Consider the following 72,089-nt stretch of genomic DNA (forward strand, 5'->3'; position numbering starts at 1 on the left):
GGCCTGCCCACCAGGGGGCGATGATCTGCCCATCTGGGGCATTGCCCAGCTGCCACCGGAGCCATTCTAGTGCCTGAGGCAGAGGCCATGGAGCCATCCTAAGCACCCGGACTAACTTTTCCTCCAATGGAGCCTTGGCTGCAGGAAGGGAAGAGAGAGACAGAGAGAAAGGAGAGGGGGAGGAGTGGAGAAGCAGATGGGTGCTTCTCCTGTGTGCCCTGGCTGGGAATCAAACCCAGGACTTTCACATGCCAGGCCGATGCTCTACCACTGAGCCAACCAGCCTGGCCAGGGCCTACTTTCACCACTCTTATTCAACATAGTACCAGAAGTCCTAGCCATAGCAATCAGACAAGAAGAAATAAATTGCATTTTAATTGGAAAGGAAGACATAAACCTGTCATTATTTACAGAAAACATCATACTGTATATAGAGAATTCCATAGACTCCACCAAAAAACTACTGGAACTGATAAATGAATTCAGTAAAGTAGCAGAATACAAAATAAACATCCAGAAATCAGAAGCACTTTTATACATTAAAAATGAACTATTAGAAATAGAAACTAAGAAAACAATCACATTCACAATTGCTTCAAAAATATTAAAATAGTTCAGACTAAATATAACCAATGATCTAAAAGACTCATACATAGTCAAGTAATAATAAAACATTGTAGAAAAAGCTTGAAGAAGTACAAATAAGTTGAAGCATATACCATGTTCATAGACTAAAAGAATTAACATCATTCAAATATCCATAGTGGCTCTGGCCAGTTGTCTCAGTGGTAGAGCATCAGCCTGGTGTATGGATGTCCTGGGTTAGATTCCTGGTCAGGGCACACAGGAGAAATGCCCATTTGCTTCTCCACCCCTCCTCCTCTCTCTCTCTCTCTCTCTCTCTCTCTCTCTCTCTCTCTTCCCCATCCACAGCCATGGCTTGACTGTTCAAACAAGTTGGCCACAGACACTGAGGATGGTTCCATGGCCTCTTCTTCAGGCGCTAAAACAATATTTCCATTGCCTGACCAAGTGGTGGCGAACTGGATAGAGCATCGAACTGGGATGTAGAGGACCCAGGACCAAAACCCTGAGGTTGCGGGCTTGAGTGCGGGCTCATCTGGCTTGAGCACAGAGTCACCGGCTTGAGTGTGGGATCATACACATGACCCCATGGTTGTTGGCCTGAGCACAAAGGTCATTGTTTGAAGTCCAAGGTCACTGGCTTGAGCCCAAGGTCACTGGCTTGAGCAAGGGGTCACTTGCTCTTTTTTACCCCTGTCAAGTCACATATGAGAAATCAATCAATGAATAACTAAGGAGACAAAGGAGTCTCAACAAAGAATTGATGCTTCTCATCTTTCTCCCTCACTGTCTGTCTGTTCTATCTATCCCTCTCTCTGTCTATCTTTCTGCTTTTGTCACAAAAAAAGTTCCATTGCTCAGCAATGGAGCAACGGGCCCAGATGGAGAGAGTATAACCACCAAGTTGGCTTGCCAGGTGGATCCTGGTTGGGGTGCATGCGGGAGTATGTCTTTCTGCCTATCTTATTCTCATTAAAATAAAATATATAAAAAATGTATATTACCCAAAGCAATTTATAGATTTAACACAATTCTGATCAGGATTCCAATCGGGTATTTCACATAACTGGAACAAATATTCCAAAAATTTATATGGAACCATAAAAGATCCCAAATAGCATTAGTGAGCTTGAGAAAGAAGAACAAAGTTAGAGGAATTATATTACCTGATATAAAAATATACCACAAGCTCATAGTAATCAAAACAGCACAGTACTGGCATCAAAACAGACATACACATCAATGGAATAGAATAGAGAACCCAGAAATAAACCCACACCTATATGGTCAATTAATATTTGACAAAGGAGGCAAGAACATACAATGGGGTAAAAATTGTCTGTTCAATAAGTGTTGCTGAGAAAATTGGACAGATATGTGCAAAAAATAAAAGTGGGCAACCTTTTTACACTATATGTAAGAATAAACTCAAAAAGGATTAAAGATTTAGATGTTAATTACATTGGTTTTTAACTGATAATTTTTGTATCTGCTAAAGGAGAATGTGTACAGCATCTCACTTTTTATTATACCTCTAGTGCTTGGAACTTGGTATTCACCCATTTAAGTCATGTTGAATAATGGTTTGATTAATATAAATTACCTTAAAAGAGAAAAAATAAATATAAAAATGAAGTATTATGTAATATCTGTTAATAATACATCATATACTGAATAAAACATCAAGAAATTATTATTATTTTTTTAAATAATTTATTTTTACTTCTGCAGCTTGAGTTTTCAGTTCTAAGCATTTTTTTTTAACACAGAGACAGAGAGAGTCAGAGGGATAGATAGGGACAGACAGGAACGGAGAGAGATGAGAAGCATCAATCATCAGCATTTCGTTGTGACACCTTAGTTGTTCATTGATTGCTTTCTCATATGTGCCTTGACCGTGGGCCTTCAGCAGACCAAGTAACCCCCACCCCCCGCTCGAGCCAGTGACCTTGGGCTCAAACCAGATGAGCTCGCGCTCAAATTGGCGACTTCGGGGTCTCGAACCCGGGTCCTCCACATCCCAGTCCAACGCTCTATCCACTGCACCACCACCTGGTCAGGCAACAAGTAATTATTTCACAGAATTGAACCTGAGATGGTATATGGGTAGCTAGCTAGTAAGTGCATAAAAACATGATCATTGTTAGTCAAGAGAGAAGTGAAAATTAAAATAATAATGTAACACCATTGCATACCTACTAAATTGACCAGAATTAAAAAGACTAACCAGACCAAATATTGTTGGGGATGTGGAGAATTTAGAACTGCCATACACTATTGGTGGGAATGATAATGGTACTACAACTACTTTGTAAAAGAGTTTGGCAGTTTATTAGAAAGTTATGGTGTAGTCATTCCACTCTTAAAACTTTTTAAAGAGAAATTAGTACACATACTTGTATAAAGACTGGCACACAAATGTTAACATTATCTTTTTTTTTGTAATAGGCAAAATCTAAAACAATACAAATGTGCATCAGTAGGTAAATAGGTAAAAATGTGGTATATCCATACAAAATACTCCTTAGCAATCAACTTGCTAATACTTGGTACAACATACTTCTAAAAATACCACTGAAAGAAATCAGACTAAAGAATATATACTGAGTGATTCAATTTATATACAACTCTAATATATAGTGATAGAACTAATAAATAATGACAGTAAGAAAATTAGTATTGCCTGGGATTGTGGCGAGAAAAAGGATTGAGGGATTTAAGCAGGATCATGGAACAATATTTGTGGGTAATGACTATCTTATTGTCTTGATTGTGATGATAAATTTACAGTTGTACACTTGTTTAAATAGACTAAAATATTCTTGGAATAAAATATCCATATATTTAATCTGATGAAGATAAACAATAAAATATATAATTTCTGGTGTCTGAGTAGCTCACAACCTTCTTTCTGTTTCCTGGAAACTGCTCAACAATATTCAGTAGTGGTATTTAAGTTCACATGAGATACAAGTTAATATAACATTTATTAAATATTTATAAATATAATTATTTTTATAATTTAGGAAATTTTAAAATAGCATAATTATAAATTTTATTGAAATTTTAGTAATTTATAATTATAAGTTATATTATGTGAATAATATATATGTAAATATAGACTCATTCAACTGACACTCTCGATGTGTCTTCTCATTGCATATAAAAAATATATATATACATATATATATAACAATTTTCCCTGATTTGAAATCTTCCTTCCAGAGCCTGACCTGTGGTGGCGCAGTGGATAAAGCGTTGACCTGGGAATGCTGAGGTCGCCGGTTCGAAACCCTGGGCTTGCCTGGTCAAGGCACATATGGGAGTTGATGCTTCCTGCTCCTCTCCCCCTTCTCTCTCTCTGTCTCTTCTCTCTCTCTGTCTCTCCCTCTCCTCTCTAAAATGAATAAAAAAAATGAAATCTTCCTTCCTATTTCATTAATGTTATAATTCTCTTCTTTAAAGACTAGATTACCCTGCTGCAATCATACTGACATTCTTTCTGTCCCTGTCCATTGGGACATGACAACCTGTATTCCTCCTCAGGAGCACTGCACTTGCTGAGCCTTTGCTACCGATATTCACCCAGGCCTTCATCATAATCTCTGCCTCCGCAGAGAGGTCATCACCATAATACAATCCAGACAGTCATTCATACTCCTTCTCAGTCGTTTTTCATCACATCACTCTGTTTTGTTTTCTTCATTGTACTTAATTTTAAATTTATTTCCTTATTTACTGTTTATTTTCTGTCTTCTTTCACTAGAAGAAGTTAGTATAATTTGACGACAGACTTTGTTTTGTTAATCTTTGTAAATTTAGAACTTAGAACATGCCTGAAAAATAGGTAGAAATTCAATAAATATTTAAAACATAAGTGAAAGGTCATTACTTAGCATGTTTTCTATGTGGCAAGCAAACTTAGTTGCTAATAGGTAGTTTGCTTTCTCATGGCTACCCCATGGAGACCAATAAACTGATTTTAAGTGGCTAGTTTAGGATGAAAATTATAATAGTTTTGACCATTTAAATACATTGAATCTAAGATTACAATGACTAGATATAAACACATTCCATGTGAAATATAATGTTGAATAAATCAAAGGCTAGTCAAGTTATTTTCAAGATGGTATTATTTTCAAAAATTTGAAGTGTTAACTAATTAACTTTTACAGTCTTATATTTATATGCTAAAAATATTATAGAAACTTTGAGACAAAAAATGCTATTTTCGCCACTTTGAGCTGTTTGGTGGATAAGATAATGCTGTGGCATTTCCACAACAAAACAACTGTATCTTGCACCAAATATAATTTTTGTAACATTTAGGTTTCAGTAAAACTAACAGAAACTTCAAATAGCCAAACAACAACTAAGTAAACAAATACCATAAGCAGTCTGGAAGAAAAGCGAATTGAAATGAATATTATCAGCAATGACTGTGTAAGAGAAAGAATTTACTTGGAACCCCCAGGTTCTGCTGGGGATTCTACAGGAGAACTAAATTTTCCCAAGGTCAGTAACTCCCCCAAATTATCAGCAGAATCATTTGTATCTTTTTAAAATAAAGGCATTTTCAAACCAAAGCCTCAAATTTTTCACAGATTAGTCATATAAGAGTTCATAAATAAAGCTCACAAACACACTAAAAACAAGAGTCCATGAACAATATTGGCCAGAGACAACAAAAAATGATTTACACTAGGAAGGAAATTATAAATTAGAATGTACTGCTAGACACAATAGAATAACTAGGAGTCATATATTTACAACAATATCTTATAGCAACATAAAAAAGAAGAAACTAATACTTTATTTTCAAAAATTACCAGTAAGAGTTGAAGTAAATTGAATTATATCTTAGAAATAAAAATGTGTTAATTATAAATATATGGCTACAGGCCAGCTTAGGCTCAACTGAATATAATGTAAAAGAAATGGATGATAAAGCAAAAGAAGTCAGCCATAATAAATCAAAGAGAGTAAATGTAGTGAAGAATTTAGGAAGTTTCCACTGTTTTTAAGGTGAAATGTGAAGGCTAATATTCAGTTAAGTGTGGTCATAGGAAAAGAGAACAAATTAAAGGCAACATTTAAAGAGTTACTCAGCTTTGAATTTTCCATAACTCATGAAAAAAAATGACTTCATAAACACAGGAAGCATCATAGCTTCTGAATATGATAATAAATAAAAGTCTAGAGACACATTAAAAAAACTAAAGAATGTCAAAAACAGAAACATTATTATTAACTCATAAAAGAGAAAAGAAAGATATATAGGGCCTGGCCTGTTGACTCAGTGATAAAGCATTAGCCCAGTGCGTGGATGTTGTGGGTTCAATTACTGATTAGGGCACACAGGACAAGTGACTATCTGCTTCTTCACCACCCCTGTTCTCCTTTCTTTCTCTCTATCTCTCCCTTCCCCTCTCACAGTCATGGCTCGGCTGGAGCAAGTTGGCCCTTGGTGCTGAGGATAGCTCGGTGACCTCCCCTCAGGTGCTAAAACAGCTCAGTTTCCGAGCAATGGAGCAACGGCCCCAGATGGAGCTTGCCTGGTAGATCCCAGTTGGGGTGCATGAGGGAGTCTCTCTCTCTGCCTCCCAGATTCTTATTTGAAAAAAAAAGAAAGATATATAGTAGTCTCTTAGACAGTAGACTTCTCAGTGGCAACTATAATAGTCTGCAGACTGTAGAATATCTTCAAAACCCTGGGAGGAAATATTGACCTATCTAGAATCACAAAATATCTTTCAAGAATAAAGGTAAAATTAGCCTGACCAGGTGGACTGGGACACAGAGGATCCATGTTCTAAACCCTGAGGTCGCCGGGTTGAGCACGGGTTCATCTGGTTTGAGCAAAGCTCACCAGCTTGAGCCCAAGGTTGCTGGCTCGAGCAAGGAATCACTTGCTCAGCTGAAGCCCCCCCACCCCCATCAAGGCACAAATGAGAAAGCAATCAACGAACAACTAAGATGCCGCAACAAAGAATTGATGCTTCTCATCTCTCTCCCTTCCTGCCTGTCTGTCCCTATCCGTTTCTCTCTCTGTCTCTGTCACACACACACACACACACACACAAAATAATGGTAAAATTAAAACTATGTTAGATAAAATCTATGAGAGTTGACCACCAGTATGTGATTATAAATAAAGATGTTTGAGGTAAAAGACAGAGAAATAGATTTTAAAAGAACCCTGAGAGTTTATTTTTTTAGTATTAAATACAATATTAATCATTTCTTTTCATAAAACATTATAAATACATCATAGGAAATAAATTTAATATTGGTTTATATTTGTTGAGATTTCTGTTTGTATGACTATAGAAAAGATGTAAGCTTAGGAAATGCATAGTTTCAAATTTATACATATTATGTTATTTTTAGTAAGAATAATATAAGTGAACCTCATTTAAACAAGTGCTTGCACCTATTTAAATAAGATAAATACTGAACTAAATAATCTCTAATATCTTCTGAGGCTCTAAAATTGCTTGACTTTCTTTCTGAGTCAATTATATAAAGTGTCACTACCTTGTCAGCTTCAACTTACTCTTGTATCTTGTTATTAAATTTGTTTAGTGGGTGTGAAAAAAGAGGCATGCTTCAACCTTTCAAGAATCTGATAAAGGGACTTATTGGAAGCTTTCAAATTTATCTCTATTATCTCTTCTAATGGATATTAAACTTCTGCAGAAATGATATTTTACTTTTTAACAGTACTCTAGGAACAGAAAATAATTTACCGTATTTTTCACTTCATAAGATGCACCTGACCATAAGACACACCTAGGATTTTAAGGAGGAAAATAAGAAAGAAAATATTCTGAACCAAATGGTGTGTTAAAATATTTAATAAAATACCATATTTTTCACTCCATAATATGCACAGGCATTTTCCCCTCCACTTTTCGGGGAAAAAATTGCATCTTATGGAGCAAAAAATACAGTAAGTGATTATACCTTTTATATTATACACAAGGTTGACATCTCTATATTGTTTACTCATCTTTCTAAGAAAATATCATATTCTTAATTTTTTCTGCCCTGTCTTCCCACAGGCTGCAATAACCACTCCATAAGAATAAACTTTTAAGTATTGTATAGTAAAATGAGAGATTTGTTGTTATCAGCTAGAAGGTTATGTTTCTATGTGTATTCTTGTATGGCAAAGTCAAAATCATCAAACTATTTTAGAAATTTGTTCAATTATGTATATGGTAGACAACTGACAAATAATTAACACTTTCACATTTTGAATTTTTTTTTCTTTTTCCTTTCCACAGAGACAGAGAGAGAGCCAGAGAGAAGAACAGACAGGGACAGACACACAGGAATGGAGAGAGACGAGAAGCATCAATCATCAGCTTCTTGCTGCGACACCCCAGTTGCTCACTGATCGCTCTCTCATATGTACCCTGACCGCGGGCCTTCAGCAGACCGAGCAACCCCCCCTCCCTGCTCGAGCCAGTGTCCTTGGGTCCAAGCTGGCGAGCTTCTTGCTCAAGGCAGATGAGCCCACGCTCAAGGGACCTCGGGGTCCCGAACCCGGGTACTCCACATCCCACTCTGACACTCCATCCACTGCACCACCACCCGACCAGGCTTGAAATACTATTTTAACAAGCAAACATAAAGAAACTGCTGAGGTAAAGCCAACCCCACATTTTGAAATACCTTGTAATTTTCATTTTGTAAGAATCTATTTGACTAGACTTTTCTGCTAAAAAAACAACTACTTTGAATTCTACTGCATCTGTTGAAAAAGAATAGCAAGACTTGCTAAGAAAGGCTATTTGAGAGCTACTCTGGACTGAATCATTTGAGACCTGAATTTACCATCCCTGATCATCATCAGATACCATGGTGACCACTGGTGATTGATGCTGACATGACTACGCATCTAGCCTACCTAACTTTTGATCTATTATTTGTTAGAACTATGTCACTGTTGTGCTCTAGTCTGATTACTAGTTGTTGTTTTTTTAATTTCTATTTTTTATTGAATTTGTTGGGGTGACACTGATTAATAAAATTTCACGAGAACAATCCTATAATACATCATCTGTATATTTTATTGTGCGTTCACCACCCAAAGTCAAGTCTCCTTCCACCACCATGTCTATCTCCCCTTTACCCTCTTTTACCTCCACACCTCTTGCCCTCTTATAATCATCTTACTATTGTCTGTGTCTATAAAGTTTTTTCTTTGCTTAATCCCTTTACCTTTTCTCTCAGCTGTCCAACCCGTATCCCCTCTGTCAGTCTGTCCTATATATCTATGAGTCTGTTTCTATCTTGTTAGTTTATTCTGTTCATTAGATTCCATGTGTAAGTGAAAGCATATGGCACTTGTCTTTCTCTGACTGGATTATTTCATTGTGTCTAATACTCTCCATCTCTTCTGTCATAAAGAAAGTAAATTTCCTTTTTTATGGTTGAGTAGTATTCTGTATAAACCTACCACAGCTTTTTTATCCACTTATCTACTGAGGGGCACTTGGGGTGCTTCCAGATCTTTCCCATTGTAAATAATGGTGCAATGAACATAGAAGTACATATATTACTTCAAATTAGGGTTTTGAGTTTCTTTGCATATATTCCCAGAAGTAGAACTGCTGAACTACAAGGCAGTTCAGATTAGCCCAGACCAATTATTCCATGAGAGAAGATCTAAAGAACCCAAGATGTCATCAAAGAGTCTATTTCCCTCCAGCCCCCTCCAATGTAACAAAAAACAGCAACTATTCCCATACATCCAGACACCACTAGAGGAAAAACAGAGAGGCAAAAGAAACCAAAAAGTCTACACATTTTAGATAGAGACACCACTAGAGGAAAAACAGAGAGGCAAAAGAAACCAAAAAGTCTACACATTTTAGATAGAGAGAATGAGCATTTTACCAAAGGGATTTTTAAATATACAGCCAAATTGCACCAAAATTTCAACTTTGACTTTTCTTATATTTTTTCTGCTCATTCCAATGGGATTAGCTACTGAACGAAGAAAAACTGTATTATTTTTTTATATTCCAGTATAGCACAAGTTTATATCTATGTTAAATTAGGATATAAAAAATTAACTGACATGCAAGTAGTCTTGTATTATGTGATAGAATAAGATTGAATTGAATGTTTTAGTGATTACAGAAATTGGAAAGCAAAAATTACAGGAAATAATCTTGCATTCTAGGGTCTTTTTAAAATGCACAAAATGTGACAGGCACAGTTATACTTTTATAGATTCCCAGTTATGCTGAGAAAAAATAAATTTATTAAAATTGAAAAATGGCTATTTTATTACATTTAGAAATTAAAGGATGAACATAGTAAAAGGTTAAATTTTAAAACACACTCAGAATATTTTTGTCATGGTATGTTTATCATTTTTCACCAAGTATATGTAGACTTCAAATGTAATCAATTATAAAATAAACATTATTTTTCAAGAAAATGGAGGGAAATCACATACACCACAGTTTGAGAACCCAGATTAGTAATGAAGAAAAAAATGATGTGAACTTCAAACCTGCCATTAAATAACTATTTTTATTTCAGCTACCTATCTGCCTGACCCCAAACTTTTTCAAATATGAAATAAAGAGATTACAGGAGCCGCAAACATCATGTGTTTGCTAAGTACAGCTGACCCTGTCCTGAGGGTTTTGAACCTTAGGTATCCAAAACAATATAATCACCATCATCATCATCTCATCCAACTAATAATAGATTAACTAAGAATTTGTTTTTTTCCCTATGTAACAAGGAGACTAGTAATCACACAACAAGGCATGTCATGCTGGTCAACAGAAACCCAGGTGCTAATATATGTGTACTTTTTCAAATTTAGCCAATATTTTTTGTTCTTCTTTGTTGCAAGATTATTGCCATAGCTTCAAGAATTACATAGGCTTAGGTAAATAGCAAGTCCTCATACTCATTCCTAGGATATTCCTCTTTGAATTTCACTATCTAGAACAGTGTCACACATATATACTAATTAAAAAGCAACTGGACAATGAGGACAGCATGATTAGAAGAATTTGGTTAAATCAATATTTCTTATTAGGAATACCTATGGGTGTTTTAGTCTAGAAAATGTTTTGTTATACAGGATAGTTCTGTATATTCCAGGAAACTTGGCATCTATAACCCAAGGACAGTGAATGTCAGTCAATGTTATCTCTTAGTCCTTTTGATACTCTAAAACATGTTCATTAATTTATTTCTAAATGCTCTTAAGAGGAATCATATGTCCCTTGGCTAAGGTCCATTATGTACTCTGAACAAAACTTGATTTCAGTTGCAAATTAAGAAGTAATGAATGAACACTTGTTAGGCAATCATAGTGCCTAAAATGATTTCCAAATTCCCTTTCAGGTCAAATGTCTACAGCTCTAACTGTACATTAGGATTAGACAAATACATTTCTTATACAAAGTTTGCTATTTCAATTCTGTATTCTCACAAGCAAAGAAAATTTCTCTACTATTTCAATAGCAGCAGAAATATTTCCTTCTTTTTGCTTCAATACAGAATTGCTACACTAACCTAATGATATAATTTATAAAAATTTCAAACATTTTACATTTTGAAAAGTCAGTATTTCAGGTCATACTGCAGAATGGCAGAGAAATAAAAATCACCACAGACAGCAAAAGATATAGTGGTTATACCAGCAATGGTCTTATGGGCATGGTTCAGGAGAAAGATGAAGTGAAAAAATCTAGACCATTAAACTTATTCTGTGTACTAAAATATTTGCTAGTTCTTTGCCTATAATGGTTCTAAGTATGCTATCTATTTTACATTAAACTCAAATGAAACTAAAAAAGATCTCATTGGATACAATTCTAGTCTTGATAACAGAGGTTTTTCATTCATTTTTTTTATGCCTAGCACAAAATGTAGCATATAATGCTCAATAACAGTTTACTGAATTAATGAATTTTTGTCTTTGAATGTTGCCTCTAAGAAACTTGCAGAAATGGGAAAATAAAGACAATAAAACCATTTCCTGTGTCTTCATAAAATGTTTTGCATCACATTCTCATGTATAAAATAAAAATACAAATGTATTAAAAATTGAGCAAGTTACGTTAAAAGTTCCTTGTTTTTTATCTAAAAGCAGTGGTTTAAAAATCATAGTCCCTGGGTTGCTTGAGGTTCTATTGGGGTACCTCTCATTTTGGGGTAGGGCTTTTGGAGAATAAATGGAGCAAGAATGTTAATGGGCTGAGCTTGGCCTTTCACACCTGCTCTAACCATGCATTTCATTTTTATATTTTCCTATGTACTTGTGTTCTACATAAAATTTAAGCATAAATGCACTACAAATAATAGTGTGAGAACCACTGGTCTATAAGAATGGATATGTATGGTGGTAGTGTCATTGATACTCTATTGCTGTACCTGGCCATGCACTGCTGTGGCTCAGTCTGGTTAAATGGAAAAGAAAGACAAGAGAAAACACACGTTTCTAATATGTTTAATTTAACGATGCTTGTGGGTATACAATATTTTTTGTTGTTCCATTGTCTGTGCAGATATAGAGATTATCTGGTTTTCCAACTCTAGAACACGCAGCATATAATCGTAAAATATTTAGTATAACGTATGTTGTTTTTATGTCCAACAGATGGCGCTGATTTTCAAAAAAGCATATTTTTACCTGTCAGAGGGTGTGACATCTATATAATAGTAGGTATATAAAAACATGTGCATATTTGAATAAAACATTGTGTCAAAATTTCAAAGCAATCAGTGAAAAACTTTCAGAGATTTAAAATTTTGAACAAACAAACATTTAATTTTTTTATTTATATAGATTCATTTTAAAACTGTGCAAGGTGCTGGGGACAGAAATTAATAGGACATGACCCTTTCCCTTAAGGAGTTTACTAGACAGCATGTAACAGATCTACAAATCCATATTTTGTTCTCTCAGAAAACTAGTTCTACCTGTAACTATCATAAGAATAGCCCAACATAACACAGACTTCATCCTTTCAGTCACAGTAATTACATCAAGAGTACACAACTTATACAAATTCAGCCAGTTCCATTTTCTCTGCCTGGTACTTGGAGTGGGGTTACCTATTCTGAGTCAATGAGCTATGGGGAAGAGATGGGGACATGTACAGCAAAAGAGGGCCCAAGCTGGTAATTGGGAAAGATAAAGCCACAGATGGACTAAAGTTATAAAGGAACACAGATTGAGAGTTTTGCAAAGAGAAATAGTTTGCAGACATGAATGGAAGAAATGTGCAAGAGAGAGAGAGAGAGAGAGAATATATATATGCCCTTAAAGACATAGAGAAGAAACCATGTTTCTAGATTCCATGAGGTTCAACGATATCGCTAGCAAGCAGGTTCTATGCTGTTCTTAGGTTCCTCATAATGATTCCCTTTTCTGTGCAGAAAAAGTACACATGGGTTCCTCCTTCTTCAGCTAAATGACCCTGACTAGGCGGGGAGATCTTACTGCTTCCGTTTCACTTCTTAATTTTAAATAATAACTTCATTTTTATAGTATTAAAATATATTTCAAATATATCATGTCACACTAACTTTTCCAACATAATATCAATTTTATTGTTCATCTATATATTTGCCAATAAGAAACAGAAGTTGCATTAGCTTTCTGGGTATAAATTCTGAATACTAGATTTGGAAGATCTCTTAGCAGTGAAGTAAAAAATAAAAGAGGAAAAACTGATTTTTTAAACAATATTTAAGAAAACATTTTTGGAGATTCCAGACAAAATGTGTTTTAAGAAAGACTCAGGATTCTATAAACTACTTCTACTAAGTAAAAATATTTGAAAGTTTAAAATAAATTAAGAAAATAAAAGGCAGTAAGTTTTCCATGCCAGAAAAACAATAGGCTTTCATATATTCAAGCTGCATGGACTTCAGCTTTCAGTTCTAAATGTTCCCAACTTAGGCAATAATGACCAAGGCCAAGGAAATCATGATGAGTCATGACCAGATGTGAAGACTTGATGGTTTCAAGAGCAGTATTGGGCCATTATTTCCTACTTTGTCTTAATGCCCAAGAGATATAAACTGAGGCTTCAACTTTGATGACAGACCTAAAGGGATGCAGAGACACTGGTTTTTATTTATTCTTCTACTGGTTTCTGCTTACAATCTATTTGATGAATTCTATGAAAAGCATGAGTTCACCTGTGTCTCTAGAAAAAGGATATGCTATATCAGTAACTTTGATCAGATTGAATTAAGGAACAAAACAGAGCAAAATGTAAAAAAAAAATTTAAAGCTATAATATTAACAGAATTTTACATACCATTTTAAAATATAGCATACATATAACAAACGCATGAGATATAATTTAAAATAGTCAAATTTGTTATTGGTTTCTTACTTGTCAGGAATGTTTATAGATGTATTTCATTTAATCATAAAGCCATTGGCCCTGGCCAGTTGGCTCAGAGGTAGAGCATCGGCCTGGCATGCAGGAGTCCCAGGTTCAATTCCCGGCCAGGGCACACAGGAGAAGCACCCATCTGCTTCTCCACCCCTGCCCCTCTCCTTCCTCTCTGTCTCTCTCTTCCTCTACTGCAGCCAAGGCTCCATTGGAGCAAAGTTGGCCCGGGCGCTGAGGATGGCTCTGTGGCCTCTGCCTCAGGCACTAGAATGGCTCTGGTTGCAACAGAGCGATGCCCCGGATGGGCAGAGCATCGCCCCCTGGTGGGCGTGCCAGGTGGATCCCGGTCGGGAGCATGCGGGAGTCTGTCTGACTGCCTCCCCATTTCCAACTTCAGAAAAAATACAAAAAAAAAAATCATAAAGCCATTATTTGAGGTATATATTACTATCTCTATTTTGAAGATGTAAAATTTGGGACACAGATAAGTTTAGTATAACTAAGTCCTAGTATAAACACTCTCAAACATTCTCTGTTCATGGCACCTTTAGTATTGCAGTAATTTTTACATGGTGCCCCTAAGCTAAAAGACATAGGTAACAGATAATTGCCAGAATGTCAGAATGGAGGGAGGAGCTCTCCAGACCCTCACTCCAATGAGACAACCAAAAGAGGTGAAATTATAAAACACAACCACTTAAAATTCATAGAAATTGTCCTAAAGATGCACAAGAAAAAAAAAGAGAAACATTTGTTTAAGAATATCTACTAGGCCCTGGCTGGTTAGCTCAGTGGATAGAATATTGGCCTGCTGTGCGGATGTCCCAGGTTTGATCCCATCACAGCATAAATGAGATGCGACTATCTTCTTCTCTCTCCTTTCTCTCCCTCTTTCTGTCCTGCAGCCAATGCCTTAATTAGTTCATGTACCAGCCCAGACGCTGAGGATAGCTTAATTGTCAGAGTGCCTTCGCCTCAGGTGCTAAAACTAGTTCAATTGATTCAAGCATCAGCACTAACCTCCAGGTGGATCCCAGTGGATTGAGTCTGTCTCACTATCTCCCCTCCTATCACTTAAAAAAAAAAGAGAGAAATAAAATCTACTAAATCTCAGTACAGACAACAAGAATCTGTTGTAGTTGGGCCGTGACCTGCTTCCTCCCTTCCCTCTCCCTAGCTCAGTATGATGGAAGCTCTACTCCAAGTGGACAGGGCCAAGGAGTTAAGTCTCCCTCTCCCTCCAACTCTTATCCAAGGGTCATAATATGTGTAAAGGAAGGCCAGGCCATCAGCATTTATCACAATTTTTCTGTTCTGCATTGAAGAGGTTAAATTCCAGGCAAGTATGGCTAAGAAGGTATGGGTTCACTTTTTCTACCCAGTCACCACTCATAACACAGAGTTTTTGTGAAATGCATGATAGGCTAAGACTATGGTAACCCCATTGACCTTGATGCAGCAATCTTGTAGGCTGATATCCTGTGCTGGCAAAGGTAAGACAAGAAGATCACTGGTTACTATCCAAAACAGCACCATGCTTGTAAACCAAGGAATAATACTCCAAGTGAAGTAAGCTTCTTCTTCTCTTAGTTCTTGAGTAGTTAGTTGTTCAGAGATTTTGCCCTGTGAAAGAAGGAGATGCTAGAAACACAAATTTGAAGCTCTCTCACGGAAACTGACCTTATTTTGAAGAGTGTGGGGAATTTCAAGCCTAATGGGTAATCGCAGAAACAATAGATACTTAATGGCAATCATTTAAGAGAAAGCTGATAGCTTCAAAGAAGCAACAAATAGGCCAAATAGTTTATTAGAGAAGATGGGGGGAAATGACAGGCAAAAAGAACCCAGTCAGAATCATAACAACCTCACAGACCACCCTCAAAACCTATGCCTGCAATTACTGGAGCTTAATAGGTGAGTGTGTTAAGTACAGATAAAACAAAGAGATTGGTGAAAGAGACAGTCAAAGGGATCCCTTCTATAACCATTATCACCCCAGGGAAATCACATCGGTTGGTAACTTGAATTCACAGAAACAAAAATATATAAAAGAAATGTTAAATAAGATTAATATAACAAAAATGATAAGTAAATACTTTCCTTTCATCTTTCAGCATCTCTAAAATCTAACAAATTATAGAGAAAAAGAACCTTAAGAACTTATTGTTGGATTTTTAAAATGTATAGATGTAATATACATATAACAGTAATAGCATAAAATACAAATCATAAAATACAGCTTATAGCTGTAATGTTTCTCACTAAATTAAGTGTAAATCTATGATACATTATAATTTTCTACTTCTGTAAAAATATGCCATGGGGATTTTGATAGGGATTGCATTGATTTTCTATACCACTAATTATTAGGAAAATGCAAATTAAAACAATGAAATATCAACTCACATCTTTTGGGATGGATATTATCAAAAACTCAAAAAATAACAAATGCTGGCAAGGATGTGGAAAGACTGAAACCCTTGTGCACTGGGGATGGGAATGTAAAATGTTTCAGGCCCTGTGAAAACATTATGGAAGATCCTCAAAAGAAACGAAAGCAGAAATAACCACATGACCCAGCAATCCCACTTGAGGATATTTGTGCAAAAGAATTGAAATTACGATTTCAAAGAGATACTTGCATTTTCATATTCATTGCAGCATTATTCACCATAGACAAGATATGAAAATAACCTAAATGTCCATTAGCCATTAGCTGAGGAATGGACAACAAATATTACATACATACAATGGAATATTTTTAGCCTTAATAAGAAAGTACATTCTGGTACATGCTAAAACATGGACAAACCTTGAGGTCACCAGGAAAAGTGCAATTAGTGTCACCAAAGGAACATATTTATGAATCCATTTACATGAGGTATCTAAAGTAGTCAAACACAGAGAATCAGAGAGCAGAATGGTGATTTCCAGGGGCTAGGGGGAGGGGGAAATGGTACGTTGTTATTCAGTTATGCAAGATTATTAAGTTCTAGAGATCTGCACAACATTAGACCTATAGTTAACAATACTGTATTGTACACTTAAAAATTTGTTGAGGGTAGAAATTTGTGTAAATTTTCTTACCACACTAAAAAGCAAGTAAAAACAATGAACTCATAAAAGATGGAGCATATACAGTAAATATTAAAAATCAATAATAAAACAAGAACAGATCTTTTAAAAAAGTTTTATTGACTCTATTGGGTTGACATTGGTTAATAAAAGTATATAGGTTCAGATGCACAATTTCATAATACATCATCTGTAATATTGTATTGTGTGTTCACCACCCCAAGTCAAGTTTCCTTCCATCTCCATTTATCTCCCAACAGAAACAAATTTTAACAAATCTAGTAAAAACTTTTATGTGAAAACTGAAAAAATTATTAAGAAATTTAAAGATCTAAATAAGTAGAAAGACAACACACATTCATGAATTGAAACTCCTAAGATCGTTAAAATGTCATTACTCCTCAGAGTGATTTATAGATTCACTGTAATCCCTATCACAAGGTCAGTTGGCTTCTTTGTTCAAGTGACACAATGATCCTAAATTCATATGAAAATTCATGGGATTCAGAATAGCTAAATGATTTTGAAAACAAAACAAAGGTAGAAGATTCATGCTTCCTGATTTCAAAACATTTTAGAACTGCCTGGTACTGGCATAAGGGTAAAAACAGAGATTGATGGAACAGAATTGGAAGCACAGAGATAAACCTTCAGTTCTAGTAAATTAACTTTGTACAAGGGAGCCAAGACAATTCAATAAGGAATGAATATTTTTTCAACAAATAGTGTTAAAAAACTGGATATTCATATGCAAAAGAATGATCTTGAATCCCTTTTTATATACCATGTGCCAAAAATAACACAAAATGTGTCATAAACATAAATGAAAGAGTTCAAATGATAAGTTTTTTAGAAAATATAGAAGAAATTTCTATGACCTTAGATTAGGCTAAGCATTCTCAAATACAACATCAAAAGACGGAATAGATAAATCTGACTTCATTAAAATTAAAAACTGTAGTGCTACAACAAATAATATCAAGAAAATAAAAAAAGCCCTGGCCAAACAGCTCAGGTGCTTAGAGCATTCTCTCATATGGCAAGGGTTTGATCTCTGGTCAGTTCACATACAAGAGTCAACCAATGAATGCATGAACAAGTGGAACAACAAATTGATATTTCTATCTCTCTCTCTCAAAAAATCAATAAATGAAAAGAAGAAAAAAATGAAAACACATTCCACAGACTAGGAGAAAATATTTGCAAATTGTATGTCTAATAATAAACTTGTATTCAGATTATAGATAAGTATCCAAAACTCTTAAAATTAAATAATAAAACAATAAATAACTTAATTAACAAATGGACAAAAATATGAATAGACTTATTTTCCAAACATATACAAATTGCCAATAAGTATTTTAAAAGATCATTACTTGGACATGAGCTGCAAAGTATAGGATGGTGACAACAATTCCAGTGCCATGCGGACTTTTCCTGTGGAGAACTTTCCTGGACTCCTGCTCCCTGTGACAGCTCCTAACAGACTGAACTGTGGTTGGGTTGCATTTTTCAGGGATTTGGCATGGTGATGGGGCCAACTTGGACTTGGTGAACATGCCAAGGACACTACTCTTTTATGGATTCTTGCTGTATTGGCCAAGAGTTTGCTTAAAGGCTTTTAATCACTGTAAAAAAAAAAATAGAGGACTGGATGAAGAAGATGGGGCACATATACACTATGGTATACTATTCAGCTAGGAGAAATGATGACATCGGATCACTTACAGCGGAATGGTGGAGTCTTGGTAGCATTGTGCGGGATGAATTAAGCAAATCAGAAAAAAACAGGAACTGCAGGATTCCATACATTGGTGGGACATAAAAGCGAGACTAAGAGGCATGGACAGGAGTGTGGTGGTTACGGGGGGTGGGGGGAGGGAAGGAGGGAGAGGGGGAGGGGGAGGGGTACAGAGAGAACTGGATGGAGGGTGGCGGAGGGCGATCTCTCTTCGGGTGATGGGTATGCAACAGAACTAAATGACAAGATAACCTGGAAATGTTTTCTTTGAATGTATGTACCCTGATTTATTGATGTCATCCCATTAAAATAAAAATTTATTTATAAAAAAAATAAAGGAAAGAAACTTTGCAATAAAAAAAAAGATCATTACCATTAGTAAAATGCAAAGTAAAACCACAATCAGATACCATTTCAAACTCACTAGATGGCTATACCAAAAATAAAAAGAATTTTAAGTGTTTGAGAGGATTTAAAGTAATTGAAACTAGCACGGGCCTGTTTGCTCTGTGGATAGAGCATCAGCCCAGCATGTGAATGTCCCACGTTTGATCCCAGGTCAGGGCACACATGAAAAAAAACAATCTGCTTCTCTTCCCTTCCTTCTCCACTTTCTCTTCCTCTTTCCCCTCCCATAGCCAGTGGCTCAACTGGGTCAAACGTCAGCCTCAGCGTCAGCCCAGGTGCTGAGAATAGGTTGGTTGATTTGAGCATTGGCCCAGACAGGAGTTGCCTGGTAGAAAACCAGTTGGGGTGCATACTGGAGTCTATCTCACTACCTCTTCTCCTCTCATTAAAAAAAAGAAAACGAAAAAAGAAATTTTAACTCTGATCCACTGCTGGTGAGAATATAAAATGATGAAATATTTTGGAAAACAGTCTCATAGTTTTTCTATTGACTAAACAGGGTTAGGACTCAGTAATTCCACTCCTAGCTATATACTCTCCCAAAAATGAAAACATATATTCACACTAAAACTGGCACACTAATGTTCATAGCAGCTTTATTCATAATAGCCAGAGAGTGGAAATAACCCCTATGACTATCAAATGATGAATGGATAAATTAAATGTACCTAATGACAATTGAATATTATTCAGCCTAAACAATAATAAAATAGATATATGCTACAATGTGGATAAACTTGGAAAATGTTATGCTAAGGAAAGAAGCTAATTATGAGGTAGCCACAAAACCACATACAGCATGATTCCATTTAGATGGCAAGTCCAGAATAGGCACAGCTACAGAGACAGAAAGAACGCTAATAATTTCCGGGGCTGGAAGATAGAGGAGAAATGATGAATGACTACAAGTGTTTATGGTGTTTCTTTTTTGAGAGAAGGTGATGAGTATCTTTTAAAATCAATTTTGATGATAATTGCACAGATTTGTGAACACAGTAAAACTACCGAATAGAAAAAGAGCAGTGATGACAAATATGACATAATTCCCAACGCCCTTTTACTTATGGTTGTCACACCACACACATGTACACACACATATACACTCACAGACACATCTATATAGTCATACATGCACATACACATGCATGCACACATATATGCACGCACACACATGCACACATACACACTACCCTTTTAGAACATCAATTAGGGCCTAGGTTTGTTATTTTAGAAAGTCATTTTAAGTAAAAGGGAATGTTTACATTAAAAATTCTACATTAAAAATCTATTCCATATCTAAAATGGTAGAAATTAAGTGTTCCGACTCTCCCATGTTAACAAATTAGTGAACACAAAATTAAATAAAAAGCTCACAGGCGTTATTCAAGTCGTTGTCACTTGCATTTCATAAAAAGGCCATTTCCATTAAAATGGAATTACAACAACAAAAAAAGGATTTTTGCCAGGGATATTTTTTATCAGATTAGCGTCCTAATTACATTTTGCTTGGCTAATGTTAAAATTAGTTTCTGTTCCCTAAGCACATATCAGCTGATAGCAGGGATAAGCAGACTTGCAACTTTCTAGGCAATGGAGAAAAACTACCTACAATTAGAAATAGGCTTAATTTAATTCACAACAATTAGTGTATACAGACAGGTAAATGTGAATTAATGATACTTATAACCTTTTTAAATTGTTGGTGCTATTCTACACAAAATAATCTTGTTTTTTAAGTATGTAAAGAAAAAAAAATCCACAATTGACAAAATCATACACTGGGAAAAATATATTACAATATAAAATCATCTGACTTTATAAATTAGCAATTGTTGCTCATGGATTTATTCAACATTTTATAAAAAACCCAAGTCAAATGATGAATTGATCTGTTTAAATAATTTAATGACATCAGATCTTGATATTTACCAGTCATTCTTGGATGCACAATGCCTTCAAGTTCTATCACGACTTCTAATAGCATATATTAAATATTTACAAGAATGACAAAGCAACAACATTTATTCAGTTATCTAAATGAATTCTTCGAAGTGAAGGTTACAGTGAAGATTTTCTTTAATAAGATCAAGAATCCATACTACTATTTTATGCATGTAAAGTTACAGTAGTAGTTGATGATCAAGAAATATTGATTAGTTGATGTGAGTAGCATCAATAATAAATAGCTTTCTTCTTGCTGTTTAAAACATCCTTTCCTAATATCTCAATATTATAAAACTATTTCAAAAAATTCAAGAGGAAGGAAGACTTCCAAGCTCCTTTTATGAGGTGAGCATAATTCTGATTCCAAAACCAGGCAAAGACAACACAAAGAAAGAAAATTATAGGCCAATATCTCTGATGAAAATAGATGCTAAAATCCTCAACAAAATATTAGCAAATCGGATCTAACAATATATGGAAAAAATTATACACCATGATCAAGTGGGATTTATTCTGGGGAGGCAAGGCTGGTACAATATTTGTAAATCAATCAATGTGATTCATCACATAAACAAAAAGAAGGAGAAAAACCACATGATAATTTCAATAGATGCAGAAAAAGCATTTGATAAAATCCAGCACCCATTCATGATCAAAACTCTCAGCAAAGTGGGAATACAGGGAACAAACCTCAACATGATAAAAGCCATCTATGAGAAACCCACAGCCAACATCATACTCAATGGGCAAAAATTAAAAGCAATACCCTTAAGATCAGGAACAAGGCAGGGGTGCCCCCTTCACCACTCTTATTTAACATAGTCCTGGAAGTCCTAGCCACAGCAATCAGACAAGAAGAAGAAATAAAAGGCATTCAAGTTGGAAAAGAAAAAGTAAAACTATCATTATTTGCAGATGCTATGATATTGTATTCAGAAAACCCTAAAGTCTCAGTCAAAAAGCTACTGGACCTGATAAATGAATTCAGCAAAGTGGCACGATATAAAATCAATACTCAGAAATCAGAGGCATTTTTATACACCAACAATGAACAGTCAGAAAGAGAAATTAAGGAAACAATCCCCTTCACAATTAAAACCAAAAAAATAAAGTACCTAGGAGTAAACTTAACCAAGGAGACTAAAGACTTGTACTCAGAAAATTACAAAGCATTGATAAAAGAAATCATGAAAGATACAAGCAAATGGAAGCATATACCGTGCTCATGGTTAGGAAGAATAAACATCATTAAAATGTCTATATTACCCAAAGCAATCTATAAATTCAATGCAATACCAATTAAAATACCAATGACATACTTCAAAGATATAGAACACATATTCCAAAAATTTATATGGAACCAAAACAGGACACGAATAGCCTCAGCAATCTTAAAAAAGAAGAATAAAGTGGGAGGTATCACACTTCCTGATATCAAGTTATACTATAAGGCCACTGTACTCAAAACAGCCTGGTACTGGCATAAGAACAGGCATATAGATCAATGGAACAGAACAGAGAACCCAGAAATAAACCCACAGTTCTATGGACAACTGATATTTGACAAAGGAGGTAAGGAAATACAGTGGAGTAAAGACAGCCTCTTTAAACAAATGGTGTTGAGAAAATTGGACAGCTACCTGCAAAAAAATGAAACTAGACCACCAGCTTACACCACTCACAAAAATAAACTCAAAATGGATAAAAGACTTAAATGTAGGCCGTGAAACCATAAGCATCTTAGAAGAAAACATAGGCAGTAAGCTCTCCGACATCTCTCGGAGCAATATATTTGCTGATTTATCTCCACGGGGAAGTGAAATAAAAGACAGGATAAACAAATGGGACTATATCCACCTAAAAAGTTTTTGCACAGCTAAAGAAAATAAGAACAGAATAAAAAGACAAACTACACAATGGCAGAACATATTTGACAATACGTCTGATATGGGGTTAATAACCAAAATTTTTAAAGAACTTGTAAATCTCAACACCAGGAAGACAAACAATCCAATTCAAAAATGGGCAAAAGAAATGAATAGACACTTCTCCAAAGAGGACATACAGATGGCCAATAGGCATATGAAAAAATGCTCAACATCACTAATCATTAGAGAAATGCAAATTAAAACCACAATGAGATATCACCTCACACCAGTCAGAATGGTGCTGATCAACAAAACAACACAGAATAAGTGCTGGCGAGGATGTGGAGAAAAGGGAACCCTCCTGCACTGCTGGTGGGAATTCAGACTGGTGCAGCCACTGTGGAAAACAGTATGGAGATTCCTCAAAAAACTGAAAATCAAACTGCCTTTTGATCCAGCTATCCCACTTTTAGGAATATACCCCAAGGACACCATAGAACGGCTCCAAAAGGAGAAATGCACCCCCATGTTTGTGGCAGCATTGTTCACAATAGCGAAGATCTGGAAACAGCCCAAGTGTCCATCAGAGGACGAGTGGATTAAAAAGCTTTGGTACATATATACTACGAAATACTACTCAGCCATAAGAAATGATGACATCAGATCATTTACAATAACATGGATGGACCTTGATAACATTATACGGAGTAAAATAAGTAAATCAGAAAAAAACTAAGAACTATATTAATCCATACAAAGAAGGGACATAAAAATGAGACTCAGAAACATGAACAAGAATGTGATGGCAACAGGGGTGGGGGGGTGGGGGGAGGGGGAGGGGGCGAAGAAGGAGAGAGGGGTTGAGGGAGGGGAAGGGCACAAAGAAAACCAGATAGAAGGTGACAGAAGACAATTTAACATTGGGGGAGGGGTATACAGCACAATCAAATGTCAAAATAATCTAGAGATGTTTTCTCTCAACATATGTACCCTGATTTATCAATGTCACTGCATTAAATTTAATAAATAATTTTTTAAAAAACTGGATTTTCCTCACTTCAAAATATTAAAATGATAACCTGGACATGTTTTCTTTGAATATATGTACCCTGATTTATTGCTGTCACCCCATTAAAATTAATAAAAATTTATGTATAAAAAAACTCAATTCAACTCAGCATGCATTTACTAAACATCTATGTATGTGCAAAGCACTGGATGACACAGAGCTCTGTGGAAGGTACTAAGGCAAGACAGAGAAGCTCTGACTACACCATTTCTCCCCTCCCAAGGAGTTTATAATTAATTAGGACAGTGCTTCTCAAACTGCAATAAGCATAAGAATCACCTGAGGATCTCGGTTTGGCCTGGGATTCTGCTTTTCTAACTAGCTCCCTGGAGATGTCCAAATGCTGACTCAGAGCCTTTTGGAGAGGCAGGTGATTCAGAGACTGAACGCTATAACTAAGAAGCATGGGAGAAGCTCCATAATGGGCAAAAAAGGAAGCTACTGTTCCGATGGGTCGGCATTGTTCTCTGTAGGCTGAGGGAGACGTTAATGAACAGCGACCTAGAATAAGGGCTATCCAAACATAAGGAAATGACTAATAAAATTGTTAGGGCGGATTAGACAGAAAATGCAGCATGTCTGGAGGGAATACTAAAAAATGTGAATAAACAAAATGTACAGTTCATGAGGGGAAATAAGGCAGGTTAAAAATTAACAAAATATGAATAATATTCTTATATTTTCACAGTTCATGTTAATCATCCCACATCTATTATTGCCCTTATAAAGTTTTTTTACATCTATTATGCTCAGGATGTTCCTGGAACAACTTTCTAACATAGATTATTATTTTTTGATGTTATAACTGTTTTGTTTATTAAGATAACAAGATAATTGTCTTCAACAAGGTTAAACAACCAGTCAGTGATAGATCCAAACTCCAAAATTATTTTTTTGCCCCACAAAAGACTGTCTCCAGTAACCATTTATAAAGTAAGAAGAAAACAACATATTTGGACTAAGAATAACAATCTAGAAGCAAAGTATTCTTTCTTTGTAAAAATCTACTTTTTCACAGCACTCAGGTAACAAAAAAGCCCTTGTCTTTCTGACTTTACTGGGAGTTCACCTAATGTCTCAGTGTTAAATAAGATACAACTTGTTGGTTTGAGTCTGGTTCCTTACAAGAATAAAGAAATAAACTTCCTTTCAGAGTTTTGTAATCATTTTGATAAGGAATGTGTATGGAATTTTAAAAGAACTATACACTTAATCAATACATAACTGCCATATGTCCAGATATTATCGATAAAATATAAAACACAATCATAAAAGATGGACTCTCATCAATAAGCTACCATATTAGTCTTAGGAAAGTACAGAAAATGAAACACTGCTTAAGTTGATTACAGCTTATTTCAAAAATACAAAAAAACTCACTAAGCTAGGTGAAGATATTTAGAATAACTGCAAAGTCTGAATAGTTTAAAGAACTTTAATTATATGCTATGACTACATGCCATTATTCAAAGTAGCTTATAAAACACGAATTCAATTTTATAATAAGATGAACAGATACGGGTAGAAACAATATCAATGAATATCTCACTTTAACTTATGAATGGCACTTATATATTTGGTTTAATTTTTTAAAATTTTTTATTATTTATTTATTTGTTGTTTTTTTAACTGAGACAAAGACAGAGAGAGGGGCCGACGTACAGGAAAGGAGAGAGATAAGGAGCATCAATTCTTTGTTGCAACTCTTTATTTGTTCATTGATTCCTTACTCATATGTGCCTTGACGGGGGGGGGGGGGGCACAGTGGAGTGAATGACTCCTTGCTCAAGCCAGCGACCTTGGGCTTCAGGCCAAGGACTTCTGGGCTCAAGCCAGCACCATAGGGTCATGTCTATAATCCCACGTTCAAGCCAGCGACCCCGCTCTCAAGCTGGTGAGCCCGTGCTCAAGGGTTTCAAACCAGGGTCCTCTGCATCCCAGTCCAACACTCTATCCACTGCGCCACCATCTGGTCAGGCTGCACTTATATATTTGTAAACTGATATTTAGCAAGGGTTTATGGTTACTTATTCTTTTAAGAATTTTGTTTAAACACTTAATCTGTACTTTCTGCTGATTAAGTAAAGGTAATATTTATTGGTTAACCCAATAGAATATCCACAAATACTAAGAACAGTCCCAGGCCCGTTGGCTCAGCAGTAGAGAGTCACCTCAACTTGTGGAAGTCCCAGGTTCAATTTCCAGTCAGGGTACACAAGAGAAGCGACTGTTTCTCCACCCTTCCCTTCCCCCCCTTATCTCTCTCACTCTCATTATTCCCCTCCTGCAAGCATGGCTCAGATGGTTCAAGTAAGTTGGCTCTGGGCACTGAGGATGGCTCCATGGCCTTGCGTCAAGGGGCTAAAATAGCTCGGTTTCTGAGTAAGGGAGCAGTAGCCCCAGATGGGCAGAGCATCACCTGGGAGGAGACTTGGCAGGTGGATCCCAGTTGGGGTGCATGCGGAAGTCTGTCTGCCTGCCTCCCAGTCTCTCACTTAATAATAAATTTTTAAAAATACATGAAGTATATGATTTCTATGACTGTATAAGTAATGCTATTTTTAATTTCAAGATCTTATTATTAGACAGAAAAATGTGAATCTAGTATATACAAAGAAACTTATGTACATATAAAGCGTTTGCAATTTTAACATGTAAAATTATTGGCTGAAATAGCAAATTTCTGTTAATAAATACTTATATATAAGAGAAGAAAAAAATTAAGGCCTATATATTCCCTAAATGTAATGCATTTAAACCTATATAACATTAAATTAAAAATTGAAATGAAAAGTTTCTTTAAAAACTCTTCCTAATACAATGATAAAAACCTAAGCTATTTTAAACAATCTGAGCTTTGAACACTTTATAGCTCAAAGAAAAAAAATTTAAATTGATTCTCATTTTCACTTGAAATTGCATGCACAGTATGATAAATATTAGTTTCTAGTATTAGAACAAAATTTAAAATTATCAAGTTGAACTACCATTTCTTTTGTAAAAATTACTTATATTTTTTCCATTCTTCTTTTTTATATTACCAAGGCAAAGTTCAGGAAATATCAAATGATTCAAAAATGTTAAAAAGAAATATATTTAATTACAAGCAAATACATAACATTTCTTCATGTATCTATCTATACCAGCTCTATCCATTTATCAATATATAGAAAAAATCATAATTGTATTAGAGAATAAAAGTTTATATAGTATTTGCTACAATTTTTTCAATATTTAATTAGTTTCTTTTTCTCTCTTAGCTTGACATTTTTATTTTATACAATTTTAAAAGAATACACTAAAACCAATTGATAAATCAATAAATAAGGTGGTTATAATAGGTTCAAGTTGGGCACTCTTACCTCTGGTTAAATTTCTAATTACCTTGAATTTTTATTTAAGTGGACATCAGGCTTTTTTCTGATTCTAACAAAGAGTAGGCATGCCATAATAAGTAAAATACATAAAAATAAAAATTTAATATTTAATTTAAATATTTGTTGTTACAATGATAAAATACATAATTTTAAATAGAAAATGATTTCTCATGGTCACACATTATGAATGAAACCAAAAATATGTAAAGACATGTAAACATCATGAGTCTATTTGTTAAATTTGTTTTAATATTACCATAGTACTTATTATCTTATTAACTGTGCTTTCTCCCCTTGACACTGTAAGATTCAACTCAGTGAGTATATATTTAAACTTTGAGTCATGCATAGCATATTGAATTGAGGTTATTGATGGTGCTTCTAACTTTGACCCTGAACAAAATCAATAAACTGATGCTGAGAGATTTAAATGGCACACATCCTCACACAGGAGTATACCAAATTATCAAGATAATAATGGCCTTCAATTTCAGAATTGCAACATCTTACATATAGGCTCTATCTGATAACAAAGAGAAGAACAACAGGGAGGCGCTATATTTAGAAGAAACTGAGAAGCCACTCATGATAGATGGAAGCATTGGAGGCCTCTGCCTGACGAAGCTTGTCCTAACATGTATAGAACTCTTGTGCTCATTAACAGGATAGATTATTCAGAAGCAGGTTGGCAAAATGTCCAGTATTTCTTTGTGAGCTATGAAAATTAATTATAGGCAATATTTAAAAATTAAATTAGTCATGAGTTTTAAAATGAGGAAATTAATATTCTACTATAATAATCATATTATATAGATAGATAAATTTTAATATGAAAGTAAGCTTTGTGTTTATAAGCATCTAAGGGAAAAAATAATGAATTAAGGGACATCTAAATTTTCACTTCATAAATGATTATACCCTTCTTAATCATCAGCATAAATTTAAAAGTTTGTTTTAAAATTGATTAAATGGTGAGGTATGTGTGTGTGCATGTGTGTGCGTGTTACATGTAAAAACCCCAGTTAATGATTAACTAATGGGTAGCTACTGACAATAAAAAGGTACCTAACAGTTATTGGTTTCTTTGTCCCAGGCACTGGTTTTCCGTGACCTTTAATGTTTTGCAAGGTTGTCTGGCCCCTGCTCTGCTTTCTCATCTCTCTCCCTGCCTCCCTTCTGTCTCTGAGGCCAGCACTCCCAGAGTTGCTCATGCCTCCTGCTTATTCTGTTCCCTTTGATTGAAATCACTTTCTTCTTCTCCTCAGTTAGTCAAGTTTTACCCACATGCTGGACTATAGAAAACCTGTCCCTCCCCTTTATTGTTTGTGTGATTTGACCTAATCGATATTAGAATCCCAGTTAGAATACAAAATATACAAAGGATGATATGTGGGTTCTCTGTCTGTTCTTCCTCACTAATGTAATTACAGCATCTAATTCTGGCATTAAAAAAGCATTTCTTCAATGAACGAATAATCTATTTGCACCACTTATTACATTCTTTAAAAAAAAAAAAGCTCATGACTAAAATTCATGGAATGTCATCAGATTACGATTCAAGTCATTGCGTGCATTTTAAGTTTTTGAAGCACCAATTTTGAACATAGCTCAAAATATCCAAAATCAGTAATAGTCAGCTGAATTTAGACTTTCAAATTGAATATAAAATAAGGAAAATGAGACAAATATAATGACACTTTTTTATAGGATGGTTGACAAGTAAATTGTAAAACTATAACACTTGGCAATATCAAGAGTCTTTTCTGGAATATTTGATTTTAGACAAATATTTAGACAAACAAAATAAATTCAAAAACAAATATTACTTAAAGTAATATGCCCTTCTGATTGAAAGGGAAGATTCATGGCAATAAGACAGACTTCAACATGCCTGGGAAATGAAACAAGTGAGGGCATTGGGCAAAAGCCTCACTAGTGGTAGCTACTGCCTAGCACTGGATATCCTGGAGTTGACCTAGCATTTGGGACTGTGAATGTAAAAGAAAATACATTTCCTTTCAAATAATGGGATTCTTTTCAATGGGAAATTAAGTTTAAGGCTAAATATACATCGCAGATGATTTAATCAAGTGTGTTTAAATCTATTAAAAAGAAACAAAAACAAGTTTCATAACATTTTTAAAATTGTTAAATAAATTGCTATGAAGTGTTATTAACCATTAAATAAATTTTTTCAAATTATTCTTCCATAGGAAATATCCGGTTATCTTCCTAGTTTTTCAGTGTGTTTCAAGAATGAAACATTTTGGTAATGAACTCAAAGATATTATCAATAAAATGAAGTCAAATGATATGCCGATGTCTACACTCTGAAGATTGAATGCTCTCCATCTTCATACATTGAAAAGATGAGAATCATAATTCCAAGTACATCAGACCATTTTGGACAACCAGGAGGTACTAAAATAATGTATCTTTTCCATAAACAAATGTCTAGTGATGTCAGAAATATTACTGGTCTCCCTGTAAGTGAAAAACAGCAACATTCTAATTCTCACAGCTTGACTGGTTTAACAATTATTTTGTGAGTGATCACTGATATTAATTTGTCAGGTTGCCTATATTAAAAATTTATAAAAATGAGCTAATAACTTGGCCATCAACTTTTTTAAAAAAACATTATTACTTATGCAGAAATGTGCCATTTTAAACTTACTAAATTCAGTGTTCCATGCATGTAAAACCTGACATCTTTCCTCTACTCCATTGCTGCCTGGGGTAAACTTTAGCAAACATAAACAGTTTGGACAAGAAGCAATATCTGAATAAGGCCCCTTTTTATACCAGACAGAATGTCTATCACTTACTAAAAGTATATATACATTCTGCTAAACTATATATACCCTAAGTTTTCATATAGCTTATTTAATCCTTATATCAACCATAGAGAAGTAATAAACAATGTTGCACAAAGTGTTGATGGTTAAACTTCATGCCTTAGCCCTATGAATTATAATTGTAAATGTTCTAATATCTAGATATAACAATGAGGTTAATGTTAATTTTTAGAAAAAGTCTTTATCATATTTAGGAAGCCTCTTTTGATTCTGTTACTTTATTTTCCCTAAATTGAGTAGATTTTTATTGGTAGGGTTAATAGATTTTGTTGTTTTTGTTTATTTTAGGATTACTGAATTTGTTTGTTAAATACCAATAATCAAATATGACAATCAAATATATTATTTTTAGAATAATTTTCTTTTTTGGCTGAGGACCACATTGTATAAAGATCTAAGACATAACAGAAGAATGTTTTTACATATATAGTATATATATATATTGGTGTGTTTATGTGGTATATATTATTTTACCAACTTGAATGAACATAAACATACCATATAAGTCTGTAATGCGATACATTTGCTTTTCTGTTTTTAGTTTTTTTCTCTCACCACCACTGATTTATATAAATAAGCCAAAACACAAATCTCATATTTTCCATGGCGGTGATAAAATTAGATACATATTTATTTTTAAGCTTATAGTTACTTATTTGTAAGGCTATAGTCTAAATTTTGTTTGTTTAAAAATAAAATCATAATATATAGTTTCTCACATCTTGATATTTTGACTCAAAAAATCTACATAGACCTCTTTAATATTAATAATAATGTCTATATTCATGTTGTGTGCCTGTATATTTCATGATGTGGTGTATATTAATTTATTATGCCTCCCAGTTCTATTGATAAACATTTAGTTTGCTTTCAGTTTGTCAAAACACTGCCATAATAATCATCAGTATACATATATTAATATAATGTATGTGAATGCATTTAATGGTTTTTCCATATGGGATAGAATTTCTGAAGTAGGATTATGAGACAAAAATTTATGTATTTTTTGTTGTAGTAACTGGTGCTAGAATGTTTCAAGAGCTGTTACAGTTCACACTGCTAGTCTGCTATGTGAGAGTACACTAACATCATCTCTGTATTGCACGTGCTATTCTCTCTTCAAATAGTCACATGACTTAGCCCTCACCTCACTCAGTTTCTGCTGAAGTTTTCCCTCACCAAAGATATCTTCCCTTAACTGTTTATTATAACTACCTATTCTGTGACCAAATTATTCTGTATCACCTCAGCTTGTTCTACTTTTTATAGCATTTACCATGACCTGACTGCATAGCATATTACTTTGATATGTGTTTGTTAATTTCTTTTCTGTGTCTCCTCCTACATCTTTTATCTCCCCTACATTAGAGAGGGTTCAGTCACAAATAAAAATAAGTCCAGTTCATTTAGATCAGATCCTATTTACAGGTTCTTGTGGTTCTTTTATCATCTTCCTTTACATTATGGTAGAGGTCTGTGCAATTGCTAGGGCAGCACTATTTAATAGAAATATAATGTGAGTCACATAATTTGCATGTGTAATTGAAAATTGAGATCATTAACCACAGAATGTAAGGTAATTATATTTATCAAAATATATAGAGGGTTTAAAATTAATTAAGAATTTGTATATGGAAGTGAAATAAGTAAATCAGAAAAAAACAGGAACTGCATTATTCCATATGTAGGTGAGATATAAAAGCAAGACTAAGAGACATTGATAAGAGTGTGGTGGTTATGGGGGGTGGGGGGAGAAGGAGAGGGAAAGGGGGAGGGGCACAAAGAAAACTAGATAGAAGGTGACAGAGGACAATCTGACTTTGGGTGATGGGTAAGCAATATGATTGATTGACAAGATAACCTGGACATGTTTTCTTTGAACATATGTACCCTGATTTATTTTTTTATTTTTTTTTTATTTTTTATTTTTTGCATTTTTCTGAAGCTGGAAACAGGGAGAGACAGTCAGACAGACTCCCGCACGCGCCCGACCGGGATCCACCCGGCACGCCCACCAGGGGCGATGCTCTGCCCATCCTGGGCATCGCCATGTTGCGACCAGAGCCACTCTAGCGCCTGAGGCAGAGGCCACAGAGCCATCCCCAGCGCCCGGGCCATCTTTGCTCCAATGGAGCCTTGGCTGCGGGAGGGGAAGAGAGAGACAGAGAGGAAGGCGCGGCGGAGGGGTGGAGAAGCAAATGGGCGCTTCTCCTGTGTGCCCTGGCCGTGAATCGAACCCGGGTCCTCCGCATGCTAGGCCGACGCTCTACCGATGAGCCAACCAGCCAGGGCCTGTACCCTGATTTATTGATGTCACCCTAGTAAAATTAATTAAAAAAAAAAAGAATTCGTATATGTACAAAAGGACCAAACAGAAATTCTAAAACAAAAAGTATAAAAATTAAATTTCAAATTTCACAAGTTACACAGCAGTTGAGATAAAGTTGAAGGGAGACTTAGAAAAAATATTATATATAAAGAAGTTACCCACAATGCAGCACTGAGAGATAGGAAGTAGAATACATGCAAGAGGAATTAAGACATGAGGATGGAGAGAGAAAGTTGAAAGCTATTCCGGAGTGGCGGGTGGCAAGGAGAGAGAAAGTAGAACTCAGGCAATGCCAGAAGAGGTAAGGAATGATCATTCTTCAGAACTTATCAAAAACACCGACCAAAAACCTAGGAAGCTCAATGGAAGTCTAAGCAGTATAAATAAACCGATTCATATCTAGACAGAACATTGTAAAACTGAAGAACAAATATAAATTTTTTGAAAAGTAGACAAAGAAAAAAGTAGATGATGTTCATATAAATAGCCAAAGGGACCGTTTACTTGTTAAAAGCATCAAGAGTTGATCAATGTCTGTGATATTATAACATAAAAGAACTGTCAACTTAGAATACATGACAAACAAAATTTGCTAATATAAAGAAGATCAATATAAAATAACAAAAGGTACAGTCAACCGAGGAGACACAACAATTCTAAACATGCATGCACTTACTATACTAACATAACTTAACCCCACAATAATAACCTGAAGGCAAATGAGCAAGTTTTGCTTCACACAAGAAGAAGCATGTAAGGCAAATAAATAAACATAAGGGAAAGGAAATTAAGAAAATTCAAATAAAAATCAAATCACTAGCAAAATGAAAAAGTCTGATTATATCTACTACTGGTAATAAAATGAAATGATCATAATACTGCTGCTATGGAATGCAAATTTGTATATCCAGTTTGGAAATAATATATGTAAAATTGGAGGTAAGCATAAAGCATGACTTAGCAATTTAGTGCCAATTTTGAGTTGGCAATTCTGGGAAGGTATATGCCTTAGGCTTAAAGAATTGTTATATTTGTTTACTAAAAAAGCTCTGCAAAGTACGTGTGTTCCAAGAACTGGCATTATCAATAACACCCAAAAAGTAGTTAAAAAAGCAAATTTTCAGGTTTTACTCCAGATATACTAAATAAAAGTTCAGGTGGGTGGGCCCAGAAATCTGACATTTACCAATCTAGAGTTTGAAAAGCACTTCAATAAAAGAGATACAATCTACCCTCATTAACTGTGGACCCCAAGTTTGTGAATTCACCTTCTCTGTAAAATATACTTGTAACTTGCTGTGCTTCTTTCTGTCATTTAGAGATATATGCATGCTCAGAGTAATGAAAATTTTATATCATCTTGCGTGCACGTTTCACAAAACAACATTCTGCTCCTTGTTTCAGCTCCAATACTTAAACAAGTGTCCTTTTTTGCAATCTATTTAGTGCCACTTTTTTGCATTTTTGTGTGTGTTTGTATGTGTGTATGTGTGTATGATATTGCTGTTTATAATGGCCCTGAGGTGCAGAGCTAAAGCACTGTCCTGTATACCTAAGTACAAGAAACAGTGAGGTGCCTTTATAGAGAAAGACATGTGTTACTCAAGGTTCAGTCATGAGTTATAAAGTTGTTGGCCATGACTTCAATGTTAATGAATCAATAATATACATTACTTAAGTTGTCTTTAAACAGAAACACACATAAAACAAGTTTAGATAACTGATTTACTGAGGAAAATATGTGACCAGAAGTTCCCAGGAACCTAAACCTCTATTTCCCTTAAGGACAATGATTTCATTTGGCTAAGTCAATGTTCTACTCAACTTTATAAAAATAACTACCATGAATGAGGATGGGTGGTATTAGAAATACCAAAAATACACTGTCTATATTAGAAAAAAAAAATACAAAAGACAAGAAACAAAATGTCATAGCAGAAAAAAAGTGAATAATAATGGTATATTCACATGATGAAATGTAATACAACTGTGAAAATTAATTACATTAATTAATATGTATGGCATAATGTATGTATGTATATTTTGTTATAATATGAATAACAAAGTGTTATAATGTTAATTAAAAAAATTCCAAGAGAGAAAATTTAATATGATTATAAAATCCAAAAGGATATAAAACCAACAATATATTGTTTACTGACACAAACATATGTGTCAAGCCATGAGGGGTAAAGCAACAAATGATAAATGCCAAACTCAAGATCACTACAAGACTAGGGGAAGACAGAGAGGTGTGATTGAGAAGAGGCTTTTACAGAAATAAAAGTTGATAATGAGTACAAAAGTAATCAGGATATTATCAAAATACAGAAAAGAGAGAAAGGATAAATAGATAGCTAGCATAAAGTATATACATAGCAAATAATGACTATGCCATGAATCAAGAATTTTGACAAATTTATATGCAACAGAGTATTAAAAAAGCAATGATGATATTATACTTACTAAATTCAATTCATTGTTAGTTTTTGAAAATATATTTCTATAGTAACTCAATGTTTGATAAAAAGTTTAAAGCAGATAGAAAAATGTCAAAATATTTTGTTTAGGCCTGACGAGGCGGTGGTGCAGAGGATAAAGCATTGGACCAGGATGCGGAAGGACCCAGGTTTGAGACCCTGAGGTCAACTGCTTGAGTGTGGGCTCATCTGGCTTGAGCAAAAAGCTCACCAGCTTGGACCCAAGGTCGCTGGCTCAAGCAAGGGGTTACTCAGTTTGCTGAAGGCCCGTGGTCAAGGCACATATGAGGAAGCAATCAATGGAAAACTACGGTGCCACAACAAAAAACTAATGATTGATGCTTCTCATCTCTCTCCATTCCTGTCTGTCCCTATCTATCCCACTCTCTGACTCTCTCTCTCTGTCCCTGTAAAAAAAAAAAAAGAAATTGTTTAGGATGCAAATGTAAAACTTTTTATTTGATATAAAATGTTGGTGTCTAAATATTTTACCAAAAGTTAAAGACCATAAATATAGACTAATATCATCAAAAATAATAATATATTTTTGTGTGATTTAAATTTTATAAGGCCTTTTTATATACATTGCCCAATTTAAATATATTCTCATTGTTATTTATAGATCAAGAAAAAGATCTTCAAGAGGTTTTTAGAAATCAAACTATAAAAACCTACAACTTCGGATTCCAAATCTAGTAATTTTTTGATTATATTGGTGCAATTATTATAATCCTTAATATGTGTACATGTCCTTAGGGTACATTTTTTTTAAAATTTACATTATATATCCTAATATAAATCTCACATAAGTAAATACTGGCTACAATTAAACCAACAATAATATATGCAAATTGTTTATATAAAATGGTTGTACTTGTAAGGTCAGTGGGCAATTGGGGAAGGTCACGTGAGGAACCAGACCGGGGAACTTTGGCTGAAACTGCCCACACCCATGCATGCCAAAAGAAACTTACCAGGAGTCCTTTGGAAAAGAGCAACCATCTGTCAGCCAATGAAATTTCGCTACATCATATCAACTTGCCTTCACTCAGCCAACCCTATAAATTACCCCCAAATGGGAAAATCCCTGCGACTTCTCTGGCCCCTGTCCCCCAGACCAGAGAACTTTGTCGGGAGGGATGTGCGGCACTATTATAATTAAAGCTTTTGCTATTCCACACTTCTTGGCTACGCCCTTCCTTCTTCCTTGGCGGCAAAAAATACCTTTCAGAATTAATTCCTAAGTTCATCATTTTCCCTATCGACTGACTAGAGCATTTTTACAATGAAGCCATGAATGTTCCCACTCTTATGCTTTATTTTTTTCAAATATTTAAAAATCTTCCAAGACTTTATTAGCCATGGAACTTCAATCCAGTGAAGAACACTTTGAGTGATCTTCACAACTGGTCATTTACCAAGAGTGAACTTTTAACTCTAAGTGTTTTATATGTGATATAAATCTAAGGTCAGCTTTAAAAACCAAAGTGGCTACCGATGTGATCAAATAATTAGTGCACAATTCATTAATCCATCATGAATCAGAATACAAATATATTGCTTGAAAGACTTTAAACATGATCAGATAGACCACTACACCTGAACAATATTAAAAGAAAGTTTAATTTCTGCCTGAAATAAAATCAACATAATACAAAGTAAAGAGCCATACAATATTTTTTATTTTTTCCTTTTCTAGGAGTTTGTCTGTGGACACTTGAATTTACTGTGCTAAATAATATGATTCTAAGTAAAAGCCTCTGTAACTTGCTGAAAACATTGGAAAATGAAACTTTGTAGATTTACTGAAAATATTTTTTTTCTTCACTTAACATGGTTATACAATGTGTCAATTATCTAGTCACTTAGAATTCTCAGGAAGAAAAAAAACAACTTTCTCTATAGAGAATCAGTTGGCTTTCATAATACACTGAGAATATTTGCATAATAACACTGCTACAGCTGCAAGGTTAAATCCATTAATTTATAGGGAACAGAACAGGTTGTTCTGGTTGGCTGTTATAAAAATTGCTTTTTGCACTTGTCTTCTCCACCAAGTGCTTGCTGCAAGCACACAATTACTGTAGCAAAGCCTATGTTGCCAAGCGAGGAACCTTATTTAACATGGAAAGTGGTGAACACTTCACTTTCTAAAAATGAAAAAAAATTAATCTTGAAGCACTTCCTAATTAACATTTTCTCCTTCCCCAGGCAGGGGTCCCCAAACTTTTTACACAGAGGGCCAGTTCACTGTCCCTCAGACCATTGGAGGGCCGCCACATACAGTGCTCCTCTCACTGACCACCAATGAAAGAGGTGCCCCTTCTGGAAGTGTGGCGGGGGCCGGATAAATGGCCTCAGGGGGCCTCATGCGGCCCGCGGGCCGTAGTTTGGGGATGCCTGGAGGATGGCAATTCTAATGAAAGTTAACTTAGATGAATCCATTCCTGCAGCACCTCTCAAGTGCAGACATCATCCTTAAGCAGTCTCTCTTTGGAACTAGAAACAATCTCAAAGCATCTTTAAGTATTGTTTCCCTAAATGTTAAATTTAAAAATAAATATTTATTTCCAAAAGTCATTCAATGAACAAACCATCTCTTAAAGTTTATTTATATATTCAAGAACTGTTTAATAAAGGTAATAATAAAACAGAATTTACTGCATTTTTATAAATTCATGGTGAAATCATAAAACAAGAAAGGGGTAGAAAAATTAGATCACATCTTGAAAACAAACTATATTCAGCCAAGTATCAATAATTCATGTAACCAGTAATATAACTAAGTTGTAAAACTTGTCCAGGATTAGTAAATCAGAGGAAACAAAAATTAATGAGAAAAATCACAAATGTTTTAAAAATTAGAAAATTTACAAAATGCTTACCTTTAAATCAATAAATAAAGTCAATTATACACATAAATAATAACATAAAGGTATGTGTTACATTCAGGACATGCATTGAATGCGAGGTGAGAGGAGAGTCAGACAATATAGGAGAGACAAAGAAAGAGAGTGCAGGGAGACAGGAAGTAGAGAGGGGAAATGATAGTGTACAAATAAACCCTTTTCCTTCATCAAACCAGCTATTTCCCTTTTCGGTGTTATGTTGAAGTCCTTTATGTTGAAATATATGGGGAAGGGGGTAAGTGGGGGTAGGAGGGCATTTGGGTAAAAGTAGAACGTTTTCCCCTGAAACAAGAAAATTCAATATCACACTGTTGGTACATCTTTAGTATCTTCAATAACAAGGCATTTTGGACCTTCATTTGAATGCCCGTCTCTCTTCTTTTTTAGTCTGCCAATTTTCTACTATGCCTTCTTGGTTTGAGGCAGATATATTCCCATCTAAGCAGGTATCCAAATCGCCTCCACCTAAATTAAATGTTTCTTCTTCCACATTTCCATACTATTTATTCTTATTTCTATTATAAAACTGAATTTGTATTACAGTTAAATGGTTTCTTCAAGGAAGACAACATCATTTAACTATTAGTGCCAACACCTTGAAAAATTCCAACACAAAGTAGACCTGTAAAACATTTTTGGTGATTGGTTTATGTTGAAATTCCTCCAGCAGTAAGTATTCTGTTGGCCTAATTCTCATATGTTAAACTGTCTCCTTTCCTTTCATTATAAAAAAATAATCTATACATCATAACTTGGACTGAAAATCCTTTAAGGTGGCCTAATCAATACAGCAGCCAGAGTGATTATGTGAAAGTATATGTCACAGTGTGTCACTACTCCGTTCACAAGCCCACAGTGGTTTCCCATTTCATTCAGAAGTGGGAACAAGCCAGAGTCTTTACAATGACCTCCAAACCCATGTTCCTCTGACACTGCTTCCCCTCTCTTCCTCTTCTGCTCTCTTCTCACTCTCTGAGTCATAGTGACCTTACCACGAGGATCCTCTTACCATAGGGCTCTTGCCCTTGCTGCTCTTACTGCCTGGAAGGTTCTTCTATTAGGTAAAACATGGTTTGCTTTTTTATCTCCTTTAGATCTTTATTCAAAAGTTATCTCAGACTTTGGTTAGCTACCTCATATAAAATTATGCTCCCTGACACTTTCCATTCTTTTCCTTTACTCTATTTTTCTCATTAGTATTTCTCCGTAAACTATAATACCCCAAATAGACACATTATCATTGTCATCATCACCATCACTATCACCACTGTCTTATAAGGAAATATAAGCTACAGAATGGCAGGGATTTTTTTCTAATACAATCACTGTTTCATTTTCAAAAAATAGACAGAGTCTGACCTATAATAGCCCTTCATAAGCAAGTATTAAATGTTGATTGAATCAGTAAAACTTCTATGCATCTTTTGATAAAGTGACTTTGAGTAGATAAACAGATTTTTGTTGACATTTTCAGCCCTGTTCTACTTTTACAATTTTTATAGAAATAGCTATATTCCAAGGCTGGATGGTAGATATCCAAAGTTTAGCTATTATACAATTTTGGAGAAAGGAAAAGTGAACATTGAAATGTATTGAGTTGAGGAAGCAGGGTTACAAAAGGACAGAAAACATCAGAATCACCGTTGACTCTTGGTTTAACTTAACCAACAAGAAAGTTCTAACATCCTCAGGTTGAAATTTAGGTAACATATATACATATATCAGATAATTCAGAGAGATATTTACACACCTATGTTCACAGTAGCACTAATCAAAATAGTCAAGACATTGAAGTAATAATTCATCTGCCCATTCACAGATGAATGCATAAAGAGCATGTAGTATATGTATATGATAGGCTATTATTAAATCTTAAAAAAAAAGAGGGAAGTCCTGTCTCATGCTACTGTATAAATGAATCTTGAAGACCTTATTCTAGTGAAATAATCAAGTCACAAAAGGACAAATGCTATATGATTCCACTTATATGAAGTATTTAAAATAGTCAAACTGGTAGATAGTTGAATAATGGTTGCCAGTGGCAGGGTTGGGTAGGGAAAATAGGGAGTTGTTTTTTCAAACATCTAGTTTTAGTATTGCAAGATGAAAAATTTCAAGAGATGTGGTGTACTATAAAGTGAATATATTTAACACTTTTTAACTGTAAACTTAAAAATGGTTAATATGGTAAATTTTACATGATGTGTTTAACCACAACTAAACAATTTTTATATAGAGTGGTGGCTGCTATGGCAGATAAATCAAATTTGTACCCTCAAATACATATTTGTGTTTTCCAAGTCGTTTCCATGTTGGTTTATTTAAAGAAAGCAGATATTATACATAAATTAAACCATATAATGACAATCCAAAGCCATGAATTTTAAGCCACTCTTCATCAGCAATTATCGATAATGACACTGATTTTCTTAAGAGTGATAAAAAAATGTTATGTTGGAGTATAGTTATTTTTAAATTAGAAAAGGCATTGTAGTTATTTCAGAAGTAGTAATTTAGTAATTGTAATTGCTTAAAATTCACTTTTGGTTCTTGTAAATTGTTGAAAATAATTTTGGTCGCCATTGGCAAATACAGTACACCTATGATTTCTACATAGACACATTTACTGAGAATGTTAATTATAAAATCTTTTTTTTTAACTTTAGAAACATCTAGGTTTGGTAATATTATTTTGCTGTTCCTTGCTAAGTATATCCAAATAGAAATGAGTGTGTATTGTGCTTTTTCTTGTATGTACAGGTTTAAGGTTGTACTGTTTCTTAAAAAGATCTGTTGAAATCCTAATTCCTGATACATAAGAGTGTGACCTCATTTGTAAAAGGGTCTTTACAATAATAATCAAGTTAAGTCAAAGTCTTACTGGATCAAGGTGGACCCTAAATCCAATGACTTGTGTCTTTATAAGAAGAGAGAAATTTAGACACAGACTAAATGACATGTGAAGACAGAATCAGAGTACAAAGTGATGCATCTATAAGCCAGAAATATAAAAGTTTGACAGGAAGCACCAGAGTTAGAAGAGAAGCATGGAAGAGAATCTCTTTCAGAGCCTTCAGTAAGAATCAACACTCTCAACACCTTGATTTGGGACTTTTAGCTTCCAGACTACAAAAGAATAAATTTATGTTGTATTAAGCCATCTAATTTCTGATATTTGTTATGACATTTCAGAAAACTAATACAAAATAAAAACACATGCATGGACAAGGGAACAAAATTTGCATGAAGTTTCAAAATCCTGAACTCAAACATTTTTCCATTGGTAACTTTCAATGTGATTCTGAACAAGTTAATTATCTTCTCTGGCATCCATTTTATCCTGTAAAACTGCAATAAATGCACTGTGAATATTAACTAAAATAATATGTAAAACCAGAAACTGCATCATGATGAATTCAACAAATAATAAAAATAATAAGATCTAACATTAGAGCTAAGTTGCAAATATTACATTCAAGTGAGCCAATATTTTACTTCATGTTTCCTTCATGTTAAATTAAATATATTAAAACTAGTTCCTCAAGGAAAATAAATATAACATCAATTGCTTAAAATCCATATCTACACATTTTTAAGACTGCAAACTATCCAAAGCAAAATGAATATGATTGTAAACACCAATACATATTTGTGTTCTGAATGGCCACTTTCGTTCACTACTTACTTGCATGCCATATTATTTCTTATAAAAATGGTCTCTGTCCTTTACTCTTTAGTAATCATGGAATATTTCTAAAAAATATTTTTCCTGTGATGGCAGAGCTGCTTCCCACTAATTATAGTATTTATTCAACATTGAAAATTAGTAATTGTTTATAGATCACAGTGGTTAAATTCCACATTTTAAGATGATACATAGAGAAGATTCCAAGATGGCAGTGGAGTATGCAGACACATAGACTACCACCTCCCACAACCAAACTGGATTACAAATTAAATTTAAGAACAATCATCATGAAAAACTAAGAATGGACTAAAGAAACAGGATTCAAAAACGAAAACACACAGAGCCTGGTAGGGAGTGCAGAGGCACAGTGGGGACTCTACAGGTCCCAGAATCTAGGGGAGGCTGAGGCTGAGGGTCCAATAAGGCTCTTACTGCAAGGAGAGAGAACCTGATAGGTGGGGGTTCTCAGTCCCAGAACTGAAGCCAAGCCTAGAAACGCAGGGTCTGGAGGAAAAAGCTAGACAGTATTGATTGGGGAGAAGATCATAAATTCTGTCTGTGGAAAGTGGCTGGTGAAAGAAAGTACAGCCGTAAAGGGCCAACACAGAAAATGCCACTCAAAGCCACTTGGTTGGGGCTCCAGAGGCAAGTAGGGCTGAGAGGGCTGATCTTGTAAGAGGAAAGTGGGGAGATCAAGACATGGGGACACAAATGGTGATGGGGAGAAGAAAACCTGAGCTGAGCTGAGTCATTCTCCAGTGCCGAGATGGCCATAGCTGGGGGAGCTCCGTCCTGCACAAGCCTAGCGTGGAACCAGTTGACCCACCTCCAAAAAGCTCTCCAGCTCTAAACAGCAGGAAAGGTTGTTCAAAAAGGAGGAAGTAAAGGGCAGGGGCAGTGACTCAGGTTATGGGGAAGACCTAAGCTACACCCCACCTTCATACTGGGAATGCATCACACCCCCAAAGAGGCACTGAGAAGGCCACACCTACAGGTTCTCAGAGACCACACCCACCACATTCCTGGATACAGTTTCTTTTTTTGTTTGTTTGTTTGTTTTTGTATTTTTCTGAAGCTGGAAACAGGGAGGCAGTCAGACAGACTCCCACATGCGCCCGACCAGGATCCACCCGGCACGCCCACCAGGGGGCGATGCTCTGCCCATCCGGGGCATCGCTCTGCCGCGACCAGAGCCACTGTAGCGCCTGGGGCAGAGGCCATGGAGCCATCCCCAGTGCCCAGGCCATCCTTCACTCCAACGGAGCCTCAGCTGTGGGAGGGGAAGAGAGAGACAGAGAGGAAGGAGAGGGGGAGGGGTGGAGAAGCAGCTGTGTGCTTTTCCTGTGTGCCCTGGCTGGGAATCGAACCCAGGACTTCTGCACACCAGGCCGACGCTCTACCACTGAGCCAACCGGCCAGGGCCTTGGATACAGTTTCAACTGGAGCCAAAACATCAACAACAAAAAAGATACACCCACTCACCCCTCCTAAACACAGCAGCTCCCTGCTGAGATCAGCAAAAAACAGCAGTGAAATCAAGACTTTTAAGTGGCTCTAATAGTTAAAAAGAATTAAAATCCAAGCAACTAGCAGAGGCTGATGGATAAAGCCCTGGAAAAGAAGCACATTCCATAAACCAACCTCAGACCCACAATTCGAACAAGCTTGCAAACCAAATACAGAAAGAATGAAAAGACAGAGGAAAGTAAACCATAAAAATCAACAAGAGAAATCCCCAGAAAAAGAACTGAATAAAATGGAAGTAACCAAATTACCAGATGCAGAGTTTTAAAAAATGATTGTTAGGATGTTTAAGGATCTCAGAGCTACAATGGATGGACTTAATGCGTACCTAAATAAAGAAATTGCAAGCATCGAAAAGGACAGTGAAATAATAAAAAAGAATCAATCAGAAATGGCAATTACAATATCAGATATGAAGACCACACTAGAAGGAATCAACAGCAGGCTGGAAGAAGCAGAGGATCAAATCAGCGAATTAGAGACAAGATAAATAAAAGCACAGAAACAGAGCAGCAAAATGAAAAGAGGTTCAAAATGCTGAGAAAAATATAAGAATTCTATGACAATATGAAGAGAAATAACATCCACATCATAGGGGTTCCCAAAGGAGAAGAGAAAAAACAAGGGATAGAGAATCTGTTTGAAGAAATCAGATGAAAACTTTCATAAATTGATGAAAGAAAAAGCCACACAAGTTCAAGAAGCACAGAGACTTCCAATAGAGAAACCCAATGAGGCCTACATCAAGACACATCATAATTAAAATACCAAAGTTAAGAGATGAAAAAATACCAAAAGCAGCAAGAGAAAAAAGTCAATTACCTATACAGGAGCCCTCATAAGGATGACATCTGACTTTTCAACAGAAACACTTGAGATCAGAAGAAAATGCAAGAAATATTTAAAGTAATGCAAAACAAGAGCCTACAACCAAGACTTCTTTATCCAGAAAAATTATCATTTAAAATGGAAGAAGAAATAAAAAGCTTCCCAGACAAAAACAAAACAAAACAAACTCAAGTAATTGATTACAACCAAATCAGTAACTGCAGGAAATGTTAAGGGGCTTGCTGTAGAAAGAGCAAAGGAAAAAAGGAATAGAGAAAAAGAGGATTAAAGACCTAAAGAATAAAATGGCAATAAGCCACTACATATCAATAATAACCTTAAATGTAAAGGATTAAATGCTCCAATAGAAAGACATAAGGCAGTTGCATGGATAAGAAAACAGGACTCATACATATAAAAGATACAGATAGACTGAGAATAAAGGGATAAAAAAAAAACATTTCACGTAAATACAAAGGTAAAAAAAGCTGGATTAGCAATACTACTATCTGACAAAATAAACTTTAAAACAAAGGCTAAAGTGAGAGATAAAGAAGGTCACTACATAATGATAAAAGGAGCATTATACATGTGCCAAATATAGAAGCACCTAAATCTATAAAACAGATTTTGATGGATAAAAAGGGTGAGATTGACTGCAATAGTATAATAGAAGAAAATTTTAATACCACACTACCATCAATAGATAGAAGCTCTAGACATAAAATTAACAAAGAAACAGCAACCTTAAATGACACACTATATCAAATGGACTTAATAGATATCTTTAGAAACTTTCACCACAAAGCAGCAGAATATACATTCTTTTCAAGTACTCACAGTACATTCTCTAGGATAGACCACATGTTAGGACACAAAACAAGTCTTAATAAATTTAAGAAGATTGAAATCATATCAAGCACGTTCTCTGACCACAACAGCATAAAAATAGAAATCAACTACAATAGAAAAACTGAAAACCACTCAAGCACCTGGAGACTAAATAGCATGCTATTAAATAATGAACGGGTTAACAATGAGATCAAGAAAGAAATAAAAAATTGCTTTGAAACAAATGAAAATGAAAAAAACAACTCAAAATTTGTGGGACACAACAAAAGCAGTCCTGAGAGTGAAGTTCATAGCATTACAGGCATACCTTAAGAAGCTAGAAAAAGCTCAAATAAACAACTTAACCCTGCAACTAAAAGAACTAGAAAAATAACAGTCAGTAAAGCCCAGAAGAAGTAGAAAAATGGAAATAATCAAGATCACAGTGGAAATAAATGACAAAGATTCTAAAACAACAATACAGAGGATTAATAAAACCAAGAGTTGGTTCTTTGAAAAGGTAAAAAAGACTGATGAACCTTTAACCCGAGTCACCAAGAAAGAGAGCAGGCTCAAATAAATAAAATTAGAATTCTGATTCCAAAACCAGGCAAAGACAACATAACGAAAGAATACTATAAGCCAATATCCCTGATGAATTTAGATGCTAAAATTCTCAACAAAATATTAGCAAATGGGATCCAGCAATACATGAAAAAAATCATACATCATGATCAGGTGAGATTTACTCTAAGGAGGCAAGGCTGGTACAATATTTGCAAATCAATCAATGTGATTCATCCCATAAACAAAAGGAAGGAGAAATACCACATGATAATATCAATAGATGCAGAAAAAGCATTTGATAAAATCCAGCACCCATTTATCATCAAAACTCTCAGCAAAGTTGGGAACATATCTCCACATGATAAAGGCCATCTATCACAATTCCACAGCCAACATCATACTCAATGGGAAAAAATTAAAAGCAATCCTCTTAAGATCAGGAACAAGGCAGGGGTGACCCCTTTCACCACTCTTATTCAATATAGTTCTGGATGTCCTAGCCACAGCAATCAGACAAGAAGAAGAAAAAAAGGCATCCAAATTGGAAAAGAAGAAGTAAAACTATCATTATTTGCTGATGATATGATATTGTACATAGAAAACCCTAAAGTCTCAGTCAAAAAACTACTGGACTTGATAAATGAACTCAGCAAGGTGACAGGATATAAAATTAACAATCAGAAATCAGATATATTTATATACCAATAATGAATTGTCAGAAAGAGAAATTAAGAAAACAATCTTGTTTGCTATTGCAACAACAAAAATAAAGTACCTAGGAATAAATTTAACCAAGGAGGTTATTAACTTGTACTCAGAAAATTATAAAACATTGATAAAGATAAATCAAGGAAGACACAAAGAAGTGGAAGCATATACCATGTTCATGGATAGAAAGAATAAACATCATTAAAATGTCTATTTTACCCAAAGCAATTTATAAATTCAATGAAATTGTTACTAAAATACCAATGACATAATTCAGAGATATAGAACAAATATTCCAAAAGTTTATATGGAACCAAAAAAGAACACAAATAGCCTCAGCAATCTTGAAAAAGAAAAATAATGTGGTTGCTATTACACTTACTGATATCAAGTGATACTTGAAGGCCATTGTACTCAAAACAGCTTGGTACTGGCATAAAAACAGACATCTAGATTAATGGAACAGAACAGAGAATGCAGAAAATAAGCCCACCTTTATGACCAGTTGATATTTGAAAAAAGAGGCAAGAGCACACAATGGAGTAAAGACAGTCTCTTTAACAAATGATGTTGGGAAAATTGGACAGCTACTTGCAAAGAAATGAAACTAGACCAACAACTTACACCATTCACAAAAATAAACTCAAAATGGATAAAAGACTTAAATGTAAGTCATGAAACCATAAGCATCTTAGAAGAAAATATAGGCAGTAAGTTCTCCAACATCTCTTGCAGCAATATATTGATTGATTTATCTCCATGGGCAAGTGAAATAAAAGACAGGATAAACAAATTGACTATATCAAACTAAAAAGCATTTGCACAGCTAAAGACAATATGAACAAAATAAAAAGACAACCCACAAAGTGGGAGAACATATTCAACAATACATCTGATAAGGGGTTAATAACCAAAATTTATAAAGAATTTGTAAAACTCAACACCAGGAAGATAAACAATCCAATCAAAAGTTGGGCGAAAGAACTGAATAGACACTTCTCTAAAGAGGACATACAGATGGCCAATGGTCATATGAAAAAATGTTCAACATCACTAATCATCAGAGAAATGCAAATTAAAACCACAATGAGATACCACCTCACACCTGTCAGAATGGCACATGTTAACAAAACAACACATAACAAGTGCTAATGAGAGTGTGCAGATAAGGGAACCCTCCTGTGCTGCTGGTAGGAATGCAGACTGGTGCAGCCACTGTAGAAAGCAATATGGAAATTCTTCAGAAAATTAAAAGTAGAACTGCCTTTTGACTCAGCTATCCCACTTCTAGGAATATATCATAAGAATAAGAACTCACTGATTCAAAAGAAGAAATGCACCCCCATGTTTATTGCAGCATTGTTTACAATAGCCAAGATCTGAAAACAGCCCAAGTGTCCATCAGTAGATGAGTGGATTAAAAAGCAGTGGTACATATACACAATGGAATAGTACACAGCTGTGAAAAAGAAGGAACTCCTACCCTTTGTGACAACATCGACGGACCTGGAGTCTATTATGCAAAGTGAAATAAGCCAGGCAGAGAAAGAAACATATCATATGACCTCACTCATATGAGGAATCCAATGAACAATGTGAACTGAGGAACGGAAGAGAGGCAAAGAAGGGGTCAAAGAGTCAGAGGGAAAGGGGAAGAGAAGAAGGGATCAAAGAAACAAAAGACATTAGTGAAAGTACATACACATAACACAGAGAGATTGAGGGCAGGATAGTAAATCATGGAAGAAAGGGGAGAAGGTGGTGGAGGGAGGGGTTAAGGGGATATCAAGGAGAACAAGGGGGGAGGGAGGAGATATATTCAGGGGTACATTTGTAATTATGTAAACACAACAAATTAAAATAAAAAAAAATTGAAAAAAAATGATACATAGAAAACTAAGTGCAATTTTAGACATCACAGATTGGAAAGGTCAATGACAAATTCAAGTATGTCCATAGAAATATATAAAAGTGAATAGCCTAGCAAACAAGACAAATGTGAAATGGTTGTGAGAAGTACATTTAGCATCCAGACATTAAGGACACAAAATAAATAACTGTTCAAATATGTAAATGTTTGAGAAATGGGAAAGAGCATCAAATTATCTGTGTTGCTCAAAAAATAGTATTTGGGCCTGACCAGGCAGGGGTGCAGTGGATAGAGCATCGGGCTGGGATGCCGAGGACCAAGGTTCGAGACCCTGAGGTTGTCAGCTTGAGCGCGGGCTCATCTGGTTTGAGCAAAGCTCACCAGCTTGGACCCAAGGTCGCTGGCTCCAGCAAGGGGTTACTTGGTCTGCTGAAGGCCCGCAGTCAAGGCACACATGAGAAAGCAATCAATGAACAACTAAGGTGTTGCAACGCTCAAGAAAAACTAATGATTGATGCTTCTCATCTCTCCGTTCCTGTCTGTTTGTCCCTGTCTATCCTTCTCTCTGACTCTTTAAAAAAAAAAGTATTTGAGTCATTAAAACAAAATTATATGAAAGCAGATTTTGAATCTATAAGAAATATAACAATCTGAACTCTCCCCAAATTGAATGGGCTGCTTAAAAAATAGTACAGATATTATTATCATTGTCTGCCAAGGACATTGTAGGCTTGGGCTAGTGAAAATTTTGAGTGGCATGATTTCATGACATTTTAGATAGCAGTAATGAAACTCATTTTATAGGTATCTTGCAGGAATATAAACTTTCATAGAGCCAACCACTATGCTGCAATTTCATTAATAGAACTTGGCATCCCTGACTCACAAGTTAAATTTTAAAAGATTTCCAAGAAATGTATGAAAAGTTGATCAAACTTATTAGTCATCCAAAAAAATATAGCACCTACTCACTCACCAAAATGCTAACATTACACATTCTGACAATACCAAGTGTTAACAAGCAAGTATTGTTATTGAAACTATCATCTATTATTGCTGGATTTGTAATTTGGAACATGCGTTTTGGAAAACTCACTGGTGTCTACTAAAGCTGAAAATATGCATATAATATATCCTACCAATTAGGATAGGATATATTGTATATAGATTGTAGGTACATATCTACCCCAAATTCATACAAATATTCACTAAAAGATATGTATACACATATTCAGACCAATAATATTCATAGAAACAATCAAATAACTGTCAACACAAAAATAAACCAATATATTTTTCAATGGAATAAAGTGGAGTAATAGAAACAAATGAACTGCTGATCCAGCAGCAATATGGGTAAATCTCAGAAACATAATTTTGAATGAAAAAGTTGAGATACAAAAAAGTACATGCTGTATGATTTCATATTATAAAGTTCAATAGAAGACAAATCTAATCTAAAGTGTTAAAAGTGAAGATGATGGATACCTTTGGGATAGAAGGATAGTTTCTGGAGTAATTATAATATTCTATGTGGTAACGGGTGGAGAATTCATGGAGTAATTTTTATTCTAAAAATAATACAAGCTTAAAATATATAATTGACACATTTACTATACATATATATGTTGTTTTAATATAATGTTTAATTTTTTTTAAAGTTTGCTGTCTGTGAGATCAGAATATATTTAATAATCCAGAAAATAATTTCTATATGTCACATCTAATCCCAAGAGAGTTTAGCAGAGACATTTGAATTTCTTGCATAATGTTGCTATAGAAATACAGAATACTAGAAACTGAAGGAGCCATAGAAATGATATGTCCCAATTTCAAGGGTGGGCAGCTAGCAGAAAACTATAGGAAGGAAATGAGGATACAAAAGAGCTATTTTTCCTAAATTTAATCAATAGCTAGATGTAGATCCAGGCTTAGATCTACATCTGACCTCATGTCTCATGACTTCCCTCCACCTTGGAAAGCCAGAATTTTCCATTTTTAACCACAGGTCTATCTGTTTCTATTTTTTTCTTATTTTTGCCAGAAAATTATCTACATATTTCTGATGATAATACAAGGAAAATACCTTTCCATTAATTTGTGGATAAACGAATTTTGATTTCCTCTTTCTTCCCAAGTTTGCTGAGAATTGCCACATAAATGTTCAAAACATGGACACAATTTCCACAAGACTAAGTTTAGAGTCCACCTTGAAATGAAAAATGTTACTGATGTTTAGAAAATGAAAAATAGTGAACTAGCCTTGTGGCTCAGCAACTGAATGTTCTAGCATGGCACAGGTTGCTTGGGATGCTATAAATTCTTTTATCTTAAACTCTGGAAGACAGAATAAAGACCTGGGGGAGTTTCTTGGTTCCAGTGATCTATCAAGTAACTTCAGGAGCTGAGAAATTTGCATCATTTGGCATATATAATGCCAGATGCATTCAACCCAATGAGATAGTAAATCAATATTCCTTAAATTATGAGACCAAGCAGCAAGCAGAGGAGTATAGCACCTGCCAGAGATAACAGCACCAAACAGAATTATCACTCAAACTAAATAATAAGAAACTAAATGTTCAGACCATTAAACTGCCCATCATGACACACTGAATAAATAACATCTAAATGTGTTGCTATGCACATTTTAAAATATATACAGTATTTAACTGATGCCACCTAAATGCATCAATTGATGCTAGTATTTAAAACTAGTCATTGCAAAAAATCATTAATGGCTTATCAGTATGAGAGTCTATGTTTCTAAAAACCCAATACAAAGATTCTCATAGTTCATGATTTATGCATTGACAAACTGTTAGAGTCAATGTGAGACTATCTGCTTAACCGCAGTCTGGTTATCTTATGTGCAATATGTCAAGCGGTTATAGGAATGTGTAGTGGAAAACTATGATTTATGATTTTGAAGGGAATAAAATATTTTAGAGGTTATGAAAAATGACACTCTATTAATCACTTTAAACTTAGATTCTTTATGTATTTTTCCACTTAATTACAACTATTATTTTTTGCTTGTTACATTTTAGAGGGATTGGTTTATTGCACTTGGCCAAGAAACATGGTAAATATGGCAAACAAAAGTTTCTATCACTTCTCACTGTTATTTTCACAACTCCTCAATATATTGTCTCCAAAATACATATGTCTATAAAGGCATAAAGACATTTCATCTTATTTGTACTTCACTCACTGTTGAAAAGGAATTGCAATACTTCAATGGGAAAACATGCTTTTTTTCAATCATAAACCAGTATATTTAGATAAATATTTAATTTTCATGTTTTTCAAGTAAATTTATGGTAGTTCTCTTTTAAGAACAATGGAATGTATTTTTATTCTTAACAATAATTTTTATAAAATTATACTTATGAGCAATTGTTATATTATTTAATTTTAAAATTTGCTAAGAAAAAGCAGCTACATAATAGCATTTTATTTGGATTTATATTACAAACTTGTCTTGCTTTGTTATATGAGTGTAATCATGTAAAATACTTGAATGTCAGTATAAGGTCACAAACACTGTGACCCGAACAATTTCAAGGATGCCACTAAATCTCTAACTACTACAAATGCCCCAACAATAGTAATGCAGAGTACACCCTACCTGACTATATGCAATAACCCCAAATTAATGCCAGAGCAAATCATTCAAATGCAATATGACTAACAGCCAAGCTAAACTTTCCATAAAGGGAATTTCCCCATATTTATCATAAAATTAGGAATTTTTTCTGATTGCTTTCCTACAGATCATCTCATCATAATAAAATCTTCATTTATCTATTGCCAACTTCTCTCTCAACAGAAATATTTAATTCTAGAAGTAATTTTGCCTCACTTATCTCTCTGTTGGGGCAAATATTTCTTTGCAACTCATTAGGCTTCAGGATACAACCACATTTCTGCAAAAAAATTGATACTCTTAATAACCATAAATCAGCTAGAAAAGGTTAGATTTTGTTTTAAGCATCTGATTAATGAGGAAAGAAAGTTTGTGATAAATCTTTTCAAAGTTTCTTCTATGAATTCTCTTAAAAGAAACAATTTTCATGATATCCTTAATAATATTTTATAAAAAATATATAATTCAATTTCATACTGCTTATATTCTTCATTTTCCAGTTGGAATAATAATAAGTCCAAGGAGTTCAGTAAAAGTTTTTGTAAAAGAACAGAGATTTTTTCTGAACTAAAGTCAAAATAATATTAACTATAAAATAATAATCCCAATTAATAGCATATACTGAATGTTTACCATATACAAGGTTCTATGCCAGAAATTTTAGATAATTTAATTTCTTAAATCTTAAAAATAACTCTATTTTTTATGTATTTTTAAACCTACTAGAAATGAAGACTTTTGAGACTGAGCAATAAAGAGCCTTTGTCATCCTAAATGCTATATCTTCACCATGTCTCAAGTTGAGGAGAAAAAGTACAAATATTAACAAGAGGCATCAAGGCTATTTGCAGGAACTCCACATTCCCCCAACACTCAGATATATCCTACTTAGGTAGGGTTCCTCCTGGTTCTAAGTCATTATAGTATATGGCTACTAATTGGAATATGTTCTATCCCTCACATTTGACAGTTAAGAAAAAAGTTTCAATCAACACAAGTAATGCAGAAGAATTAATAAACTTCATATCCATTGAATAATCCTCCTGTAATATAAATTTTAAAAATAAGCGGCCCTGGCCGGTTGGCTCAGCGGTAGAGCGTCGGCCTGGCGTGCGGGGGACCCAGGTTCGATTCCCGGCCAGGGCACATAGGAGAAGCGCCCATTTGCTTCTCCACCCCCCCCTCCTTCCTCTCTGTCTCTCTCTTCCCCTCCCTCAGCGAAGGCTCCATTGGAGCAAAGATGGCCCGGGCGCTGGGGATGGCTCCTTGGCCTCTGCCCCAGGCTCTAGAGTGGCTCTGGTGGGCAGAGCGTCGCCCCTGGTGGGCGTGCCGGGTGGATCCCGGTCGGGTGCATGCGGGAGTCTGTCTGACTGTCTCTCCCCGTTTCCAGCTTCAGAAAATACAAAAAATAAGCTATTCATAACAGTTGGGCTGTTATGAGTTCAGTTCAGTTTTCTAGGAATTGAATATAATATTGTTATTGATGAAAAATCTAGTAAGTCGGCTCTGGGGTTGACACTGAAGATTTTTAATCTAAACCCATCATGACTAGATGCCACCTGAGGAAATAACTATGGACAAGGCCAAGATTTCCTCAGAAAATAATTAAAGGTATGTTCCAACCACAAACAAATGAACAGTTTAGGTGCCAAAGTATTAATGAAGACAAATCTCTTCAGTGGAGTATATTTAATTGAGAGTAAGACCTCTACACATGTAGAGGCCATACTGTTCCCTATCAAATAACATTCAAGAATGATACACCATTTTCATCCTGTATGTAAGTGTTTCAATATTGATTTTCCTGACAATTCTAAAAAATGCTTTCTTATTAATTATCTGAAAGAAATTATAAGCTCAAGCACGTATTTCTTTTAAGATAAACTAATTATATTTAAAAAAAGATCTCCGGGTCAATGGCTTATATTTAATACAAAATATTAATGCCCTTACTCCAAAAATGAATATACTATACTAACTTTAATAATAAGACAAAATTTATGTTCTGTTTTTTTATTTAAAAAGTACAATATGCTTTCTTCTTAGTAAAACTATACACAGGAAAATGACTTTTGTTTCAGATGAATTTCTTATGATGAAGGCAGAAAGAAAAAAAAAGCATCCAATAGTTAACTTCTAATAATTGTATGTGACATTTTGATAAATTGTTCTTTCAAGTCCTCAGAGATATAACATATTGTTATCATAATAAAATTGGAAAAACCTTTCTAAATTGATATTCAAATCCAACTTATCAAAATTTAATATATATGATTATGAACAAGTCACTTTATCTTGGTGACTTAAGTTTTATATCTAATCAACAAATAATAAAAAATTTCCAATGTAAAAATGACCTATCATAAAGTATCTTAAAACTCTGTAAGGGAAAAAAACAGTATGTATATTAAAAGCAAATTAGATAACCTTATTTAGTAAACATTGCATTCTCTCATCCTAAAAGAATAGTAAAAAACATTGAAAATTTGAGACATCTAACAGCTTAACTAAATTCACAAATGTAATCATTTAAATAAACTTTTCTTCTATTTATCTTTTTGAAAATAATAACTAAACATTTAAAATATATATTTTAATATAAAATTGAAAACTATTCTTAAATTGTAACCACATATTACATTTCGAATGGCAGGTATTCTACTATTTTTAATGAAATATTTGTTACATAACATCTATTCTGATTCTTACATTCATTTCAAAACTCTGTTTCAGATAATATAAACCAAATATTGTTTAAAGCAAAGTTCCAGAAGTAAACAGAGGGCACATTATGGAGAGGGAAGGGCAGGAATAAGGGACCCAAGAGTAAAGCACATGAGGACTGAGAAGAACAGATGCCACTGGTTCTTAAAGGGGCAAGGAGAGGGGCCGGTGTGACTGGGACACAGTGAGAGGGCATGGAGAGGGGCTGGTGTGACTGGGACACAGTGAGAGGGCAAGGAGAGGGGCCGGTGTGACTGGGACACAGTGAGAGGGCATGGAGAGGGGCCCGTGTGACTGGGACACAGTGAGAGGGCATGGAGAGGGGCCCGTGTGACTGGGACACAGTGAGAGGGCAAGGAGTGGGGCCGGTGTGACTGGGACACAGTGAGAGGGCATGGAGAGGGGCCGGTGTGACTGGGACACAGTGAGAGGGCAAGGAGTGGGGCCGGTGTGACTGGGACACAGTGAGAGGGCATGGAGAGGGGCTGGTGTGACTGGGACACAGTGAGAGGGCATGGAGAGGGGCCGGTGTGACTGGGACACAGTGAGAGGGCATGGAGAGGGGCCCGTGTGACTGGGACACAGTGAGAGGGCATGGAGAGGGGCCCGTGTGACTGGGACACAGTGAGAGGGCAAGGAGAGGGGCCGGTGTGACTGGGACACAGTGAGAGGGCAAGGAGAGGGGCCCGTGTGACTGGGACACAGTGAGAGGGCAAGGAGAGGGGCCGGTGTGACTGGGACACAGTGAGAGGACATGGAGAGGGGCTGGTGTGACTGGGACACAGTGAGAGGGCAAGGAGAGGGGCCGGTGTGACTGGGACACAGTGAGAGGGCAAGGAGAGGGGCCGGTGTGACTGGGACACAGTGAGAGGGCATGGAGAGGGGCCGGTGTGACTGGGACACAGTGAGAGGGCATGGAGAGGGGCCGGTGTGACTGGGACACAGTGAGAGGGGGAGATGTTAAAAGGACGACAAGGCAGGAAATGTCACAAAAAGATAAATTTGCTTCTATTTGTCAAATATTGCCCCACAGGGTTGGAAATAAACATCCTGAGCCCTCCCTCCTCACCCACCAAACACGTGCTTATGCCCGCCACGGGCTGAACCCAGTGGAGTTAGAAAGCTGCTGAGTTTAGATGGTACAATTCCCTAATAATTAAATTTTGAGGCATGCAGGAGGGCAGAAAGAATGGATCTGAAGAGGCAAACAAGATAACCAGCATATCTACTCACCATTAGGCTGGAATCTGAGTATACAAAACTAGGTCTACTATTTTCCCTATGCTAAAGGATTCAGTCTTGTAAGTTCTTTTCCTATCTATCTCTCAAACACATATAGTAAAGAATCAGAGCTAGACTTCAACTTAAATTGAAAATAAATTTAAAGACAAAATATATACATACTGCAAAATTCAGTAAGAAATTTTCTATTCCTTTTTGCTTCTATGTTAACTTAAAGAAAATAAAATAAATTTAATAGCAATCCAACTTAATGATAGTATTACAGTTTTGAATGCAAGTTATAATGACACTTGTTTCATAAATAAATAAAGTAATTAATGTGGATGAAGAAATGGTCTTTTTGGCTTTTACATCATACATATCCAGAAAATTATTGCATCAAAAGCTCTACAGTAATTACCTCACCCCCTAAAAAAACTCACAGTTATATATATATAATTGTAAATATATATATGAATTTGAAAATTACAGCACATATCTTCCCTAAAATGAAATAACTGAAACAAAAAGGCAGAAATTGCTGCCTAGCCATTATTATGTTCCCTCTAATCTTTCCCAGCTTTGCTTCTTTTTATATTATTATATATATTTACGTATATCCTAAAGCAGGGGTCCCCAAACTTTTTACACAGGGGGCAGTTCACTGTCCCTCAGACCGTTGGAGGGCCAGACTATAAAAAAAACTATGAACAAATCCCTATGCACACTGCACATATCTTATTTTAAAGTAAAAAAAAACAAAACGGGAACACATACAATATTTAAAATAAAGAACAAGTAAATTTAAATCAACAAACTGACCAGTATTTCAATGGGAACTATACTCCTCTTACTGACCACCAATGAAAGAGGTGCCCCGGAAGTGCGGCGGGGGCCAGATAAATGGCCTCAGTGGGCCACATATGGCCCGCGGGCCATAGTTTGGGGACCCCTGGCCTAAAGGGTGGGTCATTTAAATTTTAAATTTAAATAAAAAATTATAGTTGTAAAGACAAATTTCAGTTAAATATCGTATTCTATTTTGCATATTTCTTTAACAATGATTCTTAATATTCCTTAAATAGAAAATTCCTTTAAGAGTATAATTAAAGTTATAGAATCTTTGTCCACAAGAGTACACACAAAATTTGGCAAGGAAAATACATGGGCTGATTAGGGACATAAATAAGCAATATACTGGAATTTGTCACAGCTTTTAATGATAGTTTTTGAAAAATCAATACAAATGAGTATACATACTAAAGTTTAATAGAAAAAATGTTTTTTTAATTTCTGCAATTTCAATAAAAGCAGACAATTGAAATTCTAATATACTGATAGATAATGGAACTTTATAAAAGGGTGATATTATAAAACTACATTTATAACTTTTGTATTGTTAATACTTATATTTCAACTCTAAGCTGCCATCCATTGTAGATGAACCATTTCTATGTACCAGTGCAAGAATGAAAAATGCCAGTGAAACCATAACAAAATGCTTTCGTGCCACTTACAATATTTTTAGTTTTACTTACTTAAAAAGTATTATTTGGAAATGTGGACAAGACCCACCAGGGGTGAGGATGACGGAGGAACAGAGACCCGACTCCAGGGACCAGGTTCAGTGACGCAGATCCACTTTATTCAGGAAGCAAACTAGCTTATCTACACAGGTTTAGCCTATAGGGTGTTACAGAATGTTCTTCAAAGCCAATGGCTAAAAAGGTCAGGGAGCTGCATGGTTGGCGCTGAGTTACTTCCTTACAGTGGGCAAGCTCCTTCCTGGGTGTGCTGAGGAGAGTTTCAGGTGCTGGAGTGTTCTCACAGCATTGCATCAGCCACAGATGCTAGATAAATGCTCTGCACTCTATCTACATCTCCCCCTTCTTTTTTAATTAAGGCCAGTTGAACTTGCTTGGTGACTGCTTGCTGCTGTTGTAGCTTCTGAATGCTACGCATTATGCAATAGAACCCTAGTAGAACTAAAACAACTATAATACCTATTATACTATATGTTAATAGATTAGCTGGCTTAAACAATAAGGCAAGCTTCTGTAATGTTTGACTAGTTAGGAAATAGAACAGGGGTCTTAAACAGGGGATTTCTCCTAGGGGTCGGGATATCATTTCCCCCCATTGCGTTACAGAGACCTTCCAGGTGCCATTAAACACAGTTCCATTTTGATTGTAAAAAATGGAGGTAGGTCCATGCACATCCCCTTCCCACAAAGGTCGCAGCATTCAAACACAGAACAGATGGCTTGCCGCAGGCTGCATACTGCATATGGTTGCATTCTGTCTCTCAGCTTCTGATGCCAAACTCTGAGGCTAATGGTCTGCACATCCGGGCCAGCGGCAATGCGGCAGTCTCTCCAGGGAATTCCTTCTCTTGGGAGTGTTCTTAGATGTTCGTCATACAGAAACGGGCAGAGGCGACCCTGGGAAGGCAATGTTAGTGGGGCGGTCCTAGCTGTTGGTAGCTAGGGGAGGAGGGCTTGTAGGCCAAGTACTGAGCCTTGGTTGGTAGTACCATTTTCAGCAAAGTCCCCCGTAGTATGATTTCGAAGGAGGACCCACCCCTCTGAGGGGACGGTGTTATTATTCAGAGTAAACTTAAGTAGCATTGGGTCACTGAGGTTACCCCATAAAGTGCCGTTCCACTGTTGGGATTCCCGGCCACTATTATCACAAGGGAGACTAAGGGAGCAGTTACTGGAATATACTGCTGGAAACTGTGGGCTATTAACTTCAACAGGCATAATCATGCCAGGGTGGGGAACAGCTGCCCAGATATAGGGATCTGCCCGCATCTGGGAGTTAGTGGTTACTATAGCGCACACAAGCAAGAACAGAGCACAGGGCCTGGGGGCCCAACAGGGGCCATTCTCTGGGCCCACCTCGCTGAAGCCTCCACATCCCCCCAGGTGATGGGGCATACACGCCGGCCACGAGGTCTTCTTCTGGAGTGCTGAGGACCTCCTCCCCTCAGGTGTAGTCGGTGTGGAGGAGGCCAGGGCTGTGGCTTTGGATGGGTGAAGACTGAACCACTTAGTGGGTGCCCAAGAAACCCTGTCAAGCAGGTTGGGGGGTTCCTGGGATCCAAATTGGCTGAAAAACACAAGCATAACCTCTCCCTTGTGTTAGAAGAGGGTGTGATCCCCACCACTGTGCCGTGGCTGGGTCCTTCCAGCATCATTTCAGAGAGAGGGGAGGGGAAGAGAGAGAGTGAGAGATACAGAAAAATAGGCAAGACAGACAGACAAATGAGGGGGGAAAAGAAAAAAGACACATGGGGACGTACAGGCTGCCCTATGGGTCTGCAGCAGGAACACGTGTTAGAGTTAAAGTTGGAATAGAAAATGGCATCTGAGAGGCTGGGGTGGGGCTTTGGCAGGGAAAGCGGAAGTAGCGACTTCCGCTACTTTGTGTGGCAGAGCTGATGGCACAGTTTCTAATGTATCTAGTTTTGTTTCTGCACGCTAGGCTGCAGGTCCATCAAACTCAGTGTCTAAACTACTTTCCTCCTCAGTGGAGGGGGGCAAATAGGAAGGTAGGGGCTCCCCAGAGAGGGTAGCCTGTAATATTTTTGGCACTGGTAGAGGGTCCCCAGCAGGAGCACTGGTCAGGCAGGCATGTATCGCTAACAGGGCAGGAATGAGGCCGAGAGGGAAGGTTTGTCCTTCATGTACTTTGGCAGAACAGAGGCACTGTAAACTCAGGCCCAGGTATCAAGGTCCCTAAGAGGTGCATCCCAGAGCCAAGGGTTGAAACCTGAGAGGATTTCCCAGTTGGTACAAAGATCCTTTTCACTAACTTTAACTTGCCTACTCTGCTATAGGCATGGAGGGCTCGAGCCTGTGGGGCTCTGGAGTAAGGGAGAAGGGTTCCCATTGCAGAGGGTCACTCACCCATCCTTTGAGTGCTGGCTGGGTCCCTGTTCAGGCACCAGTATGTGGACAAGGCCCACTGGGGGTGAGGATGACGGAGACACAGAGACTTGACTCCGGGGACCAGGTTCAGTGACACAGATCCACTTTATTCAGGAAGTAAGCTAGCTTATACACACAGGTTTAACCTATAGGGTGTTACAGCGTTTTCTTCAAAGCCAATGGCTAAAAAGGTCAGGGAGCTGCCTAGTCAGTGCTGAGTTCCTTCCTTACAGCGGGCGAGCTCCCTCCTGTGTGTGCCTAGGAGGGTTTCAGGTGCTGGAGTGTTCTCACAGCACTGCATCAGCCACAGATGCTAGGTACATGCTCTGTACTCTACCTACATAGAAATACTTTTATAACTTATTAGTATTGTCCATACATAAAAAGTAAAAGATAAGCTAAACAAATTTGTTAAAGTATTCCTAAACCTTCTCACTTTTAGAGTCCAAATCTTCTGAATCACTCTTTGATACAGAGTTGTAAACTTTCCTAGTTGTCCAAAAATGGTGTGTGCCATCAAAAATAATTGTGATACAGTATTTTTAAAAATAATGCTCCATTTCTGTCTCTAGAGTGTTCTTCCAAGTGATCAACACTAATCTGTGTATTCTTTTGATGATGCTACCCTATTCACTTATATATTCATTTTTTTCTCAACTAAATCATATCTAGCTGGATGCTAATCAGCTTCTGTTCAAAGTCAGTATAAAGTTTGTTAATTCAACAACTTGCACAATGCATGAATCAGTTATACTAGTCTGTCTGCTTTGAAATTTCTCTCATCTATTCTGAGAGACTTGGCAATTTCTTTTCTTCCTTCAGTTTCATTTCTCTGTGCACAATGGGCCAACCTTTTACATAAATCTTAGCAACAAAATGTAATAGACTTTCATCTACCTCAGGGTATTTTCCTCTCATCCATGTAAAGTAGTTTATGGTTGCTTTGCAAGAAAATATAAGATTGTAGTTCTTCCTTCAAACACAAATATTTGCTCCATTGATATAAACTATATGTTCACCTGTTTTGTCATGCCTTTCTGTGTACACAACGATTTTTCATTTCCATAGCAATTCACAGTGTTACATTTATGAAGATATTTTAAATATCAATTAAGCCAACATCTGTGAAGTACCATTAATACTATAATTCAGTTGCTGTGATGTTAATATGAACAACTATGGTAAGTCTGGATATGCACAGGCAATATTGCTCATGCACACCCTCAACCTGGATGTTAACAATTTTAAGACACACTTAAAATCAGGCATGTCCTGATTTCAGAGATATCAAAATGTGTTTTAAAACAGTTCATTTTAAAACTGGTAAAATACGATAGTTTAAATCCTCTTCATTAGTTAATTTGAAAAAAATATTCATAGACATATAACCCCACAGCTAACACTCATTGATTATTTGCTATTTATTAAAGCACTTCATCATGAACTTTTCACCATGTAATATTCTTTAGTATCTTCTTTAGTATCATGAGTAGAGTTAAAAATCATCTTTGAGAGAATATCTATTGAGATTTACCTAGTCTTATTTGGTGTTCTAAAGCAAATATTATAGTGATTTTCTAATAAAAACAAAATAATTTAAATAATTGCTGTTATTGTTCTAAATATTTATTTCTATATCTAAAAAATTAACCTCTGTTAGCTACTATTATTTTATATCATTACATATAAGGTGAATTTTTATATTCAATTTTGGATTAATAAAAATACTATGCATATAGTCAATCAATATAATACTAGCTTTCATCAAAAATAACGTAATGATAAAAATCCCAAATTAAGTAACTTCATCACACAGCTCATAAAATGGTCCTAGAATCAATTCTAAAGAGAGTATACCTAAATTAAAAGGATGTGCCACATAAAGGCAGCTTCTCAGTTTGAGCTTTCTTAAAGGAAAACCTTTTTAGATTCACATTTCTGACATGATTACTGAAATATCAAAATCAGTTTTCATTTTTTGGCCAGATCTTTATGTATCTAACAGGTTTCTACTAATCATTTCTTAGGAATAATTATAGCACTTGAGAAAAAGAAAATTCTGTGGTAGTGCCAAGTTAGCCATTTCCAATTCAAAATCATTCCTTAATTTTAGGATGGCCATTATCAAAATCTCAGATTTATTTTAATTTTTAAAAAATTAGGACATAAAAAACATTTTTGAAAAATTAAATACACTTAATAAATTATTTCTGCTAGTAAGAGTTTCTAAATCTTCATATGGTAATATTTATTGGGCATATACGTGTTCTCTACGAACTTTAGAGAAACTATGGCACACCTGACATTGACAGTATTTTATAGTTCATCAAAAGCATGACAGAGAATAATGAAGCAAAAGGTTTGGACAATTTTTCCTTATTCTGTATGCCAACAGGAATTTAGCCAAGGACAGAAATGACGTAAATCACATGCCTAACACAAAATAAGCAAATCATCCAACTACAAAATATTATGACACACCAAGAGAGGAAAGCTAGAAAAAAATAAATCTTGAGATAAACTGCAGCTGCTTTCCCAGAAATAATGAGAAAAAAAATGTTCATGAGTGTTCAATGAACTTCTCAGACTCACAGATAGAAGAAGTAGGAAAAAAGAACAGATATGGATTTTATTAATAGACCTCAAAATTGTAAATCAATACCTTCTCAATATTAGTATCTCAGTTTACAAGTTTTTGAGTGTTTGGCTAAGGAAATCAAAAGTCTTCCAATATCTGTTTGCAAGTACTTGTCAACTTTTTTATTGAACACTTCTTTAAACTGTAGCTTATGTTCCACTCTGCTATGTACATACATATAAATACTACATATTAATAATTCAAGAGTCAGTTATATGTTCCCTCTCCTATAAAATCTAGTGCCATTACCAAGAAAGTCACTCTCGTACTGGAATGATAGGGCACTAGTTTTTATACCTCTCTTGCACCACTTCACATACTATACTTACATAAATGTATTTCCTTCACATGTTTTTCCTTCCTATGAAATTGTATACTCCCAAAGGAAAGAAATCCTTGCATTTATTCTACTCCAGTGCCTGCTCTACTGGCCTAACAAGTAAAACCCAACAGACAAAAACATGAAAATGGGGAATAGCTCAAAAATGATAAACAGACTAAAAAATGAAAGAAGCGCTTGTTTACTTTTAGGATTCTATTGTTGAATGTACCATAATTGACATATCTATTGTACATGGATGAACATTTGGGTTCTTTCCAGTTTAAGACTATTATAAACAATGCTTCTATGAATATTTTTATATATGACATTGGAGCAAATATGTATGTTGGAACTTAGGGTATGTGTATATTCATTCATAGTAGATAATAACAGTTTTCCAAAATGGTCTTATTAAATTTCCATCAATAGTGTATGAAAATTCTAGTTATTCCTCACTCATACCAACATTTTAAGTCAGTATTTTACATGTAATCATTGTGGTGTGTGTGTAGTAGTATTTCAGTGTGTTTTTATTTGAATTTCCTTGATAACTAATACAGATAAATAATTTTTATATGGTTATTGACTATTGAAATATTCTATTCTATGAACTGTCTGTTCAAATCTTTTGTCCATTTTTCAATTGGACTGTTATTTTTTTTAGAAAGTCTTTGTTTGCTATATATGCGTTCTTTGTGGACTATGTGTTTTGAAGTATCTTTTCTCATCCTGTGGTTTTCCTTCTCATTATCTTAATGATATTGTTTGATTCACAAAAGTTCTTAACTGAATGCAATATGATTTTTTCCCACAATATCAGTGGAGTTTTCTGAGTTCTCCTTAAGAAATCTTTGTCAACCCCAGTTATAAACCCACTACTATGGCATTGTAGTTGCTAGGAATCTTGAACTCTGAAAAACGTAATTAACTGGTGGCCCCAGTAATTCCTCTGATGTCTATCACCATATCCAGAGAGCCTATGTTAACCACAGTCTACTCCCATCAAATGACTGGGTGGGTCAGGGATAAGGCAGACCTGCTCCTGGGTAGTATGAGACTGCTTTGATGAGTGGGTAAGACAATGGGACTCCATGACCTTGTTTAATTTTCTTAGAATTTACTATACTCTAATACTTTCACACCCAACTCTTCTTCCTTCTCTCCCTGTTTAAAAAGGTCAGACCAGTATTATATTCTCATTACTTTTCTTTCCTCTCTATTCTTCCATTCCCTCAAAAGTAATTTTTCTAATAATTCTCTTTGACTTTCTCTTTCACTTTTGATCCCACATTAGCATTTATTTCTCAGAAGACACAGACTAATGGAGTTATCTTCTCAAATCCTTGCTGTTTTACAATTCACATTTAGAGCTGTAATCCACCTGGAAAAGATTTTTGTGTAATGTGAAGAGGAAGTATGGGTTTCTTTTTCCATATAGATCTTCAATTTATTTGACACTACTTATTGAAAATTCTATGTAGTCTTTACTGATCTTCAGTGCCATATTTCCATAAATCAAGTGTCTTTATTATATCTTTTTCTTGGTTTCCAAATGAGAGGAGAAAAAATAGAAAGACTCTCACATGTGCCCTGACCAGGAAACAACCAGCAACCCTTGTCTAGGGCTGATGATCTGCCTCTCTGGGGCCATACTCCCAACCAAGCTATTTTAACACCTGATACAGAGGCACCATAGTGAAATCCTCAGTGTCTGGGGCCAATGCACTCAAACCAATCAAGCCATGTCTGAGGAAGGAGAACAGAGTGATAGAGAAGGGGAAGAGGGAGGGATGGAGAAGCAGATGGTCACTTTTCCTGTGTGCCCTGACCGGGAATCGAACCTGGGACATCAGCACGCTGGGCTGATGCTCTACCATTGTGCCAACCTGCCAGGGTTCAAATTTCTTTATACATGTGGGGTTTTCTTGGACTCACTATCTGCATCAACATAAATGAAGAAAATGTAAGTGAAATAAGCCAGAAATTTTAAAAAAGTTCACAGATAATTTTACATATATAAAGTTACTAAATAATAAGAATTAATCCATGATGTTAGATTTTAGAACAGTGGTTACCTTTAAGAAGGAAGAACTAGCAACTGAGAAGGGTATGGAGGGTATAGAAGGGGCTTATTGGATGCTGATAATATAGTTTCTTGATTTGGGTTGTGAATAACATGGTTGTGCTCATTGTGTAAAATTTCATTAAATTGTAAACCTATGATCTGTTTATGATCCATTAAGTTTACTTTAAAATATCACTTAAAAATAAAGGAGGCAGAAGAATCCACTAGTTCAAACATTTCATAAGCAGAGATCGGGCCCTGGCTAAGCAGCTCAGCTGGTTAGAGCATCTTCTAGATATGCCAAGGTTGTGGGTCTCATGCCCCGTCAGGGCACAGACAGGAGTCAATGACTGAATGCATAAATAAGTGGAACAACAGGTTGATGTTTCTCTCTCTCTCTCTCTCTCTCTCTCTCTTCCTTCCTCTCTAAAATTAATCAATAAAAAATAAAAATAAGTAATAGGCAGAGATAAGAAAATATACTTTTTGTATATGATTTGAAGGACATGAAAACCTAACTTTATTATTTAAAATAAATTTATTAAATTTATCAGGGTGACATTGGTTAAAAATATTATATAGGTTCCAGATGTACAACTCAATAATATGTCATCAGTATATATATATATATTTTGTATTTTTCTGAAGCTGGAAACGGGAGAGACAGTCAGACAGACTCCGCATGCGCCCGACTGGGATCCACCTGGCACGCCCACCAGGGGGCGACGCTCTGCCCACCAGGGAGCGATGCTCTGCCCCTCCGGGGCGTCACTCTGCCGCGACCAGAGCCACTCTAGAGCCTGGGGCAGAGGCCAAGGAGCCATCCCCAGCGCCCGGGACATCTTTGCTCCACTGGAGCCTCGCTGTGGGAGAGGAAGAGAGAGACAGAGAGGAAGGAGAGGGGGAGTGGTGGAGAAGCAAATGGGTGCTTCTCCTGTGTGCCCTGGCCGGGAATCGAACCCGGGACTTCTGCACGCCAGGCCGATGCTCTACCGCTGAGCCAACCGGCCAGGGCTGTCATCAGTATATTGTAATATGTGTTTGCCACCCCAAGTCAAGTCTCTTTCATCATCATATATCCCCCCATAACCCTTGGCTCCCTCCCAACTCCCCTGTCCCACTTATAATACTGACAGTGCTGTCTGTCTATGAGGTTTTGTTGTTCTTTGTTTTCTGGGTTTTCTTCTGCTTAATCCTTCAACCTTTTTACCCAACCCACAACTCCCATCCTCTCCAAAAGCTGTCCATATGTTCTCCAAATCTATGAGTCACATTAGAAGAAGCATAAACAATTTAGAAAAAACTGTTTTGGTCTGAGCTCTGTTCTTTTTAACCACATCATATTTCGAAAATCACTTAACATCATCAATATCCTAGTTTTTCCCTCTCAAACAATGGGAATAATAATGCCTAATTAATTGCTTTAATATAAAAAAGAGAGAAATCATTTATGTAACCAGATTTTAAAGAGTGCTATACAAATGCAAAGAACTATTAGTATAAGCTGCTCAAAAACTATTTTTCAACTTTCTTTCAGTGCCCATTCCTATAGTTTTTGTGCATATGCTGTATGAACTTCATGACAGGTTATATATCCATCCAGGGGCTTAACTTGCCCCTAAAATAGACTCATAACATACTGAGTTGTTTCCACAACTACAACCCTATAAAAGTGGTAGCCTACAGAAAGTTAAAACAGACGTAAACAGCATTAGTGTGTTGATTACCAAGGAGCTTAATTATAAGCACAGATAACACTTGAGCAGAAAATATTTAATTCAATGACACCACATGGAGATATCATCAAACTTCCTGAACAATAATTTTTAAATCATGTTTGAAATGTCAGCATAACTCTGAAATGATAAAAAGCTAAACAGGACAAAAGTAGTTAGAGGAAAGAGTATTTTTTTCTCCCTAAAAGGGTAAGGAACCCCTAGACATTATTAATAAGCTAATCAGTTATTCTTTTAGTAAGGATACAATAAGTGAATGGTGCCAAATGCAGAAAGACAAAAAGAAGTTAGACTAAACCCAATAAATTATTTTCATATGGAATTACTTTGATAGAGCATCATAAAACAATCAATCAATGTCTCTATCTTAGAGGGGAAACACAGCTTTACTTGATCTTCATATATAAAGTCATTTATGTTTATATCTTCACCTGTTTTACATTTGTAATTTCCTCTACAAATAACTGATACTGTCTACCCACATGTCCTATAACATGAATTCACTCCTCAGCAATACTTACCAATTACAACCATGACTACTCATTTGCTGTTATAATAGCCCTAAAAAGAAAAATAAGTTTCTTAAGAGTAATCCTAAACCTCCAAAGCTGATTTTTGACCTAATGTCTCCTTAATACTAGTTTTAAGAAATGGTAAGACAGCTATTAGGAGAAAAGGGGCCAATGGTACAATGATATGGAGAAACACTGGGTTAAACTAAATTCAACAGCTTCTTAATGGTCAACATACTATAATCTTTAAAGACTTGAAAGAATATTTAATGTTTATATAGGCTATGAATTTCCATGACAAGAAATGAATATATGGTGTTTCGCATATTTACTCAATAACCTTTTTAATGAAACACCTTGAAGAATATTTTTTGAGAAACAATAATCTATAAACATCCAAAGTCCTTCACAAGAATTTCAAGGCAAGAACACATACCCAAATAGGCTCTTATTCAATAGAAAGTAACTTTGGATTTTCCCTCCCAATTCCTGGACTGTATTTATTCCATCACCATTCAGAAAGATTGTTCAGTTCATTGCACAGGTTGAATAAAAAAATAGTTTAAAATTGTTTGGTAACATGACTATTGTTATTGACTTGCTGCTTACACTGAAAGAGATAGCTTTACCACAGAAGATTTATCATTTTTTTGTGTGCTTTATAACCTATCTTTCATTCTCAGAAATGAGGGACAAATATTATTTGCATGTAAGATGAACAGGAATAATATCTTGCCAAAGAGGAATAAAAGGTTTTTCGTAGTCTAAAACAACACCTTATTTATAGCAAAGATATATGAGAAATAGGCAACCCAGTTCTTATCATAGATTCCTATTTGAACTCATTCTGCCATATGAGAAATCAGGACCAGTTTATATTCCATCTGACCATCTGTTTTTGGCTTCTGTATGTTTAAGTGTGTAAGAGAATGTTTTAATCCCTTCTCTTTGTTATTCTTTCCCTCTCTCCCTCTAGTTTATTTCCAATAACACTATAATAGTAATTGAAACAAAAGATAATATATGATTTCTTAGGGAAATGAAAATAAAGACTCAAATAATCATAGCAATCAGAAACTATAAAGAGCAAAGATTTTTATATATATCTAACATAGAAATACATGTATGAAAGGTCTATATAGGGAAAGGTATATAAAAGTATTATATATTTAGAAAGTCAGAACTAAAGAAAAATGCAAGTAGGTCTAGTTACTAACATCATATATCAAATGAAGCTCTGAACTCTGACAGAAAAGCAACAAAGAAATACAGTCACAGGTTCCGTTATGGGACTCAGTGCGATCATCAAATGACATAAAACACTTCACACTCTTCCTTTCTTTCTCTCCTTCCATCTCTTCCTCAATCCCTCCCTCCCTCCCTCCCTCCCTCCTTCCTTCTCTCTCAGTCTCAACCTATATAAACTCACACAGATACACATACACACACAAACACATGTGCATGTTATCTCTACAGATAGCTATTCAAGAGTGAAATATATACAATTTTAATTTTAATCTATTGTATATTTTATAGTTTTGTGTTTTCAAAGAGATAATATATTTTTCAATAAAGGTTTATGTGTGTAAGCCTTATGTGGCGTCAAAATAAAAAAAAATATTAAAGTATGGTTGGGAAAAACAAGAACACTAAAAATCTAGGCTGTGATTAAGTATTCAATCTTTAGTCTGGTATTATTCGGTCCGCACAGAAACAAGATAGTACTATACCAGAAACCACGCATTTAAAGATTTTTATCTTAAGGTTGCCTATATAAGGGAGAGTTGTATGAAACCATGAGATATATCAATATGTTCATAAATAAATTTTTATTTCCTCACACGTATGGAATACACACACACAAAGCACTGTTTAACTTCTGTGTAAAAGGGAATATAATTTTATGTTGGAAACATGTTTTTGCAATTGTGACTTTCACCATGAACTTTTCCATTTTACTTCCAACAACTCCTATTTATAGAAATGAATTGATCACTAGAATGTTTGTAGCAGATACTATATAATATTCTGCTTTACATCACAGTATCACATAGTTGGCAGGCAATATATTTGAGTAGAAAGAATAAAAGAATAAACATCCCATCCTGGAAATGAACTGATAAAGAGTGTCACTAAATACCTCCTTCATCACAAATGCGGGGTCAGTCCCACAGAATGGTACTTAGGGAGGCATCTCTACCACCTTGCATGAGCTATAATAGTGGGGTGCCCCCCACACTCTCGGAATGAAGATTCACCACAAACTGTCCTGACAGCAGCATCAGCCCTCAGCTTTGCCTTGCTTAGGCCATTTTTTTCCATTTTTGAATTAATTGTCAACATTTAACAAAAAGGCATTTCACATAAAATTTGGATGGTGAGCTTCTCTTTAAAACATCAAAAGTGCCTGATCAAGTGGTGGCTTAGTGGGTAGAGCAATGGACTGGAATGTGGAGGGCCCAGGTTCGAGATCCTGAGGTCGCCAGTTTGAGCGCGGGCTCATCTGGTTTGAGCAAAAGCTCACCAGCTTGGACCCAAGGTCACTGGCTCGAGCAAGGGGTCACTCAGTCTGCTGAAGGCCCACGGTCAAGGCACATATGAGAAAGCAATCAATGAACAACTAAAGTGTCGCAATGAAAAACTGATGATGGATGCTTCTCATCTCTCTGCGCTCCTGTCTGTCCCTGTCTATCCCTCTCTCTGACTCTCTCTCTGTCTCTGTAAAAAAATAAAAAAAAAATAAAAAAATAAAACACATCAAAAGTCTGGCAATGCAGAGCTACCCAAGGCAACGCAGTTACACCCCCCACGCTGCTGCTCCCTCCGGCAGGGCACGTGCTTCCCAGGGAAGCCCCTCAGCCCAGTGTGCCCCTGTGCCTCGCTCACGTGCTCTCTTGCAGGCTTCTGATCCCGCAAACTCTGTGATGCACCAGACAGGGTTAACAGTGAGTCCAAGTGTCTATTTTCATAATTACTATCAATGCAACCTTGAGCAAGTAATATGTCCCCAGGGAGTCTCAATTTCATCTCCTATAGACTGTGGAAGTAATCCTTTGCCACGTCACAGAGAGGCTGTGAGAAGTACATGAGACTCGATATGAAAAGCCTGGGTGAACTGTAAAGGCCATCTGTGCTTACCATATTATTATTTATGTTATTAAAGTGCTAGTAAGTTTTAAAAAGTCATAATATTTAAAGTACAACATATTCCCAAACAATATTTAAAGTCCTTAAGTTAAAAACTAGGGAAAGAAACAACAAATGTTAACAAGGACTTACAAGTACAATTGAAAGCTGGAATGCATGAGGAAAATATGTGAACAGAGGAGGAGTTATTTTTGTCTCATACATTTGTGCTAAAGATAATTTAATCGGATGTAATGTTATTTAAGAAAGAATAATCTAAATTATTAAAATGAAAGATACAATAGGCAGGATATTTAAATATTTCATTAATTATTCCCAGCTTATCTACAAAATAAATATTTGCTGTAAGGCCTTACCAGGTGGTGGCACAGTGCATAGAACGTGGGACAGGGATGCAGAGGACCCTGGTTCAAGACCCCAAGGTCACTGGCTTGAGCGCGGGCTCATGTGGTTTGAGCAAGGCTCATCAGCTTGGGCCCAAGGTCGCTGGCTTGAGAAAGGGGTCACTCTGTCTGCTGTAGCTCCCACATCAGGCATATATGGGAAAGCAAGTCAATAAATAACTAAGATGCTGCAAAGAGGAATTGATGTTTCTCATCTCTCTCCCTTCCTGTCTGTCTGTCCCTCTCTCTTTCCCTCTCTCTGTTTCTGTCACAAAAATTAAAAAAATCTGCTGTCAGTATAAAATAGTAATAATAAATTTTGAACATATTTCATGGAAAGATGTCAAAAGCAACTATGCTTAAAGTAATTCTATAGTAAAGAATTATAAATATTTAAGTATCTTGAGCAGGGGATTTACATATTAAGAAACTGAATCTATGTCATAACCCTATGACATCAATATTATCACATTACTTTACAAATGAAGAAAATATCTAAGTATCAGTTACATAAAATTTATGCTATAATCTTAATTTTAGATGTATTTGAATACTCTTTATTGCTATTGTTTTTCTTTCAGTCAAATTTTTTTTTGAATACAAGTGTGTATGGGTGTTCAATGTGAAAAATTGTATCCCTCTATTTCTGAATAAATTTCAAGAAATAATTCCTACTCATTGCAATAGCTAAAAATTCCAATTTTGTGCTTTCCATCTTCCTAGTGCTATATTCCTGTTCACTGACTTTGTTTTTCTTGTCTACAATGGTGATTGTGAGACACTTTTATATCCTGAGTATCTGGTGCTTACATGTTTGATATTGCAGAGGTGTTTCACCCACTTTGTGCAAATATTCTGTGCTGTCGTGTTAATATATATCTAAGAAGAAAATAAAAAACATTTTTCTTTGGCCATTTTTTTTTATTACTGAATACATAAATGTCACTAGTTTTCTCATTTAGTTAATGGACTTCATTAACTTGATGAAAATGTGAACCATTTAGTTTCATATAACAATAAATATCTTGTACTTTTTTCTTTGGATTTTTACTGATTTTTGGCAAGTAAATCATACCTTCAACAATATGTGATTTTTATATATGAAACGGTGCTTTTCACACTCTCCATAGTTCACTATGGAATTGGAATATGTATTCTAATTCTATAATTGTACCATAAAAGACTACTAATATTAGAATACAAGCAGCTCATTGTTATTTTTATCTTTATTGGCCATAATAATTACCATATATTGAGTGCTTGTTTGGAGCAGGAGATTTCCAGGTTAAGTCACTGAATCCCTGTCATCACCCGATTAGATAGATATTATCACATTAGTTCACAAAGCAGGGAAATGAACCTCAATGAAGGTTTAGTAACTTGAACACTGCCTCTCGGTTTGGGACGTGATGATGGCAGAGACAGAATAACAACCAGAGACTTTTGGATCCCAAAGCCCTGAATGCTTTTAAATATTTTCACTGTCTTCAGGCATGAATCAACTCTCTCAAACTGATAACGGATAGAAAGAGGCCCTAATAGGTGCTGGAAAGATAATAGTTCCTGGGGAAAAAATCTCTGATGGGTTTATGAAGCCATTTTGAAGGCAGTATAAATTATGTGAGTTGAGATAAAACCCATGAAGATGAGTGAATTCAATGACCGATATTTGCTCATTATCATTTGCAAGTAAGATATACGAGTACC

Source organism: Saccopteryx leptura, chromosome 8 (genome assembly GCF_036850995.1).
Source record: "Saccopteryx leptura isolate mSacLep1 chromosome 8, mSacLep1_pri_phased_curated, whole genome shotgun sequence".
Classification (NCBI taxonomy): domain Eukaryota; kingdom Metazoa; phylum Chordata; class Mammalia; order Chiroptera; family Emballonuridae; genus Saccopteryx; species Saccopteryx leptura.